Source organism: Malaclemys terrapin, chromosome 13, assembly GCF_027887155.1.
Source record: "Malaclemys terrapin pileata isolate rMalTer1 chromosome 13, rMalTer1.hap1, whole genome shotgun sequence".
Taxonomy (NCBI): domain Eukaryota; kingdom Metazoa; phylum Chordata; order Testudines; family Emydidae; genus Malaclemys; species Malaclemys terrapin.
The window spans coordinates 23683611-23755361 of record NC_071517.1 but is presented as its reverse complement, the minus strand read 5'-3'; the positions used below and the strand labels follow the sequence as shown (position 1 = coordinate 23755361).

The following is a 71751-nucleotide window of genomic DNA, read 5'->3' as shown; positions in this document are numbered from 1 at the left end:
ATGAGATCCCTTCCAACCCTGATATTCTATGATTCCTACCCTTGCCTTCATCAGACTCACCCCTTCACCATAGCACTCCCCACAGACCCAGTGCAGATGAGAATCCATCCCTGGGCTTGATGGTGGTAAGCACAGAAGAGGGAGAGGTGGCTGGCCTCTTGAGCTGCTCTCACAAGAGAGTGCATGGGGGGGCATTATAATCTCCGCTAGGTAGGTTCTTATCCTGTGCTCATCACCATGGCATCTGAGCACCTTCCAGAGATTCCTTAAGCAACATGACCAGCATCTGTTGCATGGTTCATCTCTCCAGGGTGGGAAGTCGTGGTGGGTATTTGTAAAATGCTAGGAGCTTTTATTAGCTGGGGCAGTTTGAAGAAGAGCGCTTTGCACTGGGAGCAGAGCAGGGTGAGACAGTTCTTAGCCCCTGCAGCAGAGAGTCCCACAGGTTCGGTCCAACCTCTGAGAATACTCTGTTCCCTGCACCAAGCCTCTGCCCCTTCAAGGTGAACAATTCCTTGTGCTGGAGGAGTGGACGTGACAACTGAAGCCCTGATCCCTGTTTACAGGGAGATCTGTTAGATATCCTGGGCCCAGCTTGTTAGGGGCCATGAAGATAAGCACAAAGACCTTAGACTTGACCCGGTATTTTATGGGAAGTCAGTTTTGTGAGCAGAGGACATGTACAGAGCTGATGCTACAGAGCTGGTGCTCCCGCATCCCAGTGACCAGACACTGCAGAGGTGACTATGAATGTGTAGCACAGAGGACAATGCAGATGGGCTAAAGGGCTGGATTCCAGTGCTTCCAGCTGAACCCAACAGCAAAAAAGGGGAAAAGCATTGCCCCCCTGTATGGCTCCCAGGTGTCCCCTGTCTTGGAGTCTGGAGCCACAACGGCTGAAGCCTCTCACCCCTCTTGTCTCAAGGAGCCAATAAGTGCCCCATTAGCCATTTCAACTGGGATTTTCAAAGGAGCCTCTGGGAATTTAGGTACCTAAATTCCACTGAATAGAATTCGGGGAGGCTCCCTCCTGCAGCCTCCTTTAAAAATCCCAGCATTCATTGCTGATAGATGCACCGGAGCCACCCGCCCAGTGCACCTACTCTGAGTGACTGGCTGGCTCTGAACTAGAGAGAAATACGTAATAACAGTGCCCAGCTCTTACACAGATAGCACTCAATCTGAAAGCACTTTGCAAAGGAGGTCTGTATTATTATTCCTATTTTACAGATGGGGAAACTGAGGCACAGGGTGGCCAACTGACTGTGCAAGGTCACCCAGCAGGCCAGTGACTGAGCCAGGAATAGACCCTAGCTCTCCTGCACCCTAGGCCAATGGATGCTCCACTAGGCCACCCCACCTCTAGTAAATACTAATCCTAGCAAGTTCTCCTTTGCCTCCCTACATGAGCTGCACTATAACATTCTTCCTTTTTGAGGATTGGATGGGAGGGTGATTTTTTTTTTCCAATTAAACTTTGTGTTTCAAACAATCACTCTGAATTCTCTCTCCATACTGTGTTCTCTGGAGAGACACTAGCAAGAAAAGCCACTCTGGGTTTTCTGTCTTAACTACATGAAAGTCTGCAGTTAAATAAATATTTACAGGCTCATCCTAGCCAAAGATATTGCCATGTAGCTTTCATTCGCCTGTTCACATTCTTGCTCTGCCAGACTAATATGTAACCCAGGGAAGGAACATTCACTGTTTCCTTTGAAAAACTGGTTCCCTCTTGCCACATTTTTCTGCAAACCTGTTCTGGGCCAGCTTGGAGAGATAGTGTTTTCCACTACCATCTCCTTTCCAGGAGTGTCAGAGACAGAGAGATGCTGGCAGAGTGCTTCCCTCTGTTTTATTTACTTATTTTGAATATTCTTGTTTTGTTCCATAGCAAAGTGCAGCTGGTTGCACAGTTTCAATCCTTAAGTGGCGTTGAGTGAAGATCTGGAACCCTCAGGATTCATTCCTAAGCACGTAAGCAATTTTATTCAGACCTTCATATTTCTTTTATCGCTACCGCTGTCAACACATTGCTCCCCTTTTCTTTGCTTCTCAAATGCTCCTGAATTAAAGCTCTCCCTCCCATAGTAAATCAAAGGCAGAAGCCTCTCCATGCGTTATTATATGCTGGATTCCCGAAATCCAACCCCAGGGGTTGCCTCATTGAAACACTTGGTTCACTAAAAGCAACTGATGGAACATTCTGCTTCTGATGCAACTGTAACACTCGGATCGCTATTGTTTCTGTTGGATCCTGAAGTTGTGTCTGTGGCAGCAATTATGATACAAAGGTGTCCTCTGACAATCTGCTGGGCACAAAGTTCTTGCCCATTTCATGCCCACCCTCTGCCACAATTATCTGTCCTGGTCCCCTAGTTCTGGGTCCATCTAAGCAGCCACAGTTTGGACAGCCATGGAGTTTGCATCCTCTGCCGTGCAATGCATAGCGGGTTGTGTCCAGAAAGGGCCAGACCATGAAAGATTTTGAAATCTTTGACTCTCCAGAGTCAAAGGGCCTGATTCTGATCTCACACACGCTGGGTTTACACCTGTCTAACCACACTGGCTGGCCATGTGGACAGGTTTTGAGATGCCTTGTGAGAGGGGATGCTGAGTTCCAGAAGCCTCCTTTCCTCCAGGAACTGTCAAAACCTGTCTCCTACCCGGGCAGCGTTATATTGACAGGGATGCTAATGGAAGGGTGTTTGTCTTAGAAAGGGAAAGAGGACAGATGGGTTAAGCCTTGATCCCTTCCTTCTCTGTGCTTGTGGACCAGCTCATACCCAAGAAGATGAGTCATCCCTGCTTCCTCGTCAGTGGGTGTAGGGACAAAAGAAGGCCTGGGCTTGTGGAGAACACAGCATCTTCTCAGACTGATTTTGAGAAGAGACTTCTGACCCTTCGGCTGTGCCATTGCCTTGTCTACAAGCACCCCAGGAAGCACATTCCCGCGATCAAGGACAGGAGCAGCGTTGCTGGGGCGTTGTCTTCCCACGGCCTTTGTGAAACGAGACCGAGGGTGATGGATCGTGCTGAGGAGTGAATGGTGTCGAGGAATGTGCCTGCCACAAAAGACGTCTCCATGGCTCCCTTTCTGCTCTCCAACAAAAGCTGTTTGACTTGGGCTGAGCATGCTCGACCATTGGCCCGGGCCACTGCTGCCCTTGGGAAGGGAGAGGCGTCTACCACTCTATGCGTAGCTGATGCCTCAGCGTTCTTAAGAAAGCTTCAGCTGAGCAGCCTGTATACCATCCTGGGGGACAAAGTCCCTCTCTATGGGGATAACTGGCTCTTTTGCCAGGGATGCCACAGCTGCTTCCCCATTTGGGAGCTGATCCAGGAATCCCTTGCTTTTGTGGGGCTCTACAAACAGAGAGGATGCAGGCTCGGGGGAGCCTGCTCCATACTCTGAGACTACTAAAATCTGGACTAGAGCTGAACTCCATGGTTCAGTCCCATCATAACTCCAGTCTCTGGGGTTTCTTCCACCCCTGCCCAGCCTAAATCCTGTGTCCTGCGTCAGCCATTATGATTTTGGAAAACATGATTCATCTGAGCGTATGTGTATGGGAGTAACTCATGGATTGAGGTTCCAGGCAATAATGGTCACGTGATGCTGATATCCAATATAGGCCCGGGTAATACGGGTGTGTGAAAAGGACAGACACATATTTGCATATTCTGGTTCTTGTTTGATCGGGACATGCCGACTCTTGATCTCAAGGTTTCTTCAGCTTGTCTATTGGATTAGGATGAAGGCACCCCTGAAATTCAGTTAAACTGAAAGGAGTTGCAATGGCCAGATGAAACAAGAACTAGAGACAAATATGGAAGTAGTGGGGGCACAAGAGAAAAAAATGCTCCTTCTCTGCTAAAAGAACAATCCAGATTCATTGGGAATTAATGGGGGGGGGGGAGAGGGCTACACCACAGTTACAATTAAATCATTTAATGGTTTGCTCCATAGCAAAATGCAGCTGCTTACACAACTGGAATTCCTTAACTGGTGGGTGAGAGTGAAGGTCTGGAAACCTCCATTTCCCTTCTCCTTTCCAGTTGCTAAATCAATGTAAACCATTTAATGAATAAGGTGGTGAAACGTGTTTAGAACAATACTCTTGAAGACACTGACACATTCCTAGTTAATTTGGGAATCTTCAAATAAAACTATAAATTGGCCACTGGAGTCATACTTAGAAACCATCTTTAATAATGAAATGTATTTTATTATTATTTATTATTCTCTGTGGGGGCAAAGGAAGTCATATGATGGTATGGGCCTGACTCAGGCAATTTCATGCACAAACAATGCTATGCAGCTTAAAGATACTGACTTTAGGTATCAACTGACCTGCCTGAACTGTGCCCTCTCCAAACAATAAGCAGACTGAAAACGTTCAAGCAGGTCGCATCCTGGACATCTTTAAACAGCCTGATTCCCCCCAAACCCACAACATACAGCACAAAGGGTCTAAAGTTGGAAGGGTGCTGAGTGCCCAGTTATGGAGGCTGCAGTGTGGTTTGTTTTGCTGAGCACTTGAAAATGCAAATTGTGCTAAATATTCTCTATGTGTCGTACATATCAGTGTTTCCACAAAATGGTCACATGCCAAAAAGAAAGTGGGTGGGATCATTCATTCCCTTCCACCCAGCTGTTTGTAAACACTGCAGGAAGAGTTTTATTGTGGCCGGGGAACAGCTGTTCTCTGTACTCATGCATGAAGGAAAAACGTGCATCCATTCCTCAATGGGCAAGGAGAGCAAATAACGGATGGCCCAGAGAAGGCTGAAGTGTTTAATGCCTTTTTTGCTTCAGTCATCACTAAAAAAAAAAAAGAGTTATTTGTGACCAGATACTTAACACAATTAGTATTAATAATAAGGGGGAAGGAACGCCTGCCAAAATAGGGAAAGAATGCGTTAAAGAATATTTAAATACGGTAGATATGTTTGAGTCAGCAGGGCCTGATGAAGTTAACCCTAGAGTTCTTAAGGAACTAGCCAAAGCAATCTCTGAACCATTAGCAACTATCTTCGAGAACTCATGGAGTGAGTGAGGTGAGGTGAAATTATAGTAGATCACAAGCTGAATATGAGGTAACAATGGGATACAGTTGTGAAAAAGGCAAATATTCTGGTGTGCATTAACAGGAGTGTAATTGTTCTGCTCTATTCAGCACCAGTCAGGGCTCGTCTGGAGTACTGTGTCCAGTTTGGGGCACCATCCTTTAAAAAAAGATGTGAACAAATTGCAGAGCCCAAAGGAGAGATAAGAAGTTTAGAAAACCTGACCAGTGAGGAAAGGTTGGAAGAATTGGACATGTTAGACTAGAGGAGAGAAGACTGAGGGGGACCGATAACAGTCTTCAGATACATACAAGATTGTAACACAGAAGAGGGTGATCAATTGTTCCATGTCCTCTGAGGATAGGACAAGAAGGAATCAGCTGAGTTTGCAACAAGTGAGATATTTAGGTTGGATATCAAAGAAAAACTTCCTAACTCAGGATAGTTAAGCTCTGGAACAGGTGACCTAGGGAAGTTATAAAATTCCCATCACTGGAGGTTTTTAAAAGCAGGTTAGGCAAGCACCTGTCAGGGACAGCTTAAGTTGACTTGGTCCTGCCTTACTGCAGGAGGCCAAACTAAGTGACATTTCAAGATCCCATCCAGCCCTACAGTGCTATGATTCTGTGAACAAGAGAATCTGTTATTTATTTACTGTTAATTGTATTCATTCTTTATTCACCTACTTTAAAAGGTTTCATCTGCCAGTCAGGGAGCAGAAAGAACACCATGTGACTGAGATGGCTGGTCTCCTGCCACCATTGATGAATAGCAAATAGTCAACTGAATGGTTCTCAAGCAACCCATGAAAGTTGTTTGCAGGCACTATTTGCTGGCTAAGGGAGAACAGTGAATACATGTGTTAACATCAGGAGCAACTCGCTAACAGAACAAAGGGCTTGGGGCGTGTAGCAGGCAAAGACTCACCGGCACACTGCCTCATGCTGATTATCCTGGGAATTAGCTCTTTTCCAGCTCCAGAGAGCACCCTCTGCCAGCTGATGTCTCACCTGCCTCAGGCCCCATGTCCCACCCAGAACTCCACTGCCCTTTACCTCAGGGTTCTGCCCCTGCAGTACCCCACTTTGGGTCTCCCCTCCCAGGGAATCCCCAACCCCCTCTTCCCACCTTGCCTCAGTGGCTACTGTCAGTCATCACCCAGCCCCCGCTCACTGGGGTAGACTGCAGTCTGTAAACCACTCATTACTAGCAAAGGGGGTTTGGACCAGCTGCCTCTGCCTAACCCCAGTACCTTTCTTTAGGCCTTACATAAGGCCTGCAGCCCTGGCATTTACCAGGCTGGAGCTCCCTTGCCCTATTCCCCAGCACTGCTCCAGTTCAAGTACCCTTTTCTCCCAGGCAGCCAGGTCCTTCTCTCTCTACAGCTAGAGAGAGACTAACTCAACCCCTGGCTCACAGCCCTTTTATAGGGCCAGCTGTGGCCTGATTGGGGCGTGGCCCCAGCTGTGGCTGCTTCCCCAATCAGCCTAGCCTTTTCTCTCAGGAGTGGGGTAACTGCCCCACTACAGGATGTCACATCATTGCTTTGCCAGTCCAGCCCGTTTGCTCTGGGCAACTCTAACTTTTGCTGGCCTTTAGTACCTTAGTCTTTTATAGAGAACTGACTGAAATTTTTCATCCAAAACATTTTTTTGCCAAAAAAGCAGCTTCAGGTCATGCTGAATTTGCCAAATTCTTTCGGGCAACAAAATACCTAAAATCAAACAAAAACAAAAATCCAAACCCCAAAATGGTCACGCTTTGACATTTTTCTATTTGAAACAGCTTTTTTTTTTTAATTTCTTTCAATTTTATTTCTTAGAAAGGTTAAAAAGTTCAACGGCCATTCAAACCATTTCATCCAACCCCAAATGATTTTTGTTGTGGGTTTTTTTGTTTGTTTTTGGTTTGGGTGTTTTTACTTTTCAGTTTGCCAAACATCAAAAAATGTTGCGGGTTGAGCCGAAACAAATTTGTTTTCCAGTGTTTCGGCATGGCCAGCAAACCAAAAAAGGTTCTTTGCAAAGCTCTAGCCTGGTAGTGTTTGATGTAACAACTCTGTTCTGTCGCTAGCATCTCTTGGCATCACACAGAGAGTAACCCACCCTCCTCCCACCCCACTGTCACCTCATCCCTTACCCACAATCACACTCCTCCTGCCTGTCCTCCTCAACTCCCTTTATGCCCCTGCCTGTGCTTTCCTCTCCTGTTCCACTGCCCTGTTATCACAGTTGTGCCCACAGGCAGCTCTCCCTGCAGGCTGGCTCCTTGCGCTCTGCCACCCCCTTGCCAGCGTCTGGATTCTCTGCATGGAAGCCACACTCCGGGCTTCCTATGGCAATATGAGATGTGATGCCCCACCGTATAGGTATGCTCAATGCATAGGGCAGCAGGGAGAAGGGCCATGGATGCTGGCCCAACCTGGCAGCTAGACATTTACATGGTGGCCTTGGCACCTGCAGCTGGCTGGGCCCTCACTCGGGGCCTGCAGTCAGTTATCAGTACGAAGCTGCAGGCGTGGATTCAGGGTGGGCTGAGGGCCCATGGTGTAGCTGTGCAAACGCCCTGGCTCAGGCAGGCACTGAGTGCTCCATTCCCATCACTGTTGTCACTCAGCAGGGATCTATTTGCTTCTTTGCTTGCAAAATACAAAACCGCCTGTGCAGCCCCTACTCCACGTGGCAGCAGCAGAGCTGTGCGGGGCAGCCCTGCCCCCGGAGCCCTGACTGGCTGGGGATGGGCCGAGAAGGGAGCTGGCAGGACATCCCAGCCCTGCTTGCTGCAGTTCCCCTTTGGAGGAGGGGGTCGCCCCTCGGGAGCAGCTGCAGTGGCTGGGTATATGCTGCTGAGGCAAGGCTGCAGCAGGTTTAAGGGGCCCTGAGCTCAGGCCTGGGGGCAGGCTCAGGGTGCAGGGTGCGCCGCACACCAGAGCAAGCCACTGCCCAAAAGGGAGGGGGTGCCTGAGCTGTGGCAAAGGGACACCGTTGATGGAGGCTGAGGTCTGTTAAGCATCCAGGATGTGTCCCTCTCCCATTTCCTGTTCCTTTCAGGGACACCAGGGCTGTGCCCGTGCTAAGAAATGTCTATGCATTGGAGTCATTCCTGCCCCCCTAAGGCCTCAGAGACCTGTCGAAGAGGGGAGCCTTTGCCACTCAATTAATCCGCTGCCACCGCCTGGTTCTTCTCATGCCAGAGAGCTCCACAGTGCCCCCTACCAGCGCTGTGCCCTGCTGGCTCCAACGCTCGGTTTGCTTTCCCTGCCTGCACTGCCTGGCCCTGCTGGAGTGGCGCAGCTTGGAGCAGCAGGAGCTGGACATGAAATCGGAAGGCACCAGGGTCTGCATTTCCAGCCCGGTGCTTGGGGCACCTCCCCCAGGTTAGCAGAGGAATCAGGCCGCTCCAGCAGCTGTTGCCTCCCCTGACCTCTAACCCGCACGGAGCCTGAGTCGCTGCAGGAGTGGCAGCCCAAGGAGTGTGAAGCGCATGCATGCGAGACGGACAGCTGAGGTGCGGACAGGCTCAGCACAGAGGGTCATCGTAAAAGCAGGGAGGGGGAGGCTGGACGGGCTGAACTATCACTGTCAGTGCATGGCGCTGGGCATGGGAACCACTGGCCTCACCTCCTGGAAACAAAATGGCAGCAAATCTTCCCTACTGGATGCCTTTCAGATCTGATCCCCAAGGCACCTTGAACTGCATCGTGGGGATCCCTCACTCTGAGAGGGGCTGCGAGTCATCACTGCGCTGCACACACCCCAGGAGGGTCAGACAGTGCCCTGCTGCCCTGACAGCCCCTGCGTCTCTGGGGACTGCTCAGCTCCCCGGCGTAGGAGAAGGGTAAGTCCAGCAATGCTGCCCCTCCCCGTACACTGTCCATGCCTAGGGCTGGCACCCCCAATTGGACCAGCTGCTGGGATGCTTGTCAAGGAAAGGAAAAGCAACAAGTCGCACCATCAGCCATGACTTTGGGCAGGCGAGAGCATTTGAGCCTCCCCAAATGGAACAAGCAGGGCAGTTACTGCAGGGTCTTTCTCAGCCACGTGTTTCTGATTATTGCTAGTCTCTATTGCTGTAGTGCCCAGAGGTCCTGCCCAGGGATCAGGGCTCCATTACCCTAGGCACTGTATACACACACACACACACACACACACACACACAGAGTCATTCCCTGTGCAGAAGAGCCTGTTTTTCCCTCGGTTATTAACGATGCTTTGGAAACAGCACAACACATTGCAAACAATATGCAACTCAAATTAGGCTGCAGTGCTCATAGCTCAACTAGTCCCCCGTCATTATGAGGGGGAAGGGATAGCTCAGTGGTTTGAGTATTGGCCTGCTAAACCCAGGGATGTGAGCTCAATCCTTGAGGGGGCCACTTAGGGATCTGGGGCAAAATCAGTACTTGGTCCTGCTAGTGAAGGCAGGGGGCTGGACTGCCAGAGAGAGGGATTAGCTAATGTAGCTAACACCAGCTGAGTTTTTCAGTGAGCTAAGCCACCAGGGCTCGGGGGGAAGCAGGATTTGGTCTTTTCCAAAAATAACATCTGTTGATTTTTTAAAAAATCTGTTAGATTCTTTCCAAGAATTGTTTGTTAAAGCTTCTCTACACATGGGTTTTGCACCACTTTCACTGGATCACTTTGGAGCCAGTCTGGCTAAAGTGGGCCAACACCCTAGGGCCGTGGTTTTCAACCTGTGGTCTGCTGACCACTGGGGGACCGCAGACTGTATCTAAGATTTCCAAAGGGAGCCATACCCCATTTTTAGGGGTCCACAAATGAAAAAGGTTGAAAACCACTGCCCTAGGGTGACTGCAGTTATACCAGTATATAGGTGCTTATACTGTAGAGCTTATGCCATACATTTAGGAGACTAAACTACACTGGTATAAGGCACCAGTACAACTGCGTCCATTCTAGGGGATTATGCTGATTTAACTATTTTGGTAAAAAAGTCACACACCTAACAGAAATAGTTAAATCAATACAAAAACTGTGGGGAGACCAGGAATAAAATGGGAAGGTGACATGTTTGTCTTCCTGAGAGATCAGGAGATCTGTCATCTGTTCTTGGCTCTGCCACCAACCTGCCATGTGATCTGGTGCAAGTTGCTCTCTCTGCCTCAGTTTTCCTCCCACTCTTTGGCGTGTCTGTGTAGACTGGAAGCCTCGTCAGGGTCTCTCACTATGTGCATGTGCAGCGCCCAGCACAATCTCAGCTGGCAGCTCTGGGCTCTACTGGATTACAAACAAGCTGAAAATGATGAGACGTGAATGGTGTATCTTCTTCAGATCCAATTATAGGAAAAAGCGGGGTGAGTTGGTCCGTGTCTGTCTGATAGGTGTTTTAGCAGATGATGACTGATCAAGTGTGGGAGAAAACTGGAGGTTTCAGACAGAGAGAACCCCTGGGATGAGAGCAGCCGCAGCCATAGCACTGCTGTTGGCCTGTTTTTCTCCTTCCCTGCTGGTCCTGATGTGCGTAGGCGTCATACCAGACCCATGCCGAGCTGGAATCCCAATCAGCCAGTCAGACTCTTCCTGTCCTGTCCATTGCTTACATCTTGCTACCCTTCACCACACTCTGCTTAGTCATCTCAGCGCGTCCCGTGATCAACACCCTTGGGTGATTTACATCATGCAGGGCGTGGAGGAGCATGACCCCGGGAGCAGTCACAGGGTATAAACACCCCTGGGAGAGAAATAGCATCAGACACTCACTTGTAAGAGCCAGTTAACAGCTGTGCTGGAACCTCTGCTCTTGGGCTGCGCAGAGGGTCTGGATGGCCACTAGATAATGCTACAAGCATGTCAAGTAGAATTCAGTTTGGCAGCATTCATTGGCCACATGATAGAAGAGGTTAGCGAGCTGCAGCCTGAAGCGTGAGCACTGCTGTGTAGCTAACCTTACAGGAAATCAGCACGTGTTCCGAGGTGAGTAAATCAAAGAGCTAACAGGCAATCTGCTTGCCACACTCTCCAGTTTAATCCAGGCTTCGGGAGCAGCCTGAGACACACACTATTGCCTAATCGGTATTATTGTTATTCATTGCGTGTGTTACAATAGCACCTAAGGCCCCAAACTTGATCAGGGCCCCAGTGTGCTGGACGCTGCCCAGGCACTATGGGTAAGTCTACAGCAGAGCCGGAGGTGTGCTTTCCCTCTCGCGTAGACAACAAACCTGTGCTAGCTCTGATCAGCTAGCATGCTAAAACTAGCAGTGTAGCCCAGTGGGGTGAGCTGCCCGGAGGATGATCCTGCTCTGAAACCCTAGCTATGTACTCGGGCTAGCCCCTCCCACTGCTCCCGCTGCCTGTCCCTGATCAACGGTAGCATGGGTACAGCTACCCAAGCTGTCGATTACGCCTCTTCCATCTCCAGTGTAGATGCACCCACAGCGAGAGACCATTCCTGCCCCAACCAACTGACAGTCTAAGCCGGGGTGGGCAAACTTTTTGGCCTGAGGGCCACATCAGGATGCCGAAACTGTATGGAAGGCCAGGTAGGGGAAGCTGTGCCTCCCCAAACAGCCTGGCCCCCGCCCGCTATCCATCCCCTCCCACTTCCTGCCCCCTAACTGCCCCCCTCAGAACTCCCGACCCATCCAACCCCCCCGCTCCTTGTCCCCTGACCACCCCCTCCCGGTAGCCCCCCGCCCCTAACCGCTCCCCCGGGACTCCAACCCCTATCCAACCCCCGCTGTTCCCTGTCCTCTGCCCCTACCCCTATGCAAACCCCCGCCCCCTGACACGGCCCCCCGGGACTCCCATGCCTATCCAACTGCTCCCTGCTCCCTGTCCCCTGACTGCCCCTCGGGACACTCTGCCCCTTATCCAACCCCCCTGCTCCCCACCCACTTACCATGCCACTCAGAACACCAGAACTGGCAGCTGCGCGGCCCAGCCGGAGCCAGCCATGCTGCTGCTCTGCCCGGCAGGAGCTCGCAGCCCCGCCACCCAGAGTGCTGGTGGCACAGTGAGCTGAGGCTGCAGGGGAGGGGGGACAGCAGGGGAGGGGCCGGGGGCTAGCTCAAGGGGCCGGGCAGGACGGTCCCATGGGCCGGATGTGGCCCGCAGGCCATAGTTTGCCCATCTCTGGTCTAAGCAGACAATGCGTGGGAGTGGGAAACAGACTTGGCCAAGGGCATGCAGCAACTCCCTGGTAGAGCTAGGACTAGACCCCCAGGTTTCCTAACTCCCACTTTGGTGCCCTTCCCATTAGCCCAGGCTGCCGCCCGAGGAGGCCAGCCCACAGGTCTGGGTGCCAGGACTCCAAGAGTCTATTTTTGGCTCTGCCATTCACTCCCTGTGAGCTGGGACATTTGAATATTAATATGGAATGCTTCCATTTTGGGTGTCCAACTGGAGATACCTACAGCGGGGCCTGATTTTCAGAAGTGCTATCATGGAGACCCAAGAATCAGCACCCAATATTAGTGGTGAGTTCTGAACACATTGTCCTTAACCACCTTCTGCCTTGGTTTCCCTGTCTGCAAAAAGAAGATAATAGTATTGCTTCCCTACCTCTTAGGGGTGCTGTGAGAGCTAATGCAGTAATGTGTGGTATAAATTACATTGAGATCCTTAGATGGCAGGTACCACATATGAAGCATTTTTATTTTATCTGCACTTCAGCTTTGCTGTAAGGGTCCTGCCCTGACTCAGACAAACTCTTCTGGAAATCAATGGGAGTGAGAACTGAGTGAGGATTTCAGGACCAAGCTCCCAGAGTCTGTGCTCAGACTGATTACAAAGTGCCCCAGCTGACAGGGGCCCCAGGGTTCCCACTTGGAACTTTGGCAGGTTAAAGGTGATGTCAGTGCCAGGTGTTTAGGGGTGGAGTCATTACAGAACCACGACACGGCTAAAGCATTATCTTGCTTTGCCTCCCTATTGTTCTTAAAGGTGTGTTGTGACATTTGTACTTCCTCCTGGCAGAGAGCGAGCGGGCGAGGGCGAGACTATAAGCCACAATGCTGCAGCTGAGCTGCTCTCCTTACTGAAGGTCTCCCAGTGGTCGGATTTCACCATGGTCCTCTCCACACACATGGGCAGATGTGCTGGGATATTCGTCATTGCTTTTATATGTGACGTGGCTGGATTGATCATCCTCCTCTTGGGGATTTTTGCCAATCTGGACTATTGGGACTTCTTTATTTACTCAGGAGCACTGCTGCTGGCCTTCAGCCTGGTCTTCTGGATATTCTGGTACTCGTTCAACATTGAGATCCCCTTTACGGAACTAGGCTTTTAACTCACCTACAACTGCGGGAAAGCACACATGGTACCTATGGGCTAGAGAAGCAACATTTCAGCAGCTGAGAAATATCTGAAAGCTTTACTCAACTGCAGAAGAGCATTAAACCCCCCACAGTGAAGGGGCCTGTTATTTCCCACGCTGTCATCCATCTGGCAAACCTTCCAGTGGAAAGGTACGTCAAACATGGCCATTCACACGGCTGTTTAACAAAAGAGTCCAGCGTTAGTTCTTGCCAAAGCCGCTGGGCAGGGCCGGTGCAACCTATTAGGCGACCTAGGCGGTCGCCTAGGGCAATAGCATTTGGGGGGCAGCATTTTCTTTGACGGCAACCATGGCAGCCGGATCTTCGGCCGCCCCAGGCGGCGGCGGCATTTGGGCGGAGGGAGCTGGGGCAGGGGGGCGCGGGGAGGGCCGCCTGAAGCAAGTGGGGGAGGGTGGCATGCAGGGGAACTCCCCACCCCAGCTCACCTCTGCTCCGCCTCCTCCCCTGAGCACGCTGCCCTGCTCTGCTTCTCTCCCTCCCAGGCTTGCGGCGCCAATCAGCTGATTGGCGCCACACACCTGGGAGGCGGGAGAAGTGGAGCAGCAACGGCATGCTCGGGGAGGAGGCGGAGCAGAGGTGAGCTGGGGTGGGGAGCTGCCGCATGGCTCCCTGGGTGGGGGAGGAAGCTGCCGGGGGGGGCCTCAGGGCGGGGGGGGAACTGCCACGGGGGGCATGCCTCAGGGCGGGGGGCGTTGGGGAGCTGCCACAGGGCTCGGGGAGGGGGCGGAGCAGAGGTGAGCTGGGGTGGGGAGCTGCCGCACGATATTGTATTTGATATTGTAAATTGCAAATGGGCAAACTGGTTGAAACTATAGTAAAGAACAGAATTGTCAGACACATAGATGAACATGATATGTTGGGGAAGAGTCAACATGGTTTTTGTAAAGGGAACTCATACCTCACCAATCTACTAGAATTCTTTGAGGGGGTCAACAAGCAGGTGGAGAAGGGGGATCCAGTGGATATAGTGTACTTAGATTTTCAAAAAGCCTTTGACAAGTTCCCTCACCAAAGGCTCTTAAGCAAAATAAGCATTCATGGGATAAGAGGGAAGGTCTTTTTGTGGATTGGTACCTGGTTAAAAGATAGGAAACAAAGGGTAGGAATAAATGGTCAGTTTTCAGAATGGAGAGAGGTAAATAGTGGTGTCCTCAGGGGTTTGTACTGGGACCAGTCCTATTCAACATATTCATAAATGATCTGGGCAAAGGAGTAAACAGTGAGATGGCAAAATTTGCAGATGATACAAAGCTATTCAAGATAGTTAAGTCCCAGGCAGGCTGTGAAGAGCTACAAAAGGATCTCTCAAAACTGGGTGATTGGGCAACAAAATTCCAGATGAAATTCAATGTTGATAAATACAAAGTAATGCACATTTGAAAACATAATCCCAACTATACGTATAAAATGATGGGGTCTAAATTAGCTGTTACCACTCAAGAAAAAAATATTGAGTCGTGCATAGTTTTCTGAAAACATCCACTCAATGTGCAGTGGCAGTCAAAAAAGCAAACAGAATGTTGGGAATCATTAAGAAAGGGATGGATAATAAGACAGAAAATATTATACTGACTCAATATAAATCGATGGTATGCCCACATCTTGAATACTGTGTACAGATGTGGTCGCCCCATCTCAAAAAAGATATATTGGAATTGGAAAAGGTTCAGAAAAGGGCAACAAAAATTATTAGGGGTATGGAACAGCTTCCATATGAGGAGAGTTTAATAAGACTGGGACTTTGCAGCTTGGAAAAGAGACGACTAAGGGGGAATATGATTGAGGTCTATAAAATCATGACGGGTGTGGAAAAAGTAAATAAGAAAGTGTTATTTACCCCTTCTCATAACACAAGAACTAGGGGTCACCAAATGAAATTAATAGGCAGCAGGTTTCAAACAAACAAAAGGAAGTATTTTTTTCAAACAACACACTGTCAGCCTGTGGAACTCCTTGCCAGATGATGTTGTGAAGGCCAAGACTATAACAGGGTTCAAAAAAGAACTAGATACACTCATGGAGGATAGGTCCATCAATGGCTATTAGCCAGGATGGGCAGGGATGGTGTCCCTAGCCTTTGTTTGCCAGAAGCTGGGAATGGGCGACGGGGGATGGATCACTTGATGATTCCTTGTTCTGTTCATTCCCTATGGGGCACCTGGCATTGGCCACTGTCAGAAGAGAGGACACTGGGCTAGATGGATGTTTGGTCTGACCCAGTATGGCTGCTCTTAAGTTCTTATGGAGCTGAATGCCCTTTGAACAGCCTGGCTCCTAGATGGGGCATGTTGAGTGAACAACCATCCACCAGCAGTTGCAACTTGTGCAAATAAGAAAAGTCAACAAGCTTAAACCAGCTCCAGTGAAAGGCCAAGCAATGGAAACTTGGAGGTTCCATATAAATAGCCTATTTAAAAAATGGGGGGGGGAGGGCGTTCACCTCTTTGATGCTAACAACAGCCATATATGTGCAGTGAAGGAGAACAGCCATAAAGAGATGATGGGGATAAACTCGGTGAATCAACAAATTGCAGTTTGCTTTTATACATGCACTGTATGTGGTTAACTGGTGTGGTCACACTTACATGGTTTGTACCGGTTTGAAAGCTTTGACCAGTTGGAAAAGATATTTCTAGTCCAGATAACAGAGAATAGTGGTAGAACCAGTACAAGCTTCCCAGGGGTAGAAAGTGTTTGTGACTTGGTTACAGTCTATAACTACCTATAAGGGGATTAAAGGGCTTGTCAGTCTAGCAGAGAAAGGTATAACACAAGCCAATGGCTGGAAATTCAAGCTATTGAAATTCAGACTGGAAATAAGGCATACATTTTTAACTGTGAAAGTAATTAACCATCGGAACAACTTGCCAAGGGGTGTGGTGGATTCTCCAGCAATGACCATTTTAAAATCAAAAATTGTATGTTTTTCTAACAGATCTGCTTTAGGAATATTTTGGGGGAATTTCTTTGGCCTGTGTTATACAGGAGGTCAGACCAGGTGATCACAATGGTCCCTTCTGGCCTTGGAATCTAGGAATTTACCTGCTGCACTGTATCCAATCCCATGATTTATGCTGAATATAAGCAAAACATGCCTGGCTCTTACAATTTAAACACACAACAATTTTGCTTTGAGTTTATCCTCTTTTAATCTTGAACTTTTCCAAACTACTCCACATTTATTGAAATGTCTGCCTGAAATGGCACAGTAGTTCAAGGTGTTTTTTTTCTTAATTCCCACTTAGCTTTTTATTAATGTTCATCATTTAAAATCTAACCTTAACTACACTTAACACATTTGTGATTATAACAATATGAATGGTCAACATATGGATCAATGATTTGTATTACACATTTTACAGCCAAATAATATCCATTTATAAAAATCCAATTAGCTTTCAATCTTATATTCTATCTTATCCCAATTTTAGGTACAGAGATATTGAAGGGAAAAAAATCATAGGTTAAGGAAATGCTTTGGCCCAAGTGTGCAAAGGTGTTTACACTATGGACATGACTGATTTAGGTGTGTGAACCTGCAAAGTGTGTAAGCCAAAGAGGCTAATAATTACAAGAATTTTCTAAGAATTAGAAGAATTTGCTTTTAAAATCTTATGAGATGCTCTATAATTGCGATAGAGACAGTGGTGCAAATTTAGCCCTGGTGTAAACAGGCACAAGACAGGAATTATATCATTTGTTTGTATTCCAGTAGCACCTCGGGGCCCCAGAGAGGACTGGGACCAGAACAAAGACAGTCCCTGCACCAAAGAGCTGGGCAAATCAAGTAATGGAAAGAATTCGGCCCATTGGGTATAGGATGTTAAATCTATTTACAGGTGATATTATAACACTGGTCAAAAACAGAATCAAAAGCAGAATAAAAACAATGGCATATATGCAGAATAGTCTATCTATGCACAGTGTACACAATACAAAGTCCCTTTTAATAATTTCTGATGGAAAGGGTCATGTCCATTCATTGTCAGTAAAAGTTATCATTATTTTATTAATTTGTATCGTGGTTGCTCCAGGAGCGCCGGTCCTGGCCTAGGGCCCCATGGTGCTCGATGCTGTACAGACTCAGAACAGAGAGCTGTATTATTACAGTGACAACGGAGAGCCCCATTGTACAGAAACTTCCTGAGAGACAGTCTCTGCCCCAGAGAGCTCACAGTCTAAACAACCAAGACAGACAAAGGGAAACCAGAAGCACAGACAGGGGAAGCGACATGCCCAAGGACACACAGGTGAGGGTCAGATCTGGGAGTGAAATCAGGTCTTCTAAGTCCGAGCCACTCGGCCATGCTGCCCCTCTGAAGTGTTTACAGATGTTCCCTGACTGAAAATCATTCCCCGCTCCCCAGGCACTCCCGTTCAATGGAGATTTTTCAAAATGTTTTGATGCTTCGCTGTCTCCTACCCACAAAGGCATTGCTGCTGAAGTGCTGTCCTTGTCCCCACCTAGCAGGTTTTCTGAATCAGACGCTATTACGAAAAAGGCACCAGTAACCGCTTACAGATGTTTTCACCTCGTTTTTTATTTATCCCTGTTACTTGTAGTGCCCATGGAAAGCAGCCATGCTGTTCCCCATGCCCGTGGAACAAGGGCAATTTGGAAGCTGCAACGTAAGTTATTAAATTTTATAGCCATGAGTTGGTATGACGCTGCAGCCCAGCAGATCAATGATTTATTCTATGTCATCAAGTTTCAGGAGGTATTTTCACCTGTGTGCTTCCGGGATTGCTTGCTTTGAGAGTTTCCTTGATACAACTGCAGATAAGGGTCTGTAATTAATTTTAGCTCGACGTTGTTGCTATTTATAAAGCAGGGGACCCCGCCTTGTCTTACCCTGGGAGATTTCATCAGGCCGCGCACTTGCCTGCTTTGTTTCATCCGTCAGGTGAAGCCTGGCTGAGCACTTTGTTAGTAAAGGCCACCACCCAAAACTATTTACCAGGTGTAACTTGTTCCGTCTGTGCCTGTGCCGACCCCACCCCAGAGGCAGCACCCTGAGAGCTAACTAGACCGCCAGGCATGTTGAACTGAGGGGATGCTCTGTGGAGGTACAGAAGCCCTTTTCAAACTGCAGGTAGAATGGCTGTTGCTGCCATGTGTCTGTGTGCTGACTAGCACAAGGCAGTACCATGCGCCTGTTGCAGTCCAGGACATGTTCTTATTATGGGCAGCTGGGTGCAAGAGACACCCCACACGCACACATTGAACATTTGACCTTTCCATCTCAGGTCACCTAGATGTCAGAAGGACATGACCCCTTGGCCCCCAGCTCACCTAAAGGCTATCAGGCCTGTGTAGCCTTCTTCTTGCTAGGGATGAAGTCCGTGACCCTCCCCAGCTGCCGTCCACGCCAGCCAGGGCACTGGGGACAGTGTCCAGGGAGCAGCGCTCAGGAGGAAGGCCAAAAGGGCCAAGCACCCAGGGGGCTGTCAGCCAAGGTCAGAATGGCAGCACGTTGAGGCCAGGATGCTGTCCTCTTAGGCAAATGAGAGGGGAGGAGGATGAAGCTGGCCCCAAGGTAACAGCTCCCCTGTGCCCCTTTGTTATAGGGCCCCACCCCAGAGCCAGCTCCACATGCACAGAGCGACTCACCTGCCAGCACCCCCTTGTGGTTGCTGGTCAGTTCCAGGAGGTGTAACAGAGAGCAGAATTTGTCCCGGTTAGTTTTTAAAGCACCGGGAATTCTGCTGGCCTCCCCCATTAGGGCTCGGTCCTGCGCAGGCTGAACGCTCAGGCCCTGATCCAGCAAAGTATTTAAACACATGCTTAACTTCCTGTGTGGTCCTGTTAATGTTAATAGGATCACGTCTCTGCTTCAAGGTAAGAACGTGCTAAAGTACTTCACTGGACCAGGGCTGTGCACTCACCACTTTCCAGCAGTGACCCCTTAGACTACAGCTACCATGGACACGTAATTCCCACCGATGGAAAATCGCCATGCAGCACCATTGCCTTTGCACCTCCCAGGGGACAGCCACTGGGATCTGTTCTCTCTCTGATGCATGGAGACACATGATAGGGAGGTAATCATTGGGACTGGATGAAATTTTCCATCCAAGCTGCTTTAGATGGAAAATTGGGATTCTGAATAATTAAATTCTTCACAAAAAGTGTCTGTTTTCTGCCCAAAAAATTGCTTTTTTATTGAAAAACTGACCATCTCAAAATGAAATATTTTTATTCTGAAATGCCACCACAGTGCCTGCTGGGAATTTGAGTGCCCCCTGCTCCCATTCTCCCCTATGGGCCAGGCTCCCCTGCTGCACTTCATCTCCTATGATCCACTGCCTTCCTTCACCAAGACAGGAGATCATGGTGCCTTATGGGAAATGTCTATATTTAAGATTTTGATTTTTCACACGCAGCATAAAATTGCCATGGAAAAATCCCCATTTTCTAACCAGCTTTAGTAAGCACTAACAATACGAATGGTGCCCCCCCCCCCCCCCCACACACACACACACACACAAATTAACCTAGCTGTCCCACATGGCCGTCCAGCATATCCTCACTAACCCACAGAACGGCACTGATGGGCACTTAGGAAGTCTATTCACCATCACAGAAAGAACTCTAGCACAGCATTTCTATACCTAACTGGATGACTGTAAAACCCCTTCTTTAGTAGGGTAGGTCAATCATAGCTTGAATCCGAATTGCGCTATGATTCCAGTAGGACTTGGTGAGTTACCAATGCATCCTTTCATTCTCTATTCCTATGGTTGTTTTTCAGAAGAGGCCCAAAGATCAGAAATGTAGGTGACCAAGAAAATGAAGAAGGAGATAAGTGAGGAACACGTACTCATCTGCTCTTCAACGGGGCATTTGTCTGATAATGAATCCCTAAAAATGCAACAAAGAGTCACGTGGATCCATGCTGTGCACTTCCCAACCTCTCTGAACCTAAGCATTCAACCAACGTGAACTATGTTTGCAGATCCTCCATGCTGAACAACACGTGCTAGGCACATTGCACTGAAGTCTTTCCTCCAGCATTGCCACCACTCATTGCTTCCTTCAGATCAGTGGCCCTGCCTGCTCTCAGCAGCTGTGTGTTATTTTGCCCTAGCTCCCCTGGCTGGTGTAGATCAGCAGAAGGCAAGCTGGGCCAGTTGTGTAGACCTCAATGTGAAGACACTGAGTCAAGAGGAGCATTGGTGGCTGAAAATGTTACCTGCGTTATCTGTGCTGGCCAGATATCCAGCCAACTCTCTTGTTGGGTGAACTCATGTATATCAATAAACTCTATGGAAAAGGGCTTTCCAATTAACTAGGTCACTGAAATCTGCACTCCATAGGACGCAATGTGTTTAGCACTGTAGATTTCCTAATGGAAGCCTGTAGCTGATGGGACCTGTGGAAGTGCAATGTGATACCAACATTGCAAGCTGACACCAGTGAGCAGAGACCTAAAGAAGAGCTGAGAGTGGCATATACATGTCAGTTCTTTGCTTGCTTGGCTCAGATTTGGCACCTTTGCTGCTGCGGAGGAAACCTGGGGTAGAAAGTGGGCTGGATACCTCTGCTCCCTGCGCTACCTAGACATGTTAAGAGCCTCCAAGGAGACAACAATGTTAGTGGTGCAGTGCAAACTCAGGTTGACGTACCACACCCAGGTGACGACCTCGTGTCGGAAGGAAGCCTGCTTCTTCTCTCTTTCACTCCACACGCCACCTGCCTCCCAGACCTCAGGAAGAAATGAAGAAAAACAGGGTCTTTTGCATTTCATATACTTGTAGGACGCGGTGTGAGACCTACCCCACAGCATTCCCTGCAGCGGCGTTCTGCCTCTTCGCAGCGTGCAGCACCCAGCAAGGGCTCTGCCGGTCTGGGCAAGAATTTCATTGTTCACGTGCCAAGTTGGTGACGAAACAAAAAAAAAATCTCCCCATCTGGTTAAAAATAAAAACATGCTGCAGAGGCAGGGGAGAGGAGGTGACGGCATCTGGAGAGCTCAGGCAACTTCGCTCTCCTAGGCTGTTGACGTAGCACTCGACTCACTTTAATAACTTTTTCTATTACATGCGGTGCAGGTAGCGACGTCTATTGTTAAGGCTGTCCAACCTTTCCCATTTTAAGACCCTGCTGACAGTTGCCAGAGTTTTAACTGTTTAAGCTGAAATCTTCTATGCTGGGTGTCTGCCCCAGGCTGACTGTTTTTGGAAAGTTTCAGCTAAAATGGTTCGGCCATTTCTGAGAGCAAGGCTAGGGGAAAATGCATTGTTTTGCCCATATTTAAAAAATGTTGGTTTGGGAGCTCTGACGCCCCAGACGCCTGGAGCAGGAACTCGAAATTTGGCAGGGGGGTGGCCTTAATGTCAGGGACGTGCTTTTGGCAGCTACTGTGAAAATTCACCCAAATGTGTCCAAGTTCTGAGCCTCTAGGATGGAATTAGCAACTGTACCATAAGGCATGTGCACCAGGGCACCGGTAAATCACAGGCAGCTGTAAATCTGGCAGTTTCTACCTTTGGAGCACTTGACTTTGCAATCGAATGTTCTTTGAACATAGTTTGAGATTTCTGGATGGAATATGGATATAAAAGGGAGAGTTGTCCCCGGGGTACCTCTAAGCTGCCCAGGTGTAACCAGGGGGTGGCAATTAACTGTGAGAAAATCACCCAGCTAGAGAAGGAAACTGAACTGTGAAAACTAACTATTGCCAGAGAGAGAGAGAGAGAGAGAGAGACAGACAGACAGACAGACAGACCCACTCCATCCCCAGGCTCTTGCCAGCCCCGGGGAGGCTGGAACATTGCAAAAGGAGCATCTGTCCTCCCCTCTTCAGTGGCCGAGGCAGGACAGCTGCGGGGGGATCCCCTTCCATCCTTCCTCATCTAAGGAAACTCTCCATGCTCCAGGGTCTTGAGAGAAGGGGTCTATCATGGGGGGAGAGGTGGGGCTGGGGAGCCCTGAATAAGGTTGGGAGGATGGATGCACAAGCACTGGATTTGACATTATAAAGCAATAAGGAAGACAAGGGTATTCTGGGACAGTGCTTTCCTGGTGCCTGGGCAGGCCTCAGGGAAGAGCCTTTGTGTGCATAGCCTATTGCACGCCCGCCCCACCTGCTCAAACAAAACTCCCCTGTTTGTCTCTGCTCTACAGTAAATACACAGACACGCTAGGAGGCCCGACCAAGCTTCGCTTCCGGTTTGGCATTCCCCTTCATGCTTCTGTTGGGAGAGGAGGTATTTGGAGGGGCATCAGCAACAGAGGTCAAGCTTAGCAAGAGGTCCCATTTCGCAGCTGAGTTTAACTGATGCAGGTCTGATACTGCAGGTTCCCCTGCTTCCCCTTCCTGAGAACAATCCCATGGGCTGCCATGGGGGCATTGCCTGCACAGGGACTGCAGGTTTGGGCACTGCGTCGCCAATTGCATTACTATATAAATAACAAGAGGTGTAGCCCTTATGGGCAAGATGGGATCTAGGAGGTCTTTCCTATCTCTAGTTCCTGTGGTGCCTGGAGGCCTGCCACTGTTGCCAGAAGCCTCAGGAGGGCTGGCAGGGATCTCAGAAGTGTCTTTCCCGGTGTCCTCTGGAGCCACATAATTGTCCAGGAAGCATTGCCTTGTTTTCTCTCTTGTCTGGCTTCCTTCTCAGCTTCCATCATGGGCACAGCTGGCTCTTTCACCTGACAGCTTCAGGGCAGCTGTCATTTCAATCCCAGCAACACTCACTGTCTGATCTTACAGCCATGAGCTTCGTAACCACAGCCCTCACTGCCCTTTCACCATGTAGATGGGAGCATCCACCAAACAAAATCCTGGAGCCTGAAAGGAAGCAGCAATCAGGGAGTCGGAGCATGTCTGTGTGTCTGTGTGTGTGTTCTCTTTTGAAGGCATTGGAGTGCCATGCCCTCTGGATTGATTTATTTATTAAACGTTCTGACCAGTCGTTTCAAACCCTGGTGTCTTTGTTTTTGTCGCAGAATATCAAAGATTGTGGTGTAACCTGGTGCCCGCTCAGCAGAAGTTGTCCCACCGGAAAGAGGGTAATAAAGAAAGCAGAGGTGGCAGCTTGTGTGTGACTGTGTAAATAACACACTGCAACCCACTGCTGCCACCCAGGTTCCAGCACTGAGGGACAGAAGAAGCAGGAGAAGGCTGGGAGTGGGGGAGAGGTGAGAAGAGGGAAGGGATAGGAGAACTGGGTAAGTGAGAGATGAGGGGGCAAGTTGGGATGAGCAGAAGAGAAGCTCTTTGTACATGTTTTTATCCAGAGCTGATAGGAAATATGAAGTAAAGGACAGCCATGTTCTGAGGGGACCTAACCACTGCCCATTAGCCACTTAGCCCATTGTTCATCTCTCCATTGTCTGCTACTGTCCCTTTCTTTCACCTGGATCCCCTAGGGCACCCCCCTGTATCCACATAGAGCTCCTAAGGGACTTGAACCTGCCAAGTGTCCTTTGCTTGGAGCTGGTGGGAGAGCTGTAGAGTAGCTCTGGGATTTGAGCACAGGGGCTGCACTAACAGATCTGGCAGGAGAGTCCAGGCCATGGACTGCAAATTCTTCATGGCCGGGACCTCCTCACCTCTCTGCACTCTGCCCTGTCCCACACCTAGAATGCTGCTGAGGCTGTTTAAGTGATAAGCATTCGACAGAGGACCTCAATCGCTACAGCCAGCAGCTCTCACACTGGCCCTGAACAGGTCAGTGCCCAGGATGCATAGGGCATTGGAGCGAACATACGTGGAGAGAGCGAAGGTACATATTCCTGTGTCAGTTCTCACTCTGTAGCTCAGCCATCCATGTTTCTGGGCTCAACTAGAACGCAACCTGTGCTGCCTATGTCCAAATGCCATGCAAATCCTGAACTTGACTCATCCTGTGGCTTCTGGTGGTTGCCATGGAGGGGCCATGCTAACCTTGTGAGTCTGGATTTAACCCTTGCTAACCGTACACTCTGCATTCACTAGCTGCACTCATGGATCCAAAGCCCATTAACGCCAATAGAAGGAGATCCTGTGCTTTGGCTCAGCCATGGGGACCTCAGATCGTTGCCACACTGGGGTAAAGTTGACCCAAAAGGGATTTCCCCCTCTCCAGTCCTTGTCGTTAGATCCCACGCACGAGGCACCAGCTGGTCATTCCTAGGCCTGTTTTCCACAAAGCCACCCCTGCCCCATTTGGGGCTGGAGTGTGTCAATCACGCTCAGTGCACATGGCAAATACAAATACAAACTAGCTGCCAAGCTCAAAGAACTCCCTTTCCAAGCAGCTCAGCCCCTCGCTTGCCCCTATGACACAAGATGGCCATGGGTGTACAGCCGTCGCACAGTGAGGACAAGTAGATCTGCCCCCACCAAACGGTCACTGGGACCGGCACCTTTCCATGAGAGCAACAGAGGGTCCTGTGGCACCTTTAAGACTAACAGAAGTATCGGAGCATAAGCTTTCGTGGGTGAATGTCCACTTCATCAGATGCAAGACTCTTGTGTCTGATGAAGTGGGCATTCACTCACGAAAGCTTATGCTCCAATACTTCTGTTAGTCTTAAAGGTGCCACAGGACTCTCTGTTGCTTTTTACAGATTCAGACTAACACGGCTACCCCTCTGATACTTGTTTCCATGAGAGGTAAATCCTGCTATAGGCAAATCTGAGCAATACGAAGGATTCCAGAGATTCTAGCTCTGGGCATCGCACTTTTGTGAAGCTACTTTTCCTAGCAGTCACTGTGCTCAGGTATTGACAGAGCTCAGCATCCGGGCAGACCTGTTCTACTGGTACCACCAAACGGATGGGAGCTGTGCGTCACGGTCTGGGTTTATATGAACTGCGGGTGTTTCAATGTGCAACAAACAAGTGGGAGCCGCCCTCTGTGCACACCGCTGCCCTTTCCTTCAGAGACCGGTTTGGACCTTTGCCTGTCTCTGACTGCAGGGAGAAGGGGCTGGCTTTGGGTAGCATGCTGTTCCCTCACACACACCTTCACGCATGCTTTTTCTGTGTTATGCAAATCGGGATCACACAATCGTCTGTGTGGATGGGCAATGTTGGCCGCTTCTGTGGCAAGCGGTCGAGTCACTGCCAGGAACTAGCCCCATGCAGCAGCAGTAACGTGCAAAGCTGAAAACAAGGACTATGCAGAACCATTAGGGAGTAACAAATAGCCCTTCTAATGATCCTTGACACTGATACAGCTCCTGTCACTTTCACAGCTGCTTTATTAGTATCTCCATTTTACAGCTGGGAAACTGACACAAGCAGAGTTTAAGCAACTTGCTCAAGGACACGCAGCAGGGCCGTAGCAGAGCTGGCTAGAGAACACATATCCCCTGATTCTCATGCTAGTACCCCACCACTGGGCCACATGTCCTCGATTTTGTCCCCTGACACAGCTCTGTATTTCAATACTTACATAGTAAAGTAGGTAACATTGTCTAGGACAATGCAGTATGTAGCCACAGCAACTTCAGGAAAAGTGACATGTTTACGTTCTACCTCATGGAGCTACAGAGTGAAGAGACTTGATTTTCGAATGCTACGGACGGGAACAGGAGTAGGGGACAGATTAAAAAAGAGAAGAAACAGACAGAAAAACCTTTGAAGTTGCGGTTTACATATTTCAGCAAAGATCCATGTAAATAGTCTTATGATGTGACGGTCCAGGGGTTTCCTCCCAGACGGCTCCCCTTCGGAGCTCATTGTCGTTCATCAATGGACTCAGTCATCATAATTTGATCACACTCCTCCAAATGTTCAAATTCTGCACTTCAGTTTTGCCTGGATGGTGATACGTTTTCCTAGCCAAGCCAGTGAAAATGCAAATTGCTCCCTGCTTGGATTCAAGACCAGCCATTCCACCAACACTCATTAATTAACTAATTAGGAGCATCAGTATATTTGTAGTGCAGGAGCACCTAGGAGCCCCAGTCATGGCCCAGGACCCCATTGTGCTAGGCGCTGTACGAACACAGAACCCTGCTCCAAACAGCTCACGTTTATTCTGCACCTGGCAAAGCAATGCCTGGGGAGTGGGAAAGCACATTCTGCACGAGTGGACAGTCAGGAGCAGTCCATCGGCGCAGTCCCAAGTAGAGCATGCTGCAGTGACCCAGTCTAGGGGTGACAAGGGCTTGGATAACAGGAGTGAGGCCTGCTCCTAAAGGAAAGATCAGAGCATCCTTCCCAAACACAGGTGTAACCACTCCCCCTTGGCTCCCGCTGCTACCTGGGTAACTGGAAGCAATCACGAATACAACCCCACCTTGTTGCGCAGCACTAGGTTTAAGCACAGTATGTCCTTAACCTAGTCCAATGGCTCCATATGGATAGACAAGAATTGGACAAGCCATTCCCAAGCTGTATTCCAGGAAGGCTTTGCCATAAAAAGCTCTAAATTGCACCTGAAGCCCAGCCAATAGCACACAAGCTGCACTTTGCACCATCTGTGCTCCATGAGGCAGGCGGCCAAGACTAACAAAGCTAGTGACCTGCCATGCAACGTCCAAAGGAGAAAAAGGAATCAGGTGGCACCAGACGTCATGGTGGCAGAACCGGCTGAGTTAATCGGAGCAGCAGCCTTTGTGAGGTCCCAGTGGATGAGTGATTTACATGGTTTTGACCCTAGTGCTGAGCACTTATCTCAGTAAATTAGATTTGTCAGATGCTTCCCAGCCGCTGGACTCTGAGGATCATCTGACTGTGACACTCACCGGGGGCTGCCCAGGCCCCACAGACTGTGAATCCTAACCAAGCACTGCAAATGTACCATGCATGGTGAGTGCTCCCCACAGTTCTCTGGGCACCAAGTGCCCAGTGGGATTCCAAATGTGCCTGGTCTGTTTCAGGGTATGGTGGACCAGTTACTCAGGGTCTTGATCCTGCCCCTTGCATCTCGATGGCATGTTAATCCCCTGATCTCTGTAAGGTCACTCACACCAACATACTCTGGGGGGCTAGCTCACTCCCGTGGGGGGCCCTCACTCAGCTCCCAGGCAAGTCAGCGCTCTCCCTTACCTGCTCAGATTGCAGCTGAGGGGACAGCAGTCAAACCAGGAGTTCCTCGCCTCATGCGTCCCATTGCAAGGAGTGAGAGGGATCCCGGATCTGCACCCCCTCTTTGCCTGCCAGAATAGCGGGGCCAGTGGCACAGGGAGGAGGCAGCTGCTCCGCAGAGGGGTGAAGTAAGTTATCCCCCTTGCTGCAAAGGGAGGGATTCTATGGCCTGGTCTACACTAACCCCCCAATTCGAACTAAGATATGCAACTTCAGCTACGTGAATAACGTAGCTGAAGTTCGAAGTACCTTAGTTCGAACTTACCTCGGTCCAGACGCGGCAGGCAGGCTCCCGCATCGACTTCGCGGTACTCCTCTCACCGAGCTGGAGTACCGCAGTCGATGGCGAGCACTTCCGGGTTCGACTTATCTCGTCCAGACAAGACTCGATAAGTCGAACCCAGAAGTTCAATTTGCTTGCCGCCGAACTACCGGGTAGTGTAGACCTACCCTATGAGTCACAGTTCCCTCTCAGTTCTTGCTCCCAAGGCAGCACACCTCCGGGCCACCCCTTTCTGGGCCGAGCAGTGTGTTACAATCTAGCCCTGAGAGCCAAATGGAGCCTGAGTGAAGCCAGCAAAGGATATGTGTGTATAGAGCCAAATGTGGCCATCTGGGAGCCTCTAGCTACCAAGTCTGAAAAGAGGCACCCAAATCCTGATAAGGACCCAATCTGGGTTTGCAGCTGGTGCAGTGCCATTCCCTGGCAGTGGCTCCCCGTGGCTCCATGTGCCTTGCGCCATCACACAATGTTGCAACCCAGATACTGTGGCATCCTAGCACCATGGTGATGATCTACCCCGGGGTAAGGGGGCACTGGCCACGGTCTGATGCCAATCCCCCACTTTCAGCTCCCAAGCTCTGTGCCATTTCCCTGCAGAGTTGGTGGCTTCCCACATGCATTTGGGGTGGCATTTTCAAAAGTGCCTAGGTGACTTAGAGAGACAAGGTGGGTGAGAGGTACTAGCTTTTACTGAACCCCCGACTGCTGGTGAGAGAGAGACAGAAATCTTCCTCAGGTCTGGGAAAGGTACTGAGCGTGTCACAGCTAAATACAATGGTTGACTCTTAGGAGAACAACCCTATTGAGAGTCACTGGGACACATGTTCCTAAGGGGCTGTCCATAAACTATAAAACACATTTTGGGTGGTTTTCCAGACCCCCCCCCCCGCCCCTTGTAACATGTTGTCACACTGAAACTAACACTCAAAATGAAGACCTAGCCACCCTGTAATGTGCAACATAATTTTTGGACAGCCCTTAAGTCCCTTTGGTGCTTTGAACTCCACCCCCCCATTTCGTCTCTCTCCCGAAAAATCAGAGTCCTTGCCACAGACCCTGCTGGTGCATGAATTCCTAGGCCCAGCTGCGTTCGGTTCAGGCTGCGCTCAGCAGGGAGCAGTTCGGAACAGAAGGTGAGCGCTAAGACTTTCCTGGCTCGGGGTAGAAAGAAGACTGCGGAATAGCTGGGGTGTGTACTGCTGCTAAACAAACAGGCAGATATCGGTGTGTGCTGACGTTCTCGTTTAACTCCCAGATTCAGTTAACCCACACCACAATGGCCACAAGCAGCCCATTCTCCAGGAAATGAGGATGCCAACTTGTGGCAGATCAAGGTCCTCCACAACCACGGGCTCATTTCGCAGTTTCGTTCCAAGCTCTAAAACATAAGAACAGCCACATTGGGTCAGACCAACGGTCCATCTAGCCCAGCATCCTGTCTTCCGACAGTGGCCAGTGCCAGGTGCATTAGACGGAATGAATAGAACTGGGCAATTATCGAGTGACCCTGTTGTCCAGTCCCAGATTCTGGCTCTGACTCTTCTTGTGTCTCTTTCCCCAGTACAAGGAGCTCTGAACTTTTTCTAACATGGAGGTCAAATGGGCAAACAATAAGAGGCTGGAATTTTCCTAAACACTGCCCTCTGCCCAAGTCTCACCCAGAACCCAAGCTCCACCCACTCATGACAACAGAGTGGGAAACCAATCACAGCACATTATAGAAATCTTCCTAATAACCCCATCCCCTCCTTTAAATTGGGTGTTTGGCTCAGCAGTGAAACAGTTAACAAGTCTAACATTTTAATTGTCACTATTAGGTTTCAGAGTTAACGTCCAGCTGACACAGAATGGGGCCGTGTGCACCTTGGGGCGGTCACACCATGCTCTCTGTCAGGCAGCATGGCTGTCTTTTATGTTTGGAAGTTATCAGCACACCCACCAGGGCTAGCGAGTTAATATTTCGTACTGAATGCTTGGATTCTATAGCACAACCCGACAGCTGCTGGGGAAGGATATCAGCTCACCAAGCTGCCACCAGCCAACCCCACACCTTCTTCTCACACTGCCCCCCGTGCCTGGAACATCCTCCCATCTCATCAGGTGCTCATCTGGCCCCCATCACCATAGTAACTGAACACTCACCATCTTTAATGTATTTATGCCAACCTCTCTTCAGACCTCATGTTTGCAGTTAGCCTTCACTGTTACCCTCTGTCTGCCCTTCACTCAGAGCACCTGGACCAGATCTGCTCTCAGGGAGGTCTGCTTCCCAGACCCAAGGAGCAAAACATGAACTTAGGGTCTCACCATAGCTCCTAAAAACATCAGTGATGTCCCCATGAGAGAGAAGGCAGGGCAGGCACCTCCTCTGCACCGAGCTGCAGCTACCCAGAGAATGAATCAGCTGCTGCCTCAGCGCCAAGCAAAGAGCTTCGAATTGTCAAACCCCAGCACCCAGAAAACAAAGGCTGATCCCACAGTCACAGCCACCTCCACCATATGTTACACCCACAAACCCAGAGTAACTCCAATGACATCAGAGTCACTCCAGATTTACACCGGTGGGACGGGGATCAGAATCTGGCCCTAAGACCCCCCAAAAAAACATTAAAAGAACAAATGACACTAACAGGACATATCCCAGTCAGGTTCTCATGATCTCTCCCTTTCTGACCCGCCCTGCACCCTGGCTCATTGCCTCCCCTGTTGTATAATGTCAAATGATTATTATTAGTTACTATTTGTATTGCGGTAGTGTTAAGGGTGCCAAGTCATGGACCAGGGTCTCATTATACTAGGTGCTACAGACACAGAACAACGAGATCTTTCCTGCTCCACAGATTGTTGCTTTTTAGTTGTCTGTACAACGCCCTGAACACACCCAGCACTAGACAGATAACAAAACATCATTTTGGTTGAGAATTTTGGGACAATGAGTCTGTTTACTGGATATGGGTCTGACATACCTGATTTTTGAAGCCTCTGCCCCCACTAGTTCCAAGAGCAGCCAGCCTAGAACCCGGAGGAGTGAGTTGTGCCTCTCTGCCTTAGGGAGCAGCCTGTTTTGTCTCTCTCTGTTTTGGGGGTCTTGTGTGTTATTGTTCTGAATTCTAAGAAATAAGGTTATGCTACGTTGCAACTTTCCAGCAGGAGTATTTATGTCTTTATTTAACTTCTCTGTGTGTATGCCATGAAAACAACAAGTCTCTTGGGAGCAAAGCACACTGATCTTAGCATTTAAACCTTTCTCCCAATTGTCTGAGTAGATATTGTGGGAGGGAGGGAAGAGCAAGAGACTGGGAGCCAAGAGACCAGCTTTGCCACTGACTTGCAATTCACTTCAGTCTCTGTGCCTCAGCTTCTCATCTGCAATTTAGGAAAAGCAGTCACTGGAGCATGTTGCAGCTAGATTTCCTCTAGTGACACCATCTTGACACAGTCTTCACCCTGTGATGGGCCAGCTCTGGTTATTTGCTGAGCAGTCAGTGACGAGGGCAATAACGCAGGGCATGATGTACATATGAGTCCATCAAGTCACAGCATGCCCTAGTCATCACAGAACTGCTTCCTGCTAGAGTCCGGGGAAGAAACTGAGGCTTAATACGCCCAGATGCCTGAAGTGAGTTTCCTTTGGATCCCAGATCTCTAGCCGGCAGTATGTTGGCTTGTGTTGCTTGGCTCTGTGAGATTGCCAGCCCTGGTGCAATGGCAGTGTTAGCATACAGATGGCCCTTGGGCTTCTTACTGGGACTTCCTTTCCTCACCACTTCAGATCCCAGCTCCTCCTCCTCCCTGTCTGTGCTTTCTAGCATGGTCAGGCAGCTGAGAGCACCTCCCTGTTGAGCATGCTGCAGCACGTACTTCAGGATCGCAGAGTGAGACAAGGGATATTTTTTAATGCAGAGCTCTCTTTATTAGATACATAGCCTGGTGGCTCCTGCAGACTCAGAACAAGCAGACAGTGCCTCGGAGGAGAGACCCCTTGCGTAGCTCCCAGACCTTCTGGTGACTAAGCATGTCTAATTTTAAAGAGACAGTACCACACTATATTATACTCCCCTCCTGCCACCTAGTCCACTTCTCTGCTCTCATCACTCTTGGATCCACCCCTTCACTCCGACCACATCCTCCAACCTCACCCCTTTGTCTCCACTCTTATCCCCTGGCCCCCTTTAAATCTGGAACCCCTTCCTCCCCAGGCTTCAGACTTCTCCTCCTCCTTGTGCCTCAGTGTTCTTCTCTGCTAGATCCCAGTGACTGCAGGGCATTAAGGCACATAGGAAGGCTGATGCAGTGTTTAGGGTTCTAGCATGGGACACAAGAGACCTGGCCTGGCTCTGCAGTCATCTTCCCAGGTGACCTGGGGCAAGTTCTCTGTGCCTCAGTTTCCTCTCTGTATGATGTGGTAATAGGACTGCCCTGCGCCACAGGAGAGCTGTGAAGATAAATGCATTAAAAGTGGTGCGATGTTCAGACAGGTGTACTTGGTCCTATCTCAGCGCAGGGGACTGGACTAGATGACCCCTTGAGGTCCCTCCTTACCTTACATTTCTATGATACTAGGGTGATGGAGGCCTTAGTTAGAAATGTGCACAGAGCTCCAGGGTTGGGATCCTGCCCCACAGACCCTCAATGGGGCTCTACACAGCAGTGGAGATCTGGGCTAGCAGCTCCCAGCAGAGAACTGTCAGTCGTTTCCAAACCGTGAGCCTAGCCCTGTGTCTGCTCTGACACGCTGCTGCACGCCAGGAGTGCCACCAGTGCAGATGGACTGGGGCAAACTGCTGTAGGTGAGAGCAGAAGTAGGCCTGCTGATTTAACCAGGAGCCCTGTGGGCGGGCCAGCTCCATGGCTGGGAGCGCACATAAAATCAAAGAATCATAGAACTGGAAGGGACCTCGAGAGGTCATCTAGTCCAGTCCCCTGCTCTCAAGGCAGGACTAAGTATTATCTAGACCAGCCCTGGCAGGTGTTTGTCTAACTTGCTCTTAAAAATCCCCAGTGATGGAGATTCAACAACCTCCCTAGGCGATTTATTCCAGTGCTTAACCACTCTGACAGTTAGGAAGTTTTTCCTAACGTCCAACCTGAACCGCCCTTGCTGCAATTTAAGCCCATTGCTTCTTGTCCTATCCTCAGAGGTTAAGAAGAACAATTTTTCTCCCTCCTCCTTGTAACACCCTTTTATGTACTTGAAATCTGTTATCATGTCCCCCCTCAGTCTTCTCTTCTCCAGACTAAACAAACCCAATTTTTTCAATCTTCCTCCATGGGTCATGTTTTCTAGACCTTTAATAATTTTTGTTGCTCTTCTCTGGATTTTCTTCAATTTGTCCACATCTTTCCTGAAATGTGGCGCCCAGAACTGGACACAAATACTCCAGTTGATGCCTAATCAGCGCGGAGTACAGCAAAATAATTACTTCTCGTGTCTTGCTTACAATACTCCTGCTAATACATCCCAGAATGATGTTTGCTTTTTTTGCAACAGCATTACACTGTTGACTCATATTTAGCTTGTGATCCACTATGACCCCCAGATCCCTTTCCACAGTTCTCCTTCCTAGGCAGTCATTTCCCATTTTGTATGTGTGCAACTGATTGTTCCTTCCTAAGTGGAGTACTTTGCATTTGTCCTTATTGAATTTCATCCTATTTACATGCATCCATGCTCCCTCCCAGAGAGACAGCCCAGCTAGGGTTATTTTGCCAGGACCACACAGCACTTCTCAGCCACATGGACAACCCCATTCACAGTCCCTGAGAGCTGGTGCAGCAATGCGTCATTGGTGCGTCAAGTCGAACCTTCCTGCTGGCAATGTCTGGTCACAGCGAAGGCTCTCGCCAGCTGAGCAGCGCCCAAAGGATATTCTCAGCCTCCATTAGTGAGCAGAAGCAGCCTCTCTTAGCCCTGGCTGGGATCCAAATGGACTGGCCCAGAGCGCTAGCCAGAAGCTAATTGCTGCCCATTGAAAAGTAAATGCAAAGTTTGTGGACATAGGGGTGAAGGGTAGTACATGTGTGACAGTTGCCAGCTGGGTCATCACAACCAGGGATTGAACCAGGGACCTTCAGAGCTAAAAGCCTGAGCCGCTAGAGCTTGAGCTAAAAGACCAGCACTTACAGCTGGGATTTGTTGCAGACTTCTTATATCCTCTGTGGCTCAGGCCTGGATGGTGGGGGAGGGGGGTGAACTACACACTAAGTTATACATGCAGGGCCTATGGAGCTGATCCATCCTCCAATACTGGCACCTCACCCGCTGACTCATTCATGGGCTTGAGGCTGGGATGCTGGCAAGCTTGAAAATGAAGCCGATATTGATCTCAAGGTTATGCACATTGCTGGTGCTTAGTGCTGTATTCTTGAGTCTCTCTCCATTCCAGCGATGGCTTATGGCTAAGGTTAAGATTTTGTCACGGTTATTTTTAGTAAAAGTCAGGGACAGGTCACAGGCAATAAACAAAAATGCACAGACGCCCGTGACCTGACCCTGACTTTTACTAAAAATAAATGTGACAGAATGGGTCTGACGGGGGGGGATAAGAGCCCAAGCCCCACTGTGGGGGCGGGTTCAGTACTTACCGCCTGCAGTGGCTGAGAGCTCCAGGGTCTCCCCGACCGTCCGGAGTGGCTGAGAGCTCCAGGGTCCCCCCACCAGCAACAGCGGCTTGGAGCTCTGTGGCGACAGAGCTTCGGGTCCTCCCGCCCCGTCCCCCGCAGTGGCTGAGAGCTGCCTGCACAATGGAGCCCCTGTCCCAGCTGAAGTCCTGAGTGCCCCCACACGTAAATAATAATAGTGATCATTCTGATTTATACTGATGCAAGGGATACCAGGGTCAGCCACAGGGTACAATAATCTATCACCAGAGAATCGTGCCGGGGGCTGGGCACGTGGATGTAGCGGCCTGTTCTCCTCTCACTCACGCCAGTGTAACTGAGTAACTCCCCTGAAGCCAATGAAATTCCAGGTGTGTGAAACGGGTGTGAGAGAGTATCAGAGCCCCCAGTAGCAGTGGCACACGCTGAAGGAGCCAGAGCCAGATGATAGGCCCCAGCTCCCAGGACTGTGAAGAGCCCCAGGGCACTGGTGGTCGCTATCAGAGTCGTGATTAGACTGGGTCGACATTTTTCCGACAAAAGGCTTTTTTCGTTGAAAAATGGGACTTTGTCCAACACAAAAAGTTTGTGTGACTTTTTTTGTTTTCAGTGAAATTATGAGGTTTTTGTCAGCAAACTAAAAAATGTCGGTGGCTGAAAACCAAAGTAATTCCAATTTTGTTATGAAACCCCCAAATCTCCGCTGCCTTTTTTTTTTTTTTTTTTTTTTACACTAATGAAAAATACAGATCGTTTTCATCTGAAAAATGTTGCAGAAAAAGATAATGTTTCCTGCCCAGCTGTCGTAGTCATTCCGTAGAGGGTGCCCATGGCACCGTTACCGGACTGTATGTCATACATATGTAGCAAGGGCTATGTTGTGCTCGCAGAACCACAGGGGTTTTGGGCTGTGCAATTCCAGGGAACTCTCTCTGCACATCTTCACTGCAGAGTTAACCCAGGTTCCTAACCAGGTGTTGCCCCAACGCAACTCCAATGCTTAATCTGTGCCAGGGCTGAGCCCTGCCCCCAGCACCTCTAGGCTTAGCAGTTCTTAGCCTCGGCACCTTTGGACTTGCCACGTCAGTTAGGAAAGTAAATAAAATTGCTTGAGCCCAAGCACCTATTTAATTACAAATTAAGCCCTGTACAACTCCTGTCCGCACACAAAACCCTCTCACCTGAGGTTAGTGGGGCTTTCAGTGCGGCTAGCTGTCTGTTCTGGGGCTGTAGGCTAAAGCCCAAGGGAAGCTGGTAACCCATCAATGTTGCATTGAAGATGCAGGGTAAATCACTTGAGTGCTGAGAGTCCTCTGAAGCCTTCCCATCATTCTCCCCTGCATGGCCAGAAGCACAGCCAAGTCCTCCCACAATTCACTGGAAAGTAATCACAGAGTGGCTCAGCTTGCTGCAGCCCGGAGAACCACGAGATGCGGCCCCAGAAGTCCTAGTGACCCCCACAGGGAAGCGCAGCACCAGTGAGGACACAGTAACGGGGGCAGGGCTTTGCAGTGTGACTGCTCCTCACACCCAGGCTAGGCTAACCCAGGGGCTCAGAGCCAGGGGCCGATCACTCTGGCTAACTTTGCAGTGAAGACAGATGTAACAGAGAGCCTGATCCCAACGCCCCATGATATCCATGGAAAAGCGCCCGTTGACGTCAGCGATCGCTGGATCTCAGAGCAGAATCTGGCCCTGAAGTACAACTCATTTGGGGCAGCACTTCCACAATGGCCACTAGACAGCTTCCAGGGGCTTCAAGGGCCTCCTGGCCTCTCCCAATCTCGCCCTGCTCCACCCCGGCCCTGGGAAATGTTTCATTAAGCAAATGATGAATTATTCACATTAGCTACAAAAGAGCGATGCCACTGGACCTGGCCGGGAAGGAGGAGAGTGCTGGGAGCCTCCTGCTCAATTATTCATGGGCAGAGGTTTAACTCTGATGGAGCTCTGGCTCTCAAAGCCCGGCTCCTAATGGCGCTCGCACTGTGTCTAGCCAGCAAGCACTCCTGGACATTGGGCAATTCCCACCTCTGTCATCTCCATGCCATAAAGTGCCACCTCCCGCTGCTAAGCATGCATTATACGGCCATTACCATCTATTAGCAGCAAAGCTGTTATCTCGCTGAGGATCCTATCCTGCCCTGCTAGCAAACGCGCCCACCGCTGGCCAAGCCAGCTAAATCACACATGCCCGAGACACCTTGTCTCTCGCAGATGCTGGTCTCCTCTGGTCCTGTACAGCATGGCACTCCGCACACACTCACTGCTGTTCTGAACGTGGACAGCGAGCTGGGGAAAGGTGCCAGACGGAGATCCCTGAGGAACGAACCCATCCCGAGCCACTCCTGCTTCTACCCGCAGGCCCTTCTGCAGCCTCTCTACCTTGGGCGGTAAATCACTGACATTCTCTTCTCTGTGCCAGCCATGAGTTCGCCAAAGGGCAGCTGAGATCGCAGTCAGTGCTCTGCAAACCGCCCAGCAGCTTACGCTGAGACAGCAGAGCCAGGGCACCTCAGTCTGCCATAGCAAACACAGCCCAGTGGCAATGGTACCAGCTGCTGATTGCATCACTCCCGGCACCCACTGGGCCCAGCCTTAGCAGGGTTAGCAAGGGGCTTTGCTAATGCAGCTGGAACCTGAGGCCTTTGCTTGTTTTACTCCATCCACCTACACCCCCAACTCACTCTGACCCTGAAGAAAGCTGGGTCTGGAGGAGGAGGGGCACCCTTGGGTAACCATAGCAATGGCTCCCCTGGCACCCCAGCCTTCTGCTACCATATGAGAGGCAATGTTTAGTCCCAGCTGCTCTTTAAGCAGTGTCACCAATTCTCACAACTTTACCATGAGTCCTGCAGTATTTGGGGGTGTCTCTTAAAGCCCCAGCTCCTGGAGTCACATGAGAATCTTGGCTTCCTTTTAAAAGTAAAAATCAAGTTTCTAGTCCTGGCTGTGTCAGAGACAAGTCGGAAAACACGGCCCTAAAGGCTCAGAAAACAGGAGGCAAATACAAAGACCCCACATTTGTCATTATTTGTTAAAATCTTGTCATTTTTGTTCCAATCTCATGATTGTAGGGGACCTGACTCCTGACATTTGAACGGTTGAGGTTGGTGATGCTGCATTCAGCACTTGCGGCTGTGTCTCGAAAGCGTCTGGAAACTCAGCTCCCCTTCAGAAAAACAAAACAAGTCCTGCCCCCTGCAGTCCTGCCCTGTGTGCTTAAAGGCTGAACCATCTTAACACATCCTCCTTCCCTAGTCCCTTAGCTGGTCCTTCGGGGCGTCCCCTTTGGGAAATGCCAGTGCAGATCGTCACAATCTGACCCGTGAAATGTCGACATTTAAAGTACCATCACTGGCCACTGAGCTAGCGCCCACTGACCTCTATGCAGCAGGTCACACCTCGGAGCTACCGGCTCAACCTCTGCAAACTCAGGGAGACTTTTCTGCCTCAGTTACACTCGGGTCCCATTTTCCAGGTTTTCTCTGTAATCTTAACAGCTAGAGACTTTGTTGTGTTAAACAACGAAAGGTGAGACTGTGGCTGCTAGGGCTCTCTGCCCTCCACCCCCTTCTCCCTGCTAGTCCTTCAGGCCCCCCGGCGCACACCCCACACTCTGGGAATCACTGGAGGTGTGCAAGGAAAGGAGCAAGGAGAAGGAAGGGGTGGGAGGAGAAAAGAAGGAGAGGGAACAATCAAAGGGAGCAGAAGGAAGAAGAGATGGAAAGAAATGGGGTAAGGAGGTGGGGAGTCAACTGTGTGTGAGCGATCGCTGGGAGTTCATGCCACTAAAACCTTCCCCAATGTCCTCTGCCAACTGAGATTAAAGAGCAGCACTGATGCCACCTATAGGGCTGGCTGCTCATTACACTGTAAAACCTCATGAGTTATCTTCTGAGCAAGACTGGCTGGTACATCCGCACCAGCCAGGGGACATGGCTGGCTCAAACGGGCTATTAGTGCGGCACAGTAGCTCACCGTCTCCCAGCACTTCCTTCCCTAGCTCTGAATCTTTTATCCCTTTTCCAGCTCACGTCAGCCCCAAGCCAGGCACACAAGGCTGACCCCGCCAATGCGAGTGACTCTCTTCCACCGAAGGCCTTTGGTCTGATGGGCAGGTCCAGGAGTTGCAGAGGGCTAGTAAAAGCCACCCGGCTTATCTCTCCTAGCCCCAGACAGAGTGAGGGCCATGGTGATGTGGGGCTTTAATGCCTTCAGGAAAGGACAGCAGGTGCACCCTGATTTGTGTTGCTCCCACCTTTCAGAGGGACATCGCTGCAGGATGGAGCCCTGGTCTGGCTGCTCTGCCCCTGACACAAGATCCCTTTTGCCACACACAGGATGTGGGCAGATCCTCCTCACCAAGGACTAGGCTGCTGGTGCAATGGCACAGAACTTCCCCAGCCCCCAGATTATGAGTATAGGTGCAACTGCTGACAAAATGTGGGGGGGGGCAGGTGAGAATGTCCATACTGGGTCAGACCAATGGTCCATCTAGCCCAGTGTCCTGTCTTCTGGATACTTCAGAGGGAATGAACAGAACAGGGCAATTATCGAGTCATCCAACCCCTGTCATCCACTCCCAACTTCTGGCAGTCAGAGGTTTAGGGACACCCAGAGCATGGGGCTGCATTCCTGACCATCTAATAGCCCTTGATGGATCTGTCCTCCATGAACTTATCTAATTCTTTTTGAACCCAGTTACACTTTTGGCCTTCACAATATCCACTGGCAACAAGTTCCACGGGTTAACTGTGCACTGTGTAAAGAAGTACTGCCTTTTATTTGTTTTAAACCTGTGGACTATCAATTCCATTGGGTGACCCCTGGTTCGTGTGTTATGTGAAAGAGTAAATAACACTTCCTTATTCACTTTCTCCACATTATTCAGGATTTTACAGACCTCTATCACATTCCCCCTCCGTCGTTTTTTTTCCAAGCTGCAAAGTCCCAATCTTTTTAATCTCTCCTCATATGGAAGCTGTTCCATACCCCCAATCAGTTTTGTTGCCGTTCTCTGTACTTTTTCTAATTCTAATATATCTTTTTTGAGATGGAATGACCAGAACTGCATGCAGTATCCGAGTTGTGGGCATACCATGGATTTATATAGCAGCATTATATTTTCTGCCTTATTTTCTAATGGTACCTAACATTCTGTTCGCTTTTTTAACTGCTGCTGCACAATGAGCGGATGTTTTCAGAGGACACTCCATGATGACTCGAAGATCTTTTTCTTGAGTGGCAACAGCTTATTTAAACTCATCTTTTTGTATGTGTAATTGAACATAAGAACATAAGAATGGCCGTACCGGGTCAGACCAAAGGTCCATCAAGCCCAGTATCCTGTCTACCGACAGTGGTCAATGCCAGGTGCCCCAGAGGGAGTGAACCTAACAGGCAATGATCAAGTGATCTCTCTCCTGCCATCCATCTCCATCCTCTCACAAACAGAGGCTAGGGACACCATTCCTTACCCATCCTGGCTAATAGCCATTAATGGACTTAACCTCCATGAATGTATCCAGTTCTCTTTTAAATGCTGTGTGACAAAGTTCCTCCTCTACCTTGGTGGGTCCTGTGCTTATTGGCGGATTTGCTTGCTTCACAGATTCACCCTGTGGGTCAGGAAACAGTCCAGAGACCTTCCCCTCTGGTAGAAGCTATAGTCCAGGTCAATTCCTCCTGTGTTTGATCAGGAGTTGGGAGGTATGGGGGGAACCCGGGCTCGCCCTCTACTCCGGGTTCCAGCCGAGGGCCCTGTGGACTGCAGCTGTTTAGAGTGCTTCCTGGTACAGTTGCATGACACCTACAACTCCCTGGGCTACTTCCCCATGGCCTTCTCCCAACACCTTCTTTGTCCTCACCACCGGACCTTCCTCCTGATGTCTGATAACGCTTGTACTTCTCAGTCCTCCAGCAGTTCGCCTGCTCACTCTCAGCTTCTTGCACACCTCTTGTTCCCAGTTCCTCTCACACAGTTCCTCTCCTCTGGCTCCCCCTGGCTTGACTGGAGTGAGCCCTTTTATAGCATCAGAGGGGCCTTAATTACAGTCAGGTGCTTAACTGCCTCACCTGACTCTTAGCAGGTTAATTGGAGTCAGATGGTCTATTAGCCTGGAGCAGCCCCTGCTCTGGTCACTCAGGGAACAGAAAACTACTTATCCAGTGGCCAGTATATCTCCCTTCTGCTACTCTGCTGTTCCCAACTGGTCTGGGTCTATCACAGCTGTTATAGTCCTAGCCTTCACAACCTCCAAGTTGACCATGCGCTGCGTGAAGAAGAACTTCCTTGTATTTGTTTTAAACCTGCTGCCTATTAATTTCATTTGGTGACCCCTAGTTCTTGTATTATGGGAATAAGTAAATAACTTTTCCTTATCCACTTTCTCGACATCACTCATGATTTTATATACCTCTATCATATACCCCCTTAGTCTCCTCTTTTCCAAGCTGAAGAGTCCTAGCCTCTTTAATCTCTCCTCATATGGGACGCATTCCAAACCCCTAATCATTTTAGTTGCCCTTTTCTAAACCTTTTCTAGTGCCAGTATATCTTTTTTGAGATGAGGAGACCACATCTGTACGCAGTATTCAGGATGTGGGAGTACCATTGATTTATATAAGGGCAATAATATATTCTGTCTTATTCTCTATCCCCTTTTTAATGATTCCTAACATCCTGTTTGCTTTTTTGAACGCCTCTGCAGACTGCGTGGACGTCTTCAGAGAACTATCCATGATGACTCCAAGATCTTGTTCCTGACTCGTTGTAGCTAAATTAGCCCCCATCATATTGTATGTATAGTTGGGGTTATTTTTTCCAATGTGCATTACTTTACATTTATTCACATTAAATTTCATTTGCCATTTTGTTGCCCAATCACTTAGTTTTGTGAGATCTTTTTGAAGTTCTTCACAGTCTGCTTTGGTCTTAACTATCTTGAGCAGTTTAGTATCATCTGCAAACTTTGCCACCTCACTGTTTACCCCTTTCTCCAGATCATTTATGAAAAAGTTGAATAGGATCGGTCCGAGGACTGACCCTTGGGGAACACCACTAGTTACCCCTCTCCATTCTGAGAATTTACCATTAATTCCTACCTTTTGTTCCCTGTCTTTTAACCAGTTCTCAATCCAAGAAAGGACCTTCCCTTTTATCCCATGACAGCTTAATTTACGTAAGAGCCTTTGGTGAGGGGCCTTGTCAAAGGCTTCCTGGAAATCTAAGTACACTATGTCCACTGGATCCCCCTTGTCCACATGTTTGTTGACCCCTTCAAAGAACTCTAATAGATTAGTAAGACACGATTTCCCTTTACAGAAACCATGTTGACTATTGCTCAACAGTTTATGTTTTTCTATGTGTCTGACAATTTTATTCTTAACTATTGTTTCGACTAATTTGCCCAGTACTGACATTAGACTTACCGGTCTGTAATTGCCGGGATCACCTCTAGAGCCCTTTTTAAATATTGGTGTTACATTAGCTAACTTCCAGTCATCGGGTACAGAAGCCAATTTAAAGGACAGGTTACAAACCTTAGTTAATAGTTCTGCAACTTCACATTTGAGTTCTTTCAGAACTCTTGGGTGAATGCCATCTGGTCCCGGTGACTTGTTAATGTTAAGTTTATCAATTAATTCCAAAACCTCCTCTAGTGACACTTCAATCTGTGACAGTTCCTCAGATTTGTCACCTACAAAAGCCAGCTCAGGTTTGGGAATCTCCCTAACATCCTCAGCCGTGAAGACTGAAGCAAAGAATCCATTTAGTTTCTCCGCAATGACTTTATCGTCTTTAAGCGCTCCTTTTGTATCTCGATCATCAAGGGACCCCACTGGTTGTTTAGCAGACTTCCTGCTTCTGATGTACTTAAAAAACATTTTGTTATTACCTTTGGAGTTTTTGGCTAGCCGTTCTTCAAACTCCTCTTTGGCTTTTCTTATTACATTCTTGCACTTAATTTGGCAGTGTTTATGCTCCTTTCTATTTGCCTCACTAGGATTTGACTTCCACTTTTTAAAGGAAGTCTTTTTATCTCTCACTGCTTCTTTTACATGGTTGTTAAGCCACGGTAGCTCTTTTTTAGTTCTTTTACTGTGTTTCTTAATTTGGGGTATACATTGAAGTTGGGCCTCTATTATGGTGTCTTTAAAAAGCGCCCATGCAGCTTGCAAGGATTTCACTTTAGTCACTGTACCTTTTAACTTCTGTTTAACTAACCCCCTCATTTTTGCATAGCTCCCCCTTTTGAAATTAAATGCCACAGTGTTGGGCTGTTGAGATGTTCTTCCCACCACAGGGATGTTGAATGCCATTGTATTATGGTCACTATTTCCAAGCGGTCCTGCTATAGTTACCTCTTGGACCAGCTCCTGTGCTCCACTCAGGACTAAATCTAGAGTTGGCTCTCCCCTTGTGGGTTCCCGTACCAGCTGCTCCATGAAGCAGTCATTTAAAGTATCGAGAAATTTTATCTCTGCATTTCGTCCTGAAGTGAAATGTTCCCAGTCAATATGGGGATGATTGAAATCCCCCACTATTATTGAGTTCTTAATTTTGATAGCACTGCTCTACAGCCAAAATGCTTATGAAATAAATGTAGTCAAACTTTACTAATTCTGGGTCACTGAGAACGAAAATGCTGCTTAAAATTGTTTATTGGCTCTAGTTTTCAAGATATGCTATTGGGTCAGTATATACGACCCTTGACTTGGGAATGGTGGAGGATAAGTGAGTTATAAAGGGAAGGGATCTCAATTTAAACCAGAAATGACTAAAATACATCTTTGACTGGATCTATGAATAAATCTATGACTGGGTTTGGACAGTACTTGCTTTTTAGGCAAAACAATGAATGATGCAATCTGAAGCTGGTATTGAGTCACACATGATATGAATTGCATCATGTTATTCCTAGAAGTCATGGATGATGCAATCATAAGGAAGCTTACATCACTCTGCTGAACAAATTGCCCTATATCAGCTCTAGAAATCATACAGTGTCGTGCTCTCTTATTTGTCAGTGTTTGATTTTGCAAAGGGACACATTTCTGTTTAGCCAAAGTGAGCAGAGATGCCTCGTACTTGTGTGAACAGTGCAGATAACTTCTGCTATGTTTGTGGTGAAGTGACTTTTGCATCACAAAAGCGCAGTATAACCACTATAGTTAAGAAAGCCTATCACCTTTATTTTGGCTGCAAAATTGGAGATCAGGACAAGAGGTGGGCCCCACACATATGCTGCAACACTTGTGCAACAAATCTTCGCCAGTGGTTGAACCAGGGCCGGCTCTAGGTTTTTTGCCACCCCAAGCAAAAAACATTTTGGCGTCCTCCACCACAGCCCTGGGCTCTCACCCCCACCCCCCCGCACCCCCTGCCACCCCAGCTCTGGGCTTTTCCTCTCACCCCACCCACCCACACCCCCTGCTGCCCCAGGACTGGGCTCTCCCCCCACACACATCCCCTGCTGCCCCAGTCCTGGGTTCCCCCCCAATAATGCTGACTCCACCTGCTCCCCCCTTGCCTCCAGCTGGTCTGGCGCTGGAAGGGTCGGGGTAAGCAGCGGGGCTCCCAGGCCGCGCCTCAGCCCAGGGTCCCTCCAGCCGGGGCTCCCGCCTCCAGGACCAGCCAGGACCCAGGAGGGCAGAGCCAGGGAATGGGAGGGCAGAGCCGGCAGGGGGCTGAGGAGCTGGGGCAGCCCCAGAGGGAGCGGAGCCCCGGAGAGCGGGACGCAGGCCCCGCCCAGCAGCACCCCACCCTCTATGGCCCCGCTGCTGCTGCTGCTTCTGGCCGCCCTGCCGCAGTCCCTGGGCAGCTCGGGCTGCTTCGCTCAGCCCCGGCTGTGGCGCTGGGGGGCGGCCGCCCTGCAGCACCTGCAGGCAGCTCCGTGTGCCCCACGGGGCGGCCCCCAGTCCCAGTGTCCCCCCGTTTGGAGTCTGCCCAGTCCAGCCACAAGGTGTGGGCACTGCTCCCCCACGGCGCGAACCGCAGCGGCCACAGGGCGCACCGGTGCACGACGCGCTGCTGCTGCTAGGGCCGGCTCTAGGATTTTGCCGCCCGAAGCGCAAAAAAAAAAAAAAAGATGGGTGGAATGCCGCCCCTGAAAATGTGCCGCCCCAAGCAGGTGCTTGGTTTGCTGGTGCCTAGAGCCGGCCCTGGGTTGAACAGGAAAAGGAAATCTATGTCTTTTGCAGTGCCAATGATTTGGAGAGAGCCAACAGATCTAGGGTGACCAGATGTCCCGATTTTATAGGGACAGTCCCGATATTTGGGGCTTTTTCTTGTATAGATGTCTATTACCCCCCCCACCCCCTGTCCCGATTTTTCACACTTGCTGTCTGGTCACCCTAAACAGATCATACCAGCAATTGTTACTTCTGCATGGTGCCTCCAGTTGGGAAAGGTGTGTCAAAGAAGAAAAAGTGCATTATCCAAACATTCCATCAGCTATACACCCAGTACCCCACGGAGAAGGACTGACGGTTCCTGATGCACCAGAATCATTCTCACTTGAGTCAGACGAGGAAGAGGAAGAGGATGAAACTTCTGGTCCTGAACCATGAATGTCACAGGACCCACATTTTCTCCCATCCTCCTCCTCTGAACCACACCTCATAACACAAGGTGAACTGAATGACCTTGTCAGGGATTTGGAACTACCCAAGAGTAAGGCAGAGCTGTTGGGCTCCAGACTACAGCAGTGGAATCTCCTGGCAGGTGATGTTAGGGTTTCCATGTTCCGTGACCATCAAAAGGATCTTGTCCCATTCTTCTTCATGGAAGGTGATCTTGTAGCCTGCAACAACATTGATGGTGTGATGGCAGCCCTCAACATCGTTCACGATCCAGATGAGTGGAGACTGTTCATTGATTCATCGAAGACGAGTCTTAAAGTTGTTTTACTGCATAATGGCAATGTTTTGCCATCAATTCCAGTTGGTCATGCAGTCCATATGAAGGAAACCTATGACAACATGAAACAACTTTTGAGGTGCATAAACTATGACCAACATCAGTGGCAGCTTTGTGGCAATTTGAAGGTCGTTGCTCTCTTGCTTGGTCTGCAGACTGGATACACAATTACTGCCGTTTTCTCTGCGAATGGGATAGTTGTGCAAGAGATTCCCTCTACATCAAGAAAGATTGGCCACTCCGACAGTCATTGGAACCTGGGAGGAAAGGTGTTCAGCATCCACCACTTGTTGAATCAAGAAAGATTTTGTTACCACCCTTACACATCAAGCTGGGTCTGATGAAGAACTTTGTCAAGGCCATTGACAAAACACAAGCAGCTTTCAAGTACCTCCGTGGAAAATGTCCATGGTTAAGTGAAGCTAAGATAAAGGAAGGTGTCTTTGTTGGTCCTCAGATTCGTGAACTTCTTCGAGATGATGCATTTGACCATGCACTGCGTGGCAAGGAAAAGACGACATGGAAAGCCTTCCAGTTAGTGGCAATAAATTTTCTCGGAAACAAGAAGGCAGACACAACAACAGGTTGTTGGTGGAAAACCTTCTCAAGGCATACAAAAGCCTTGGTTGCAACATGTCACTAAAGATACATTTTTTGCACTCTCATCTAGATTTTTTTCCACCGAACTGCGGAGCAGTGAGCGACGAGCATGGCGAGCGATTTCACCAGGACATTGCAACAATGGAGAAACGCTATCAGGGCAAATGGAGCCCATCAATGCTTGCAGACTATTGCTGGACAGTGACAAGAGATGCTCCATTTAATGAATACAAGAGACAAGCCAAGAAGCACCAAGTAGACACTGAATAGGACTAAACTATGTACATAATTTTGTTTCATAATAAATTTTATTTATATAACCCTTTTGCTGATTTTTAAAGTGTTGCATAAACAGGACAGGTGAAATATTATCATGTAAAGCAACCATAAACACATGAAAAGACCTAGGTTTACAATTTATGATTAAAACTCTACTATCTACACAATACACATAGACATAAAATGTAAAAACTTAAATATCTTAGAAACAGTAGCCAATCAGTTGTTTTAATTGTCATATTTGAATTCAGCACATCAAAATACATAATAAATAGCACATTTTATCTCTGAAGCAGACAACTTCTCAAAAATTGTAGACCAGTGTAGCCTCTCTAATTTCCCTTAGCATTTCATCATCATTATCACTGTCCTGGTCAGGTGGTCGATAATAGATCCCTAATGTTATATTCTTATTAGAGCATGAAATTTCTATCCATAGAGATTCTATGGAATATGTGGATTCACTTAAGATTTTTACTTCATTTGATTCTACATTTTCTTTCACATATAGTGCCACTCCACCCCCTGCACAACCTGTTCTGTCCTTCCAATATATTTTGTACCCTGGAATGATTGTGTCCCATTGATTGCTCTCAGTCCACCAGATTTCTGTGATGCCTATTATATCAATATCCTCCTTTATCACAAGGCACTCTAGTTCACCCATCTTATTATTTAGACTTCTAGCATTTGTGTACAAGCACTTTAAAAACTTGTCATTGTTTATTTGTCTGCCCTTTTCTGATGTGTTAGATTCTTTTTTATGTGAATTTTTATCATCTGATCTGGCCCTTACATTATCCTCTTCCATCCTCTGCTCCTGACTATAACCTGGAGATTCTCTATCATTAGACTCTCCCCTAAGAGAAGTCTCTGTCTGATCCACATTCTCCTCTGCAGCAGTCAGCTTTCCCCCATCTCCTAGTTTAAAACCTGTTCTACAACCTTTTTAATGTTTAGTTCCAGCAGCCTGGTTCCATTTTGGTTTAGGTGGAGCCCATCTCTCCTGTATAGGCTCCCCCAATCCCAAAAGTTTCCCCAGTTCCTAATGAATGTAAACCTCATCTCTCTACACCATCGTCTCATCCACGCATTGAGACTCTGAAGCTCTGCCTGGCTACCTGGCCCTGCGCATGGAACTGGGAGCATTTCTGAGAATGCCACCATAGAGGTCCTGGATTTCAGTGTCTTCCCTAGCAGCCTAAATTTGGCCTCCAGGACATCTCTCCTACCCTTCCCTATGTCATTGGTACCTACATGTACCACGACCACCGGCTCCTCCCCAGCACTACACATAAGTCTGTCTAGATGCCTCGAGAGAGCTGCAACCTTCGCACCAGGTAGGCAAGTCACCATGCAGTTCTCCCGGTCATCACAAACCCAGCTATCTAAGTTTCTAATGATCGAATCTCCCATTACTAATACCTGCCTTTTCCTAGCAACTGGAGTTCCCTCCCCCCGGAGAGGTAACCTCAGTGCGAGAGGCAACCCCAGCACCATCTGGAAGGAGGGTCCCAACTATGGGAAGGTTTCCCTCTGCTCCCGTTAACTGCTCTGCTTCCCTGGACTTTTCATCCTCCTCAACAGCACAGGGGATGTCTGACTGGAGGTGGGACAATTCTACAGTGTCCCGGAAAGCCTCATCAACATACCTCTCTGCCTCTCTTAGCTCCTCCAGTTCCGCCACCCTTGCCTCCAGAGTCCGTACGTGGTCTCTGAGAGCCAGGAGCTCCTTGCACCGAATGCACACATACGCCACCCACCCAAAGGGCAGGTAATCATACATGCTGCACTTAGTGCAATAAACTGGATAGCCCCCACTCTGCAGCTGGGCTTCTGCCTGCATTGTCTCCTAGTTAATGAAAGGGTTGTTTAAAGCAAGAAGTTTTGAATGTAGTTTGGTTTATAGGCTTTAAGGGGAATAAAGGGAAACAGATAGAACCGGCAAGGGACCCTCGCTCCCTTCCCACTCCCCTTCCAAACTCCCTTGTGAAACGCCCTGTTAGCAAAGCTCCCTGGTCGCTTGTGCGCTGCTTTATAAAGCCCTGGACTGTGTGAATGCCCCTCTCACTGATTAAGGCTCAGCCACTTACCAGAGGCTTCTAGCTTTCAGACCTTCCTTTGAAGCTCACAGCTTCCAACTGCCAGCCAAAGCACATGGTCCTTCAAACAAACAAACAAACAAACAGACTGACAAACACAAGCTCAGCACACAGCAAGTAACCCCCAAACACAAACAACCACACACTACAAACAGTCACTTACCCCAAGGGTGCTGTATTTGCTCCTCCTTCACCTGGAGAACTCCCTTGCGAAACTCCCTGTTAGCAGTCCACTGGTATTATATTTTCCAGTGTGTTCACTTTGCATTTATCAGCACTGAATAATGGTCAGGATAGTATTTAGTCCTGCCATGAGTGCAGAGGACTGGACTAGAAGACCTCTTGAAATTCTATGAATTTCATCTGCTATTTTCTTGCCCAGTCATTCAGTTTTGTGAGAGCCCTTTGTAACTTTTCGCAGTCTGCTTTGGACTTAACTATCTTGAGTAATTTTGTATGGTCTGCAAACTTTACCACCTCTATGTTTACCCCTTTTTCCAGATCATTTGTGACTATGTTGAACAGCACTGGTCCCAGTACAGATCACTGGGGAACCCCACTATTTACCTCTCTCCGCTGTGAAAACTGACAATTTATTCCTATCATTTGTTTCCTTTAAATCAATTACTGATCCATGAGAGGATCTTCCCTCTTATCCCATGACTCCTTATTTTGCATAAGAGCCTTTGGTGAAAGATCTTGTCAAAGGCTTCCTGAAAGTTCAGGTACACTATATTCACTGGATCACTCTTGTCCACATGTTTTTTTAATACCCTCGAAGAATTCTAATAGATTGATGAGGCATGATTTCCCTTCACAAAAGCCATGGTGACTCTTCCCTAACATATCATGTTTATTTATGTCTCTAATAATACTGTTCTTTACTATAGGTCCAATCAATTTGCCTGGTACTGAAGTTAGGCTTACTGGCCTGTAATTGCCAGGATTGCCTCTGGAGTCTTTTTTAAAAATCGGTGTCACATTAGCTATCCATCTGGCACCGGGTACAGAGGTTGATTTAAGCAATAGGTTACATACTACAGTTAGTAGCTCTGCAATTTCATATTTGCGTTCTTTCAGAACTTTTGGGTGAATACCATCTGGGCCTGGTGACTTATCACTGTTTAATTATCGATTTCAAAACCTTTTCTACTGACACCTCAATCTGGGACAGTTCCTCAAATTTGTCACCTAAAAAGAATGGCTCAGCTGTGGGAATCTCCCTCACATCCCCTGCAGTGAAGACTGATGCAAAAAATTTATTTAGCTTCTTTACAACGTCCTTGTCCCTGAGTGCTCCTTTAGCACCTCGATTGTCCAGTGGTCCCCCTGATTGTTTGTCAGGCTTCCTGCATCTGTTGTACTTAAACAAATTTTGCTGTTAGTTTTTGTCTTTTGCTAGTTGCTCTTCAAATTTGTTTTTTGGCCTGCCTAATTATACTTTTACACTTGACTTACCAGAGTTTATTCTCCTTTCCATTTTCCTCAGTAGGATTTGACTTCCAATTTTTAAAGGACATCTGTTTGTCTTTAACCATCTCTTTTACTCTGTTGTTTAGCCACGATGGCTTTTTTTTTTTTGGTCCCCTTACTATTTTTTTTTTATTTGGGGTATACCCATAGTTTGTACCTCTATTATGGTGTTTTCATAAACGTTTCCATGCAGCTTGCAGGCATTTCACTCTTGTGAGTGTTTCTTTTACATTTAACCAGCCTCCTCGCTTTTGTGTAGTTCCCCTTTTTGAAATGAAATTCTACTGTGGTGGGTTTCTTTGGTATTTTCCTCCCTACAAGGATGTTAAATTTAATTACATTCTGGTCACCATTACGGAGCAGTTCAGCTACATTCACCTCTGGGACCAGATCCTGTACTCCACTTAGGACTAAATCAAGAATTGCCTCTCCCTGTGTGGGTTCCAGGACTAGCTGCTCCAAGAAGCAGTCATTAATGGTGTTTAGAAATTTTATCTCTGCATCCCATCCTGCGGTGACATGTCCCCAGTGAATGTGGGATTGTTGAAATCCCCCATTATTATTGGGTTTTCTGTTTTTGTAGTCTCTCGAATCTTCCTGAGCATTTCACAGTCACCATCACCATCCTGGTCAGGTGCTCAGTAATATATTCCTACTGCTAAAATCTTATTATTCATGCATGGAATTTCTATCCATACAGATAGTTTGATTCACTTAAGATTTTTACTATATTTGACTCTATGCTTTCTTTCACATACAGTGCCACTCCTCCATCAGCGTGACCTACTCTATCATTCCTATATATTTTGTACCCTGGTATTACCGTGTCCATCAATTATCATCGTTCCACCAAGTTTCTGTGGTGCCTATTACATCAATATCCTCATTTAATACCAGGCACTCAAGTTCACCCTTCTTACTATTTAGACTTCTAGCATTTGTATACAAGCACTTACACAATTTGTCAATATTTAGTTGTCTGCCTTCATGTGATGTAATTGAATGGGACTCTTTTCTGTTTGACTGTCTCTTCATTTCCTACCAGTGCTTTATCAACTTCCCTCCTCTCCTCTTTACTAGGCTATAGAATATCCTCTTTAATAAATCCTCCCCTAAGGGATGTGTCAGATCAAACCGTGTGCTCCTTCATACTTGTTGATACTATGATGCTATGGCATACATGCTGAGATAGATAAATGTATGGCTGGAGGGGTGAGGATGGAGATAGATAGATCAGCTGATACACAGGGCTCGTGTGAGATTACATTAGACTTCATGCCTGCTCCAGGGCACACCAACTGGATAGTAAAACACTGGGGCTTGAGTACGGCACTTGTGACATCCCCTGCCCTTGCCGGATCAGCTCTTTGCTTGAGACGTCTGAGGGCGGAGGAGTGAGAAGGCAAAAAGCTCATCCGGGAAAACATTACATGGCATTTAAAGAGGGGTTGGCATTGATTAGGACAGAATATCCAGCACCAGCCTGTTAGAGAAAGGGCCCCCTTCTAGACCTGAGAAGTCATTCACTCCAACCCTCAGTGCAGGGCAGGAGAGCAGCTGCTGCTAACGAGGATGTAGCTACCGAAGAAATTCACCAGACCAGGAGATGTCTGGAGTCAGATAACCAAATCAGAGCTGCAGGAGAAACCCAATTACCAGAAGGGTAATGACCTCCCTGCGCCTGGCTTCCAAGCTAATCTCTTACCAATCGAGTTAAGTGCCGTGTATCTGCACTAATCAAGGCTCACGGTCAAGCTGCAGAGCATTTCCTGGGGATTAATGACCGGCTGCCTTGGGCTGATGGCCTGGGGCTGAGCTGCGGTCGGGAGGGTTATTAATCCCCAGGAAATGGCCCCACCCTCAGGTCATTCCCATTATCAGGAGAATGACACTCTCCTCCCTTGGGTCCGTGATGCTGCTGCAGGGGCTACTGTCCATGTTCAGATCCCAGGCGAAATTCAGGCCTGGCTCACTCCTGGCTATTAATGGCCCCACAGCACTTTCACACATGCAGACATTCTCACATGCATACATACGTGCACAAACACACACGCAGACCCATGCACTTATATTCACGTGTGTGCACACATCCATTCACACTCACAATCATGGGCACATGCACACGTCGACTTGCAGAGCTTTTCCAGTATCGAATCAATTTTGTGCTTTATTTGAGGTAAGGAAATAACCTTCTCGCAGCAAACCTCAGCCCAATTCAAAGCAACAAACGTGGTCACATCGTCTCCGTCTGTCACACTGGAGCATGCCAGCGCTGTATCCCACCAGAAATTTGGTTCCAGCGCCTACAGCAATGAGTGTTATCACCGCTGAGATAGCTGTCCCGTGGATGTGGGGCTGAGGAACTCATTACATTGAAATTATTATGCGAGCCTTAATTTTGTGCATGCGAACAGGCCTCTGTTATTAGGCTGACCAAACAGCAAGTGTGAAAAATCGGGACGGGGGTGAGGGATAATAGGAGCCTATATAAAAAAAGCCCCAAATATCGGGACTGTCCCTATAAAATCAGGACATCTGGTCACCCTATCTGTTATCAGAAAAAGGAAGCTATTATTATTACTGCCTCACAAACTACGCTGGCACATCCCAGTGGAACTGCCACTCAGTTTGCAGCCCTTTGGCATTTTATTGTGGCCATTTCTACAACACATCAGTCCATGATGAAACAGAAGAACAAATGCAGCCATGCAGGAAATGCTTCTCAGATCCCAGAACCTGCCCCAGGCCAAGACATGTGGAGACGCCCAACATAAAGCAAGGGAAAGAAGGAGTGAAACAGGTGCAGGATTTCTTGACATGCTGGTGCCCTCTTGTGGCGGGAAGGAAGAATGTGGGAGCAGTATGGCCCAAGGTAGTTGAGGTTTCGGGGTCAGACTGTGAGCAATGGGGTCAGGGCATGGGGCTGAGGTAAGACAGGGCCTTACAGTGGGATTTGCATAGCTGCTTACTCTGCCTGGGGAGTTTTTGCCCCTTTATAGAGAGGCTGGAGTTTACACACTCATTTGGGGAGTGAAACAACAAAACTGGTAAGCTATGATGTAGCTCTCCAGAGGAGGCACTGGTGAAAGGAAGGGGCTCAAGTGAACAGAACTGGACTACGAAGGTCTTTTTTCTGTCTAGGCACTCGGTTCAAATCCAGACTAGGTTTGCAATGGCAACAGTTCAGCACAATCTACAGACTAGATACTAATGCAATTTCTCTCTTCCCTCCCAGCCTAAAGGAGAATTAATTTGAACAGTTCATAGAATTTTGTTTGCACATTTATGTTTGTGTGAGTGAGTGAGTGGGAGTGTTCTGTGTGCTTGTGTGTGTGTGTGTGTGTGTGTGTGTGTGTGCATGTGAATCTGTATCTATGGGGGAGGGGGAAGAATATGTGGAGGGAAAACTAAGCTGAATCAATGTTTTGCATTGAAGGTCTCTAATTCCAGGGTCTTTCCCATCTTGTGGTGGTGAGTTCCACAGTCTAAGGGCTTGTCTACACTGGCAATTTACAGCGCTGCAACTTTCTCGCTCAGGGGTGTGAAAAACCACCCCCCGGAGCGCAGCAAGTTACAGCGCTGTAAAACGCCAGTGTAGACAGTGCACCAGTGCTGGGAGCTGCGCTGCCAGTGTCGGTAGCTACGCCCCTCATGGAGGTGGGGTTTTTAGAGTGCTGGGAAAGCTCTCTCCCAGCGCTGCGCCGTGACCACACAAGCCACGTTAAAGCGCTGCTTTATTGTTGCCAGTGTAGACTAGCCCTAAGTCCATCTCCTGTGTAAATTCAGTCTCCCAAAGACCCAAGCCTCTTACTATAGGTGGGCAATTTCCTTGTTCCAGTAGAATAGAGCCATCACAGGAGGTCATAGTCAAGGAAAGGCCGTCGATCTCTCAGGTAGCCAGGGCCAATCCAATGCAAGGTTTTCAATATCAGGATGGAGGCCTTGAATTGGACTGTCTATTGAGCCACTGCGAACAGCAGACCATGGGGACAGTGTGTTCATGGCAGCTTATGCCACTAAGCTGGTTACTGCTGTGTCCTTTACTAGCGTGTATTTTCTTCCCTAGATTTAGGACCTGATCTAAAGCCCCTGGGCGCCTTTCCACTGGCTTCAATGGGCCCACAGTGACCACAGGGATTATCTCTGGGCAGATTGCTGAAGGAAAAGGTCTTTTCTTCTCACTATCCCATTCTTTAACTTTGCTGAGTGGCTTTGAAAACAATCCCAAGGGGCTGCAAATCACAGGGCCGCCTCTTCAGCTTCTCTCCTCCATGCTACTCGTCTTTCATTCCCAACAATATGCACTCGGGAATAACAAAAGCCACTGGGATGAAGGCAAAGAGCCAGTGATGTGATGGCTGGTTGTGAGGCACCTGCTCCAACAATGGGAAATCGGTGCAACAGACCAGGTGGCAGCAAGGGGACGATTGGGTAGGATGACCAGATGTCCCGATTTTATAGGGACAGTCCCAATTTTTGGGTCTTTTTCTTATATAGGCTCATATTACCCCCCACCCCTGTCCTGATTTTTCACACTTACTGTCTGGTCACCCTACGAAGGGGTAATCTCAATCCCAGGGCAACTGCCATGCAGCTACACAAGGACAGAGACTGGCCCACCACCTGTATCTGGACAGTCGGCTCATGGAGGGGGAGGGCTCTGATCATATCCAAACCTGGCTCGTGAAGGGGGACACTCACCTTGAGCGCTTCCTTGTGGCCGGGTGCAGTGCTGCAGTCCTTTTCCGTCTCCTGGCGCCCCCAGTAGGTTGTCGACCTCGCTGGGCAGGTCTTCAGTGGCTTGATGGCCCCCAACCAGGTCGCACAGTCACAGTGAACCTCTTCCAGGGTAGCAAAGAGTCCAACAAATGCACAGTCTGTGTGTCCTCACTAGGGTCTCCAGCGCCTGCTCGGGGCCCTTTAAATGCAGCCCTTTGCTCGGGCATCCAAACCAGCCCTGCCCCTTCTTGGGGCTTAGGTTAGGCTTGTCCCCATTTCACAGGGTTTATCCCATTTTGCCAGTGGCTGGCAGGCAACTCAGGCCCATCCACTGCCCTGGGCTCCAACCCAGGGACCCCGTGCCCAGCAGCCACACACTGCTCCCTGAAATCCTTCGCTGCTACTTCCCTGGGCCTCTTCCCATCTGCCCCTCTGTCTTCACCCTTTGCTTAGGGCCAGAGGCTCAGGCCCCTCTCTCGCTGTGAATCCCGCTGTGCCTGTGCAGCCAGAGCTAACCCTGGCAAATGCTCAGGCTCCCTTGGCCAGAGATGAGCTCTCCTCCCTGCCCCTGATCCCAACCAGGGACTGCCCTCCCAGGGCCCACAGCTCCTTTTAGCTGAGCCTATGGCTCTGACTGGCTGTTGCTAGCCCTTCTAGCCCTTGGAGGACCAGGGTTCTGTAGTTTCCAAGGTGACTGCTCTGGAGAGGCCTCTCTAGGCAAGCCTGGAGGACCCACCTTCACTGCTCCCTTCATCCCACATCGCCACTTCCAGAAGCGGGATGTAGTAGAACCACAGGACCTCCTGTAGGGAGCTACAAAGGCCAGGTGCACCCCTTCCCGTATCTACATCCCCACACCCACAAAGAGCAATAACAGGAGAGGTGCTACAGCCTCCTCTACCCAGCACACCATTAGCGTACAGCTGCAGGTGGTGAAGAACAATGAGAGACTAGCACATTGTAACATGAGACGAGCAGCTGTTTTTGTCATTGCTAATAAACATCTGAGGGAACTACAAAAGCCAGTTGTAGCTAGAGGGACGAGCATCATGCCGAATGTATCTCCACCCACTCATCAGATCGCTAGGTGTATAACTATTCTAAATAATCATTATTCATATCTGTAGCACTTAGAAACGCAAGGCCGGGATCAGGGTCCCACTGGGCGAGGTACTGTACAAACACGGAACAGTTAATGAAAGTCTTACATGGCCAAGGAACCCATTGCCCCATCTAAACACAACAGGTCCATGCAGTATACTAGGAAGCAGCATTATCTGCACAATAGTTACAGTCAGGGTTTGCTTTCCTTTATAAGGCCAATTCAGGCCCTGCTGCAAAAATCCCCAGTAAACGTCCTTGCAGCTTTGGAACGGGAGGCCAGGATCCAGTGGGAATGTTCTGACCCAATTTGAGGTTGTTGGGACAGGCTGGTTTCAAGGTCTGGGACAGAGAGAAGCTGGAGCTAATCCGACTTGGAACATTCTTTTTAGCCAACAGGAGCAATGGAAAAGTGAATGTACCGCGTTATCCAGTGTTGCATTAGAAATGGCCCCAGACCTACCGCGAGGCTACGATACCCTTAGAACTGTAACTCCTGTGAGGACAAGCTTCCCAAAGTTTACCTGGCCTCTGGCTCAGCTGCCGGGCCGCACCTCAGCTCCACAAATGGAGAAGCTAATTTTGTTTGCGACTCACCCAACTCTCATGATTTTTTTCTCTTTTATTTTTACAAAAAAAATTGTAAACATCAAAACAGTTAGAGGCCTTCTCCCTTTACCACAAACTGAAATGTTTTCCTAATGTTCCATAGCAGTGTTGTTGGTAAGAGATGGGAGGTGAGGATGGAATCATTTTAGAAGCATGACATTTGTCATAAAAATAAGAAAATGTCGACAATATTTGCAAAAAATCTCGTTTTTGAAAAATAAAAACCATTTTTAATTAAAATACTCTTCCCTTGACAAATGTTAACCAGCGTGACATGCAGGGATCCAGGTAAGCCCCAGGCAACCCATCTGAGCTCACTTCTACACGGGAAAGTTTTATGAGTTATAGAGGTATAGTTATCCCAAAACAGCCCCCTGGACAGATTCTCTCATGCTGGTATAAGAGTGGCTTTTTTCTGTTTAGCATTAACTTCTCCCAAATGCCGTAAGCTAACCCATTCCAAAAGTCCTGAATCTGAAAGTGAATCCTTCCCATGCCATCAGACATCACTCAGGGCATGAGCAAGGCTCTGCCATCACTGTCTATCATGCTGTTTGCTGGAATGGGAATCTTGTTCTACTTCTAGAACTTAACTGTTTTATGGAGCTCTGCTGTTGACCTACTGCTAAACCCCCAACCTGGAGGAGCAGTGGACTGCTTCTCATCTGGTCTCCACCCATCAATCTGTCCAGCTTGGGAGGTCCTGCCCTGTGCTGGCCCACCAGCAACCCTCTCAGGGTCATTGGGTCATAGATACATTGATTTTAAAGCCAATTGGAATCGTTAGATCATCTAGTCTGACCTCCAGTGTAACTCAGGCAAGAGACTTTCACCCAGTTACCTCTGCATTGAGCCCAATAACTTGTGTTTGACTAAAGCATCTTCCAGAAAGGCGTCCAGCCTTGATCTGAATACATCAGGACTTGCAGAATCCTTTGAGCACACAAACCTTCCCACGGTGTCACGGTGTAGTCCCAGGGAAGGGGAAAAAAGAGCGGCCTTTTATAGAGGAATAAGAATGGCCACAGAGGGAGTTATACCGTTACCAATATAATTAGATCCCTTTAAATTCACAGCTTGGGTTATACCTGCGTAACCTTACCTGGGAAGTCCAGCTGCTCCGGTGGATGGGTTTTTAGCAGAGGGCAGCTTTCATGACAATCATCTTTGGCTTAGCAGCTCCACCTTGTGGTGAAACTCGATATTTCCTCCTAACAACAGGAATGGGCTCAGGGTGCAAGGTGACCCCCTGGTTTGCCAGCCCCACGCGTTCAAACAGCACAAGTCAGGCCTGACAAACCAGGATGTTATTGTTTAAAAGCTCATGATTCTGAAGCCAATAAATGTTGGGCTCTGTTGATTCACCTCCTGGTGCTTGAACCTCTAGGGGGGCATGGTTTTAAGCTTTTATCTGCAACCATGAGGGCTAGAAGCTCACGGGGAAGGGGGGAGCGGGGTAAATGGAAGACAAGAACCACATCTAATCACATGACTCCAGGAGCAGGGGGTTTAAGGAAAACACCAAAGCAGCTCCTGGGAGAGAGGGAGTTAGGCCTGGGTACAGTTAGTGTCTGGGGGAGGGAAGGTGCAGGGAAACCAGACCACTGTTCCTTGAAGGGCCTGGGACCAGAGCCCTGTCGGACAGGTCAGACAAAGCTCCTGGCTCTCCCAGGGTTTGGGGTTATGAGACCCACCAGGAAGAGTTCAGAGACTGATTAGTTGATTGGGAATGGGAGTCAAAGGGAGACTCCAAGCCTGCTGAAGGGGATCTCAGCTGCTGGGGGAAAGGAAACAGCACCCACAGGGCCCCAGTAAGGAGACCTGTGCAACCCCCTAAACTTGAGGGGAGAGATTGCAGGCCAGGACTTAAAGGGACTCAGTCCCTAGCAGGAGGGATGAGAAAAGCCCTGAACCTATGGGGCAAAAAAGGAGCTCTGTGGGGAACTGGGAGGCTGTTTAATACATTAGACCTCAGGACAGGGAAACTGAGGCATGGCCCCCTATTTCACATGTAGGTGAATGAGCTCCATCACAGAAGGTGGTTGTTAGGATGTCATTTCCTGGTTTAAAAGCTATTGCAGTTTTTCTGTTTCCCTGTCAATGCTTAGCTGGGGCTGCTCAGTTGGCCCCAATCCTGCAGATGTATACATAGGTGTAACTTTACTCATGTGAGTAGAGCCACTCGTGTCCAGGGAGTAAAGCTGGGGTGGGGTGGCATATAAGTGTTTGCAGAAGCAGGCTTGGTCCCTTCCTCTCTTGCTGCGGGATCAGGCCAGGCGGGGTTAGCGGGTGCAGGGAGCCCTTTGCACCCTTGTGCCTGATACTGCACACCTACTGCAACTCGCAATGTGGGATGAGAGCAGCCACCGCTGGGCCACTACTGCCCCTCCCAGGAAGGTGGGCGGAGCATGGGGAGGGGCTGGGATTTTCCCCCTCCATACACCAGCTAGCACAGCTGAGTCAGCACAGAGGGGCAGGGTGGCTGCACCAGGAAAGGTTCCTTCCCCAGTGGAGTAAGTGGACCAAGGAGGAAGCAGGGACAAAACCCTAACTGACTGTACAGGAAACAGAGACGCGGAGTCTCCCCAGAGGCACACGCACAAAGTCACCCAACAAGAAATACGAGAGAGAGCGTCTCATCCCAGTCAGCCTCTGCTCTCAGTGTGAGGATCACAGCTACAGCACTGTCAGCCAGAGGTGCACAGGGACAGGGTCCCTTCAACATTCCCTGCGTTTGTGATGCTGATGCTGTCTGTTATTGTGGGGACCCAGCAGGTGAGGTAAAGCGGTGCTGGCCGAGAATCGCTTTGATTTAAAGTGAGTTGATGTTTAAAGGGCCTGATCCTGAGCAGACAGATTCACAAAGGTATTTAGGCATCTGACTCCTATTGGTTTCGATGGGTGTTATGCACCTAAGTACCTCTGTAAATCTGGGCTGAAATGTCACCAGGACTTTATGGTCTCAAGTAATTGGGTGTGAGAGTAGTGGGTGTCAGCAGCTCCGGAATGGACAGGAGTCACCACTAGAGCTGGATGAAAACTCTTTGTTAAACCACAAGCTCAGTTCATAGAGGCCTTTTTTGGTTTGCAGATCAGTCCCGATTCCTGCGACTGCCACCATTTCCCATACGGCCTCACCAACCAGTTTGGATGAAGAATTTCCCAACTTTGCCCAATGTGAGCAGACTCCTGTACCGAGAGCTGGTCAATCATTTTCCAATGCTGAAAATGCTGTTTCATCAACATCGAAACTTTCCAGGAGAACGTGTCGATTTCAGCAGAATTTCATCCTTGTTCCGTTTCGACCTTCTCAGGATGAAACATTTCGATTTATCACTTTGAAATGACTGTTTGTGTCAAATTTTAGTTTAGTTTAGTTTATACAAAAATATCAACTAAATGTTTTGATTTCATCAAAATGAAATGTTTCCGTTGACCCACAATGAATTTTTCCTTTTGAAAATTGTGTTTTGTGGGAAATTTCAAATTTCAGTGTTTCGTTCCGATACAGGATGAAAACAAATTTTGAAGCGTCAGAATGTCCCGTGGGAATAGCACAACCGCTGGCTACTTTGTGAACTGGTCATGGAGTGTGAATGGTCACATGGTGTGTTTTTGCTCCCTGATTGGATCAATGAAACTTTGTAACCGCAGAGTGGTAACTAGAAATTGATACATTCATGAATGACTGGGAGGAACCCAGATCCCTTCACGACGGTGACGGGCCCTGTCATGTAGTCAAAGGTTAATGGGATGGCTCACTGATGTGGAAACACTGCACCAAGGCTTAATAACCACAGTGAAATCTTTCTATGAGCTCAGCGTGACACAAGCAGCTGATAAGAGACCTTGCTTAGATGGCTCTGGAGAACTGTGACACCTTTCAGAGGTTTCCATGCTCCTAATAGGGAATTCAACAGCTTGTTTAACACATCCACATCAGCACCAGACCACCACGAGGGGGCGTGTCGTCTGGATCAGAGAGCTCCCTTAGAGGGCAAGTACAGTCCGGCTTGGAGACCTCCACAAGGGGACAGTGTAGTCCAGCCCAGAGACCCCCTGAGGGTCATACCATCTGGCCCGGAGACCTCCCTGAGGGGTGTACAGCCTGGTCCAGAGATCCCCTGAGGGGCATACCATCTGGCCCAGTGACCCCCTTAGGGGTGTACAGCCTGGCCCAGAGACTTTCTCCAGGGTATAAGTGGCCCAGCCAGGGGAGGGCATTTTTGGCCCAGCATCCCACAAACATGGATTGTGCAAATCAAGGCCAAGGGCTAACCCTGCTCCTGCTCCTGCCCTGGCCACTACATGCCACCAGAAATGAGCTGCAGGGGACTGGGGGAGAGCTTCCGTGGTGCAGGAGCAGCCCCCACTGTAAGTAGCCTGCCAGGGCCAGGAGCGGGAGTAATACAGTGAAGCTATCCAGCTCCATTCATCACAGCATGGGTGTAAACTGGGCAATATAAACCCTAAGAACACTGGGGGCAGCACACCAGGAGCCTGCCCATTTTATGGGACCTGGGGCTACCATGAACAGGGGCCATTAAAGGAAACCAGGGAAGGTAGAGATGGACATAGGAGATGGAAGTGTTGAGAGTCTCTGGGTTAGGCTAAAAGGGGTAAAAAACAAGGGAGATGTCATGCTAGGAGTCTACTACAGGCCACCTAACCAGGTGGAAGAGGTGGATGAGGCTTTTTTTAGGCAACTAACAAAATCATCCAAAGCCCAAGATTTGGTGGTGATGGGGGACTTCAACTATCCGGATATATGTTGGGAAAATAACACAGCGGGGCACAGACTATCCAACAAATTCTTGGACTGCATTGCAGACAACTTTTTATTTCAGAAGGTTGAAAAAGCTACTAGGGGGGAAGCTGTTCTAGACTTGATTTTTAACAAATAGGGAGGAACTCGTTGAGAATTTGAAAGTAGAAGGCAGCTTGGGGGAAAGTGATCATGAAATCATAGAGTTTGCAATTCTAAGGAAGGGTAGAAGGGAGAACAGCAAAATAGAGACAATGGATTTCAGGAAGGCAGATTTTGGTAAGCTCAGAGAGCTGATAGGTAAGGTCCCATGGGAATCAAGACTGAGGGGAAAAAGAACTGAGGAGAGTTGGCAGTTTTTCAAAGGGACACTATTAAGGGCCCAAAAGCAAGCTATTCCGCTGGTTAGGAAAGATAGAAAATGTGGCAAAAGACCACCTTGGCTTAACCACGAGATCTTGCATGATCTAAAAAATAAAAAGGAGTCATATAAAAAATGGAAACTAGGACAGATTACAAAGGATGAATATAGGCAAACAACACAGGAATGCAGGGGCAAGATTAGAAAGGCAAAGGCACAAAATGAGCTCAAACTAGCTACGGGAATAAAGGGAAACAAGAAGACTTTTTATCAATACATTAGAAGCAAGAGGAAGACCAAAGACAGGGTAGGCCCACTGCTTAGTGAAGAGGGAGAAACGGTAACAGGAAACTTGGAAATGGCAGAGATGCTTAATGACTTCTTTGTTTCGGTCTTCACCAAGAAGTCTGAAGGAATGCCTAACATAGTGAATGCTAATGGGAAGGGGGTAGGTTTAGCAGATAAAATAAAAAAAGAACAAGTTAAAAATCACTTAGAAAAGTTAGATGCCTGCAAGTCACCAGGGCCTGATGAAATGCATCCTAGAATACTCAAGGAGCTAATAGAGGAGGTATCTGAGCCTCTAGCTATTATTTTTGGAAAATCATGGGAGATGGGAGAGATTCCAGAAGACTGGAAAAGGGCAAATATAGTGCCCATCTATAAAAAGGGAAATAAAAACAACCCAGGAAACTACAGACCAGTTAGTTTAACTTCTGTGCCAGGGAAGATAATGGAGCAAGTAATTAAGGAAATCATCTGCAAACACTTGGAAGGTGGTAAGGTGATAGGGAACAGCCAGCATGGATTTGTGAAGAACAAATCATGTCAAACCAATCTGATAGCTTTCTTTGATAGGATAACGAGCCTTGTGGATAAGGGTGAAGCTGTGGATGTGATATACCTGGACTTTAGTAAGGCATTTGATACGGTCTCGCATGATATTCTTATCGATAAACTAGGCAAATACTATTTAGATGGGGGTACTATAAGGTGGGTGCATAACTGGCTGGATAACTGTACTCAGAGAGTTGTTATTAATGGTTCCCAATCCTGCTGGAAAGGCATAATGAGTGGGGTACCGTAGGGGTCTGTTTTGGGACCGGCTCTGTTCAATATCTTCATCAACGACTTAGATATTGGCATAGAAAGTACGCTTATTAAGTTTGTGGATGATACCAAACTGGGAGGGATTGCAACTGCTTTGGAGGACAGGGTCATAATTCAAAATGATCTGGACAAATTGGAGAAATGGTCTGAGTTAAACAGGATGAAGTTTAACAAAGACAAATGCAAAGTGCTCCACTTAGGAAGAAAAAATCAGTTTCACACATACAGAATGGGAAGAGACTGTCTAGGAAGGAGTACGGCAGAAAGGGATCTAGGGGTTATAGTGGACCACAAGTTAAATATGAGTCAACAGTGTGATGCTGTTGCAAAAAAAGCAAACATGATTCTGGGATGTATTAACAGGTGTGTTGTGAGCAAGACACGAGAAGTCATTCTTCCGCTCTACTCTGCTCTGGTTAGGCCTCAGCTGGAGTATTGTGTCCAGTTCTGGGCACCGCATTTCAAAAAAGATGTGGAGAAATTGGAAAGGGTCCAGAGAAGAGCAACAAGAATGATTAAGGGTCTTGAGAACATGACCTATGAAGGAAGGCTGAAAGAATTGGGTTTGTTTAGTTTGGAAAAGAGAAGACTGAGAGGGGACATGATAGCAGTTTTCAGGTATTTAAAAGGGTGTCATAAGGAGGAGGGAGAAAACTTGTTCACCTTAGCCTCTAAGGATAGAACCAGAAGCAATGGGTTTAAACTGCAGCAAGGGAGGTCTAGGTTGGACATTAGGAAAAAGTTCCTAACTGTCAGGGTGGTTAAACACTGGAATAAATTGCCTAGGGAGGTTGTGGCATCTCCATCTCTGGAGATATTTAAGAGTAGGTTAGATAAATGTCTATCAGGGATGGTCTAGACAGTATTTGGTCCTGCCATGCGGGCAGGGGACTGGACTCAATGACCTCTCGAGGTCCCTTCCAGTCCTAGAATCTATGAATCTATAAGGTTTCCAGGAGCAGGTTGGTTCTGGGATTCCCAAACCATCCCACCTCCTGGAGGCTAGACACCCTACCTGGCCTCACAGAAATGTCTCTAAACCTCCTCACTGCCTGTCCCTAGTTCTCCAGGTCAGGACCATCTATCTGGGAGACAGGACAGGTGGGAGGGAATTTTCAGGGCCGTGGGAAAGAAGAGGGGATGTCTGGGTGGGGGGTGTTGTGGCCAGGCAGGGGCTGCTGGAGCTGAGGGGCAGGAGGGGAATGCTAAGAGACAGGGATTTTTATCTTCAGTGCCTCGGTGCAACTGTCCAACGTGCTCCAGAGTCATCACCTTCCCAGCAACGCGCCTTTGCCCACATGCCCAGGCTCCCCCAGTGAGGCCATTCACAGAGCAGCCACCATTAGAAAGGCAGATGTATCTGTGCAGGTGCAGCACAGCGGGACTTGACTGCATCCCCCAGGATCCAGGAGAGATCTCTGCACTGGCCTGACTCCCTGGGAGGTGACTCACATGCCCCAAGCAGACACACAAGATTGACAGGGACCCTGGGCCACTGCAGAGCCCAGGGCGGTGTGAGGGGGTGGACAGCTGGACCCTAGTGGGGCGATGAATCTGGCAATCCCAAGAGGGCAGCAGGCCTGGTGCATTCCTTCCTGCTCATCTGTTTTCCATCACTGCTTTTCAGTGGTGGAGGGAGGGAGAGGTCTGTGTGCATGGCAAGCCCCCTGCTCACCGACAGCCAGATCCATAGGGAGAACAGCCTGCAAACTGCCTGGTGGAGAGAGCCTCACCCGGCCAGGGGAGCCCCTTAATGTGTGTCGTAGGGCCATGAGAACTCACGCTGCCTGACTGCAGACAGTGCCCCGGTGTCAGCCCTCGTGGGCTCAAAAGTCTGGCTGGATCCCAAACGTTACTGGGTTTGCCTTCCCCAGTGGAGAGGCTGCTAGAGAAGGAGCAGAGGTGCAGAGAGGGAGGAAGCCAGGGTGGGAAATGGAGCAGACAGCAGACAGAGAGAGCCATGGGGTCAGATGTTAGCTGGTGAATAATGTCAGTCTGAGCCACACAGGCCCAGAGGCTGGGGCAGCACAGCAGAGACAAGCAGAGAGATTCATACAGAGATACAGACTCTGCCATGCACAGGGCTCCTCCTTGTGCCAGCCCAGCTTCGGGGGGCAGGGAGGGGATTTGGCTCCATGGCACAGGCTGCCCAGTAGCTAGAGGGCTTTTCTTTCCATTGAATTATCTTTGAGGAAAACCCTCAAGACTTCAAGTTACAGGGGAGCTGAGTCCTGCTCTTTAACGTGTCTGGAACCCAGCAAGGCGTCACTGGCAGTCCCAGAGCTCCACACTCCATGGGCTTTGCCTGTTCCCACTGCACAGAACCAGCCAGAGACAACATCTGAGCACCTTGGGGCGCTATGGGTACAGTCCACTAGGGAGAAAACAGACTAACAAACTCGCATCACTGAGGATGTTTAATTGAGGCGACTGTGTCCACCACCAATGTCCAGGACACTTTAGTGGCAACTGTTCTAGGGCCGCAAAATAATCACACCAAAGGTAACGGGCAGGGTTCTGTCCTGTGACTTGGTGTCTGAACGCGTTTATCACAAGCGGCCAAGTCCTTGGCATGGCCTCTTGGCTCCAAGGTGGCACCTCCACCAGCCCTGTGCCCCTGAGCTGTCTCAGCACCACCCACCCACTGACTCTGGCGCACGGCCCCCAGCACCTCACCGGGGCACCGGTTCAGCCCCTCGGTCAGAACGAAGTGCAATGCTTGCTAAGTCACGGCGCCATTTCCTGCAACCTCTGGGCATTCCTCAGAGGTTTCCCACGCAAGCACTGGCCAGCAAGCCCACAGGTATTTGCATCATTGCCATCTGCAGGATTTCCATATTGCAGACAATCCAAGGATCCTGCATTGTGCCCAAGAGAAGGGGTCATTCGCCTGGGGGCACTGGGCATCTCTGCAAGTTGGGTTCTAGGCACAGCTCTCTGCCTGGGTCGTGTTTGGAGCATTCTCCAGTCCCGCTCAGGAACTCCTCTTCACCAACAGGACCCAAGGGAACACAGCCGCCAACAGGGCAACTGTTGAGATGAGGAGAACAGCCAGTACAATGGGTGACTGGCAGCACCGCATCCCAAGGGAACTCATGGATGCCCCTGACTCTGGCGCCTCTGTGCCGTGTCCCCTAACCACTGACCTACAGTTCTCCTCCACCAGCGGCATCCCATGATCACTGATCACGAAGACATGGGCTTCCCGAGCCAGGCCGGCCGGCATGGCCATTGAGTCCATGGGGACACCACACATGTTGTCGCTTCTGTCATAGCTCTGCACTGGCATCACAAAATGGCTGGGGACCACCAAGGTGTTGTCTGGCCCTGACTTTGCTAGGTGGGGCAACAAGGAGGGTGAGAGAGCCAGCTCCAGAGGTTGGGGGGACTCCCCTGGTTTGGGAGGCCAGAGGGTCACCTTCTTGCTGAGGAATGTCACGTAGCGGCAGATGGGGCAGATGAGATTGTTCTGGACCTGCCCGTCTAGCCTGGATGAGAGCAGGCACTTCACCAGGCAGTCATGGCAGAAGGTGTGTCCACAGCTCAGTGTCCTCTGGGCAGCCTCCAGCGGGTGGAATTTCTCATAGCACACGGGGCACTCACCCAGGGACTTCCCCTTGCTGATGTGAGTCTCAGATATCCCAGTCATGTCAGCCACACGCTCCGCAACTGGGGGGAAAAGAAATGATGGGCATGAATAACAAATAGCAATGACAGCAGCTAGACCCAGCTACCGGCAATCACATCCTGTTATTAATACTTTACGCTCCCCATTGTCTCTCCCTTGCTCTCTGACTGGCTTCTCTAATTCCCTGTCTTCCAACTGGCTATAAACTCCAAACTCCCAATCCACATGCCCACAATAAATACAGCGGCCTCATCTTCTGACTCCTTCTCTGTCCTGTCTCCCCACTGACCTCCTGTCTTCTCCATCTCTCCTCCCTGTGGTGGCCTGGCCCTGGGAGAAAGGTGCAGCCATCCCCTCCTTCTCCCATGGAAAATGGTACCCTATGCTTTATAGCAGGTGGATCAGGGCAGGGGAGGATCAGATGCTGAGATGGGCATATCGGGGAAGAGCTCTGAGGGGAGCCATCAGAGCCAAGAGATTATAGGAGCCCATCAGAACAGTACAAGAGATGAGTACAATCAAGCTAGGGCTACAGAGAAGTAACAATACAGTCATTATGCAAATCTCTCGATTCTAAATGGCTAACAGTGGTTGCTGGCCAACCAACATACAGGAATGTGTATACCGTATGGTTAGGATAAAGAATTGTATGGCCACTATTAGGGTTACCATATCTAACCAATAAAAAAGGAGGACCCTCCACGGGCCCTGGCCCTGCCCATTTCCCCACCCCCAGCCTCAACTCCGCCCTTTCCAGTCCTAACTCCGCCCCCTCCTCCCTCCCACTCCCAGCCACGCGGAAAGGGCTGCCCAAGCGCTACCGGCTTCAAGGTTTGCCGGGCAGCCCCCAGACCCTGCACCCCCGGCCGGTGCTTCCCCAGTGCAGCTGGAGCCCGGGAGGGGAAGCGCCCAGCTGGGGGCGCAGGGTCTGGAGGCTGCCCGGCAAACCATGAAGCTGGTAGCGCTTGGGCTTCGGGCAGCCCCCTTGCCTCCGGACCCTGCGCCCCCAGCCGGGCACTTCTCCTCCCGGGCTCCGGCGGCGCAGGGTCCGGAGGCATGGGGGCTGCCCGAAGCCAGTAGCGCTCGGCTCTTAAACAGAGCCAAAGAGTCGGGGAGGAGCAGAGCCGCCGCAGCCGGAGGCTCTGCTCCTCCCCTGACTCTTCGGCTCTGTTTAAGAGCCGAGCTGCCCCAGCGCTACCGGCTTCAGGCAGCCCCCATGCCTCCGGACCCTGCGCCGCCGGAGCCAGGGAGGGGAAGTGCCCAGCCGGCGGCTGGGGTCCGGAGGCAAGGGGGCTGCCTGAAGCCCATAGCGCTCGGGCAGCTCGGCTCTTAAACAGAGCCGAAGAGTCAGGGGAGGAGCAGAGCCACCGCGGGAGGGGAAGTGCCTGGCAGGCATTTTCCCGGACATGTTCGGCTTTTTGGCAATTCCCCCCGGACGGAGGCCGGAAAGCCGGACATGTCCGGGAAAAAGAGGACGTATGGTAACCCTAACCACTATGCAAATCAGAAGCCTTCAGCCAATCCAAATTACGTAGCAGAAAGAAGCGCAGAGCTATGTGTTAGTACCTGCATGACATCCCTACTCTCTGGGTGGGTGAGACAATTGTGGAGTGCTACATATATTAGGGTGCTCTGGTGGAGCATTTCTGGAAGAAAGTTCTTCACAAGAATCTCAGCTTCTTTGGGCTTTTGGCTGCCTGGAGCAACAGTTTCTGAATGCAAAATATGAAGGGGAAATGAGCCAATCCATAGCTGGGGCTGGCTAACCCTGCCCAGTGCCAGATGGCAGATGCAACAAGCCATCTAGGAAATACCCCCTCTGGCCCAGGAGGACCTCCAGATTTCACTGGAAGCAGCTAAAAAGCTCATCAGTGTGTGGGATGTACAGCCAGGCCAAGAGCTACCACCCTGCCCATGCCACTCGGAAAGGAGGTGCTCCCACACCACGGGAAAAGCCAGATAGAGTTAAAAAAATGGGGCGAAGCCAGGTCAGAGGGGAGAATGGGGAGCAGGTTTCACAGGACAGTCAGTTTCACGGTGGTGCATGTGCAATCAGATAGGTAGGTAGGTAGGCTTTAAACAAAAGATTGAAGCTGTCCACAAACCAGTTGAACATTTCATACACTGGAGACTGGTTGTGTTGGCCCCACCGCCCTTTCTGGGTTTTCCCCTGAGGTATGTGTAACGCTGGAGAATGATGCCATCTCTTCTCATCTCTCAGCTTGGGAGACTGCAGTCCTCTGTTTAATCACTGAAATGCTGCAACACCCGCAGCAGCAGCAGGGCATGCTTGCCCTACAACGTGCCTTTGCCCTGCCCTGCAGGGCTGGGACCGGAGTTCAGTTTCCGTGACCCATTCGGTCCTTTGTGTCCCTGCTGAGACTGACAGTGCCAACAGCAAAAGTGTTTTTTGTCAGGTTGACACCTAAGACACCAGCCAATTCCTCTCCGTGCACAGAGCAGACTTCTCAGGGCAAGCTGGGAGGTAGTCACTTTCACAGGGTCATACAGTTCAATGCCAGAAGGGACCACTAGGATCATCTACTCTGATCTCCTGCATAACACAGGCCAGATAATTCCCCTGGTAAAACCTGCGTCAAGCCTGTAACATCTGTTTGAGCTACAGCAGATCATTTAGAAAGACATCCGCTTTTGCTTTACAGATTGCAAGTGACGGAGACCCCTCCATGTCCATAGGTAAGATGTTCCAATGATTAATTACCCTCGCTGCTAACCATGCGAGCCTTATTTCTAGCCTGAATTTGTCTAACTTTAGCTTCCAACCTTGCAGCTCATCATCTTTTTCTGTTAAATTAAAGGCCCCTTTACTGTCAGAAATCTCTTCCCCATGTAGGTAGTTGTAGACCGTGATCAAATCAACTCTTAACCTTCCCTTGGAGAAACGAAGTTAAAGCTTCTGAACTCTCTCACTATAAGGCAGGTTTTCCAGACCTTGGCTCATTCTTGTAGCTCTTTTCTATGCCCTTTCCAATTTGTCCACCTACTTTTGGAAGTGTGGACCCCAGACCTGGACGCAGTGTCTCTGGAATGGACTCACTACGGTATACAGACGTAATACCGCCTTCCAACACTTACTTGACATTCCCTGCCATGTTTTCTGCCATTGCTGACCTAAACACAGTCTGAACAGGTGTCATAGAGGGAAAGACACAGCGTCCTAACTCACCTCCTCCGCCATCCTAGCCATATCCCTTCTAGTCCAGGGATTTCAGAAATCACAATGGATCACAGTCACACCTGCTGTAAATGGTTACAGCTCCACTGAAGTCCGTGGGAATGGACCCACTTCCACCAACGTGGAATCCGGTCAGTGTGTTTGGAGCCCAGCAGGGACTCAACACCAGCATTTTCTCCCCTATTAACCTAGCTACCAGAGCTACCTGTGAGATGCTCCAGCCCCCAGCTCCCAAGCCTCCTGCCCTTGGAAACATCTTACCTTGTCTATGGCCAGAGTGCAATCGCTTCTCCACCCATAGCTCCTGTGTCCGAGGATCGCGTCCCGCCTGTGTCTGACCTCCCTGCCTCTGCACTGGTGAAGGAGAAGAAGTGCAAGCCACCTATATAACAAGTCGGGGTTTGCTTTGTGCATCATCCCTTCTGTATTGCACAATGGCCATGAGGGAACAGGACAGCTCCCCGGGAGTGAATGTGGTGGAACTCGTTTGTGTTTTAAAGGAGCCAGCAGCAGGTGTCTGAGGTGGCAGGTAATCCAGAAACACCATCATAACATTGTTCACCTCTGCACGGAGCCTGGAATGGAGACATCACTGTTCCTCGTGCTGCATGCATTGCCAGGCCTCTCCCATGCACGAGGCCTCAGTGAAACATGCACCCACCCACCCCCCATTGAATTATCATCTTGTGGTCCTACCAGGTAGAGATGGGTACCCTGGTCTAGCAGCTGGCCTGCCTAGATGTGCTTCCACACTGAGGTTTATAAGCACTAGCTTGCCAGGTATGTTCCAAAGAAGGTTCCCTCTGGCCAAGCCAGGAGGAGCTATGAGCTGTGCTGAACTTGTCCCAGCTGCCTGGTGCTCCTGCATAGTCCTAATACAATCCCCAAGTAAGAAGGCATGTTAAGGTTAATTAATAAGATGTTAAGGGCTTTTTGCTGCTCCCAGTTCCAACCTTAACTCTGCCCCCAGCCCCCACCATCACCTCTGAGTTGGAGATCTTCACCAGTTGCCACATAAATTTGAGTCTCCTTTGCTGGCTTGGGATAAGATTTGCAAAGCTGCCTAGTGGATCTGGACACCCAATTCCCATGAACTGTGATGAGAACTGGGCATACAAATCTCTTAAGTGGCTCTGAGAATCTCATCTTGGATGAGTTCCCATAGCATACTCTCTATTGTTACAATGATATGATCTGCAACCACCCCAGCTAGACTATACAATACAGTGGTTTATTGGGCAGGTGTCAGGGTGTATTACAGGCAGATCCAGGTATTGCTGGGATCTGAAGCCCATGCTGGATAAGGCCCTGGAATCTGCCCAGAGGCAGTGCACAGGTGATTGCACGTCGTCAGCTGCCCATGCAGCATGCAGGGTTCAGAGTGTGTTGGCAGAGGCATAGGATGCACATGGGCACAGCAGAGATGACTCTTGGGTTACAGCGCATGAGCAGATGTCTGGCGAGAGGAGGGGGAGGTGGAATCTGGCAGATACATGTAACCTGAAGCAGGAGGGACCTACACATAGCCCCCGCCCACCCCCTGGCATGGGGCTGGGGCCACTAACAGCTTTTCAGCAGAGCTCAGGGCTTGAAAAGACTTAGAATCCATTTCACCAGAGCAGGGATTTTCACAGGGAGTTGGATGCCAGCTCCCACTGGTTCCCCTCCCCTGCTTTAACATGAATAGGGGCCTGTATGCCCGAGCCACACAGACCCAGGCAGGAAGATTCGGTTGTGGCCTTTAGCTAAATACGCCACCCTGTATCCATGGCAGGTTGGCACAGACTGAGCTCCCGAAGCGGCTCTGGCACTCGGCAAGATTTCCACAACAAAGCTCCGCAAGCCCAAAGCGTGAGTGATTTTGCCCATGAGTAACTTGGCATAAGTAAGGCCTCATTTCTTTGTTCACATATAATGGTCCTATTCACTCGCCTGGCTTGGCCGGCTCTGCTGGAGGGCAGGAGATGTAGAACTTCTGGTCGATACCCAGCAGCGTGCACCTTCCTTGGCAACAGCCCCCCCAAATCCGCTGCCATTGTCTGAATCCATTACCCTTGTACCCCCATTCCAGAGCAGACTGTGCCCCAGTTGTTCGGCTGGAGTGATAACAGTCATGTTTTTAGTGGGGAAGGCTTCCACCCGATGTGAAAAAGCGTCCACATCCACTAACACACCTGTTACCCTATGGCATGAAGGGCAACTCCCCTTTAGAGTCAATTTGAATCCATTCCCATGGACCTCTTGGTGCCTGGCTCATAAGAATCCTGCTATGTTTTCTGTTGGCTGGATCATGTCTGGCACAAACCAGACAAGAATCAAGATGTTCCTTTAGGTCCTGTTCCCATTTGGGCCACCACCCATTTTTGCCAACCTGTCTCTGGCCTTGGCCTGTTTGGGGTGAGCACACTCCATGCACTCACGATAACAAATCTTGTCACATATCCCGTGGTACAACCCAGACCAAACCATCTTCTGCTTTCACACCCAGGAGTCCTTGCTCCATTACTCAGTCATGAACTTCTACCTTCACACCCTGCCTATGAGCTCGCTCCAAGAGCAGACCCGACGCTGAATCCTGGTTCTGGATGCTTTGTAACCGCTCTGC

The 71751-nt window shown here is 49.2% G+C and overlaps 1 protein-coding gene and 1 long non-coding RNA gene across 2 annotated transcripts; one reads left to right on the top strand and one right to left on the bottom strand.

Annotated features, from left to right (window-relative positions):
* Positions 1–13054: 13054 nt before the first annotated feature.
* LOC128847892 (uncharacterized) lies at positions 13055–59515 on the top strand. The gene is made up of 3 exons (XR_008446960.1): positions 13055–13498; positions 17933–17998; positions 59178–59515. It is a non-coding gene; the product is annotated as an uncharacterized LOC128847892 (long non-coding RNA).
* Positions 59516–64849: 5334 nt separating this feature from the next.
* RNF222 (ring finger protein 222) lies at positions 64850–69495 on the bottom strand. Its single transcript, XM_054048020.1, has 2 exons — positions 69408–69495; positions 64850–65991 (listed from the first exon to the last, which is right to left on the bottom strand). Exon 2 carries the CDS (start codon positions 65969–65971, stop codon positions 65297–65299), a length of 675 nt encoding a protein of 224 aa, XP_053903995.1. The 5' UTR covers positions 65972–65991; positions 69408–69495; the 3' UTR covers positions 64850–65296.
* Positions 69496–71751: the final 2256 nt, after the last annotated feature.

Coding starts and splice junctions, on each gene's coding strand:
- RNF222 (XM_054048020.1), bottom strand. CDS start 65,971: ATGACTGGGATATCTGAGACTCACATCAGCAAGGGGAAGTCCCTGGGT.